This window comes from Hemitrygon akajei, chromosome 8, assembly GCF_048418815.1.
Source record: "Hemitrygon akajei chromosome 8, sHemAka1.3, whole genome shotgun sequence".
Taxonomy (NCBI): domain Eukaryota; kingdom Metazoa; phylum Chordata; class Chondrichthyes; order Myliobatiformes; family Dasyatidae; genus Hemitrygon; species Hemitrygon akajei.
Window position 1 is genome coordinate 72,781,976 of NC_133131.1, and position 72,089 is coordinate 72,854,064.

At 44.9% G+C, this 72,089-nt stretch overlaps 1 protein-coding gene across 1 annotated transcript; it reads left to right on the plus strand.

The window, feature by feature from the left end:
- Positions 1-8,795: 8,795 nt before the first annotated feature.
- Positions 8,796-57,827, plus strand: LOC140731985 (uncharacterized). Its single transcript, XM_073054038.1, has 6 exons — positions 8,796-8,956; positions 9,070-9,437; positions 35,241-36,810; positions 44,388-44,684; positions 50,403-50,900; positions 57,085-57,827. The coding sequence occupies exons 2-6, from the start codon at positions 9,379-9,381 to the stop codon at positions 57,502-57,504; spliced, it is 2,844 nt and encodes a 947-aa protein (XP_072910139.1). The 5' UTR covers positions 8,796-8,956; positions 9,070-9,378; the 3' UTR covers positions 57,505-57,827.
- Positions 57,828-72,089: the final 14,262 nt, after the last annotated feature.

Below are 72,089 nucleotides of genomic sequence, written 5' to 3' on the forward strand. Positions count from 1 at the left end.
GGCAGCAGAAAGGAAATTATAGACCTGAGTATTTGGGAAGATGTTAGAGTCAATTGTTAAGGTGATAGACAATAGACAATAGACAATAGGTACAGAAGTAGACCATTCGGCCCTTCGAGCCTGCACCGCCATTCTGAGATCATGGCTGATCATCTACTATCAATACCCGGTTCCTGCCTTGTCCCCATATCCCTTGATTCCCCTATCCATAAGATTCCTATCTAGCTCCTTCTTGAAAGCATCCAGAGAATTGGCCTCCACTACCTTCCGAGGCAGTGCATTCCACATCCCCACAACTCTCTGGGAGAAGAAGTTTTTCCTTAACTCTGTCCTAAATGACCTACCCCTTATTCTCAAACCATGCCCTCTGGTACTGGACTCTCCCAGCATCTGGAACATATTTCCTGCCTCTATCTTGTCCAATACCTTAATAATCTTATATGTTGCAATCAGATCCCCTTTCAATCTCCTCAATTCCAGCGTGTACAAGCCCAGTCTCTCTAACCTCTCTGCGTAAGACAGTCTGGACATCCCAGGAATTAACCTGGTGAATCTACGCTGCACTTCCTCTACAGCCAGGATGTCCTTCCTTAACCCTGGAGACCAAAACTGTACACAATACTCCAGGTGTGGTCTCACCAGGGCCCTATACAAATGAAAAAGGATTTCCTTGCTCTTGTACTCAATTCCCTTTGTAATAAAGGCCAACATTCCATTAGCCTTCTTCACTGCCTGCTGCACTTGCTCATTCACCTTCAGTGACTGATGAACAAGGACTCCTAGATCTCTTTGTATTTCTCCCTTACCTAACTCTACACCGCTCAGATAATAATCTGCCTTCCTGTTCTTACTCCCAAAATGGATAACCTCACACTTATTCATATTAAACGTCATCTGCCAAGTATCTGCCCACTCACCCAGCCTATCCAAGTCACCCTGAATTCTCCTAACATCCTCATCACATGTCACACTGCCACCCAGCTTAGTATCATCAGCAAACTTGCTGATGCTATTCTCAATGCCTTCATCTAAATCGTTGATGTAAATCGTAAACCGCTGTGGTCCCAATACTGAGCCCTGTGGCACCCCACTAGTCACCACCTGCCATTCCAAGAAACACCCATTCACCGCTATCCTTTGCTTTCTATCTGCCAACCAGTTTTCTATCCATGTCAATATCTTACCCCCAATGCCATGATCTCTGATTTTACCCACCAATCTCCTATGTGGGACCTTATCAAATGCCTTCTGAAAATCGAGGTACGCTACATCCACTGGATCTCCCTTGTCTAACTTCTTGGTTACATCTTCGAAAAACTCCAATAGATTAGTCAAGCATTATTTGCCCTTGGTAAATCCATGCTGGCTCGGCCCAATCCTATCACTGCTATCTAGATATGCCACTATTTCATCTTTAATAATGGACTCTAGCATCTTCCCCATACTGATGTTAGGCTGACAGGACGATAGTTCTCTGTTTTCTCCCTCCCTCCTTTCTTAAAAAGTGGGATAACATTAGCCATTCTCCAATCCTCAGGAACTGATCCTGAATCTAAGGAACATTGGAAAATGATTACCAATGCATCCGCAATTTCCAGAGCCACCTCCTTTAGTACCCTATGATGCAGACCATCTGGACCTGGGGATTTATTAGCCTTCAGTCCCATCAGTCTACTCATCACCGTTTCCTTCCGAATGTCAATCTGTTTCATTTCCTCTGTTACCCTATGTCCTTGGCCCATCCATACATCTGGGAGATTGCTTGTGTCTTCCCTAGTGAAGACAGATCTAAAGTACTTATTAAATTCTTCTGCCATTTCTCTGTTTCCCATAACAATTTCATCCAATTCATTCTTCAGGGGCCCAACATTGTTCTTAACTATCTTCTTTCTCTTCACATACCCAAAAAAGCTTTTGCTATCCTCCTTTATATTCCTGGCTAGCTTGCATTCGTACCTCATTTTTTCTCCCCGTATTGCCTTTTTAGTTGAGTTCTGTTGTTCCTTAAAAATTTCCCAATCATCTGTCTTCCCACTCACCTTAGCTCTGTCATACTTCTTTTTTTTTAATGCTATGCAATCTCTGACTTCCTTTGTCAACCACTGTGGCCCCTTTCCCCCCTTTGAATCCTTCCTTCTCCGGGGGATGAACTGATTGTTCACCTTGTGCATTATTTCCAAGAATACCTGCCATTGCTGTTCCACTGTCTTTTCTGCTAGGATATCCGCCCATTTAACTTTGGCCAGCTCCTCCCTCATGGCTCCATAGTCTCCTTTGTTCAACTGCAACACTGACACCTCCGATCTACCCTTATCCTTCTCAAATTGCAGATAAAAACTTATCATATTATGGTCACTACCTCCTAATGGCTCCTTTACTTCAAGATTGCTTATCAAATCCTGTTCATTACACAACACTAAATCCAGAATAGCCTTGTCCCTGGTCGGCTCTCGTACAAGCTGTTCCAAGAAAGCATCCCGTAGGCACTCTACAAACTCCCTATCCTGGGGTCCAGCACCAACCTGATTCTCCCAGTTCACCTGCATGTTGAAATCCCCCATAACTACTGCGACATTACCTTTGCCACATGCCAATGTTAACTCCCTATTCAACTTGCACCCAGTATCTATGCTACTGTTTGGGGGCCTGTAGACAACACCCATTAGGGTCTTTTTGCCCTTACTGTTTCTCAGTTCTATCCACACAGACTCTACTTCTCCTGATCCTATGTCCCCCCTTGCAAAGGACTGAATCTCATTCCTCACCAACAGGGCCACCCCACCCCCTCTGCCCACATTTCTGTCCCTACGATAGCACATATACCCTTATACATTCATTTCCCAGGTCTGATCTCCCTGCAGCCGTGTCCCAACATCCTAGAAAAGATATGCTAAGATTGGAGACGGTCCGGAGGAGGTTCACAGGGATGATTCCAGGAATGAAAGGGTTATCATACGAGGAACATTTGATGGCTCTGGGTCTGTATTCGCTGGAATTCAGAAGGATAAAGGGGGCTCTCATTGAAAAGCCTAGACGGAGTGGATATAGAAAGGATGTTTACAACAACTGTGGGACAGTTTAGAACAAGACGGCAGAGACTCGGGATAGAGAGACATCCTTTCAAAACAGAGAGGCGGAGAACTTTCTTTAGCTAAAGGGTGGTGAATTTGTGGAATTTGTTGCCACATGCATCTGTGGAGGCCAGGTCGTTGGGTTATTTAAAGCAGAGATTGATAGGTTCTTGATTGGACATGGCATCAGGGGTATTGGGGAGGATGCCGGGCACTGGGGTTGAGGAGAAGATTAAAAAAAGCATCAGCCAGGTTTGAATAGCGGAGCTGACTCCATGGGCCTAATTCTGCTCCTATGTCTGTTCTCCATAGATGCTGCCTGGCATGCTGAGCTCCGCCAGCATTTTGTGTGCGTTGCTCGAATATATAAAGCGGAGTTTCATAGGTTTTTGATTTGTAAGGCTGCCAAAGTTTACGGGGAAAAGGCAGCAGAATTGGGTTGACAGAGAAATTAAATCAACAATTATCGAATGATGGAGGAGACTCGACGGGCCGAATGGCATAATTCTGCTCCTATATCTTGTGGTCTTCAGGTTTGGAGTCAACGACTCACTCCACTGTCCTGAAACGTTCGGTTCTCCAGCGAACGCCGCCTGGTCTTATCGTCGTGAACCACTCCACCCAGCGGCAATCTGCGTTCGTCATGCCTATCCAGCTGTTTGTATCAATGAAAATCAGTTCAACCAGGTGCCTCGTCTGAGTCAGTAGTCGCCAGGTGGTCGACCAGTTTGAGCCAGTGCTCAGTGGATGCTACAGAAATGGGCCAGGGTTTACCCGCAAACTTTACATCCCACCACGAAATAATGCGAGTGTAGGAGAGAAGTTCGCTTAGTTGCTGTGAACACGCCATGGCACGAATCAGTCTGGTCGTTCGCCCTTCTATATTTATCTTGTAAAATGACGATCACTTTAAGATGACCTTATTCCCTAGAATGTTGGTGATTCCGCCGAGACTTGTTAGAGGGATACACAACAATGGGGGGTGCAGAGAGGGAAAATACAAGCGGACTTTTCCTATTGCCAATTGGGTGACACTAGAACCAGATGCCGTGGATGAAGATTGAAAGGCGAAACGTTTAAGGAGAACTTCTTCACTCAGAAGCTTCCAGAGGGAGTGGTGGAGGCGGGTTCGATTGCAACACTTAAGAGAGGTTTGGATAAGTGCATGGCTGAGAGGGACGTGGAGGGCCACGGGGAGAGTGCGGGTCCATGGGACCAGGCAGGAATAGAGTTCAGCGCGGACTAGCTAGGCCGAAGAGCGTGTTCCTTTGATGCAGGACTCTATGACTCTGATGAGCTCCCCGGGATACGATCATAAGACTACTTCTATGGTCCGGGTGTTAATCGATGGGCTAGGCAGATTAATGGTACACCCGGATTAGATGAGCCGAAGTACCAGTTTCCGTGCTGAGGTGACTCTTCGACTCTGTGTTCTCAATGCTTACATCTTTGTTTTAGTTAGTTAGAGCGGCCGTAAGCGTGTGGTGCCGCGGTCACTCTCGTCGACTGTGACTCCCTTAATGCAGAGCGCCTGTGCGTGAGTTTGTTCAACGTGAGGTGAAGCACGGGCAGCTACCACACAGTTCCTGACAGATCGGGGTCAGGGTCCAGTGGCATGGAATGTAAGAAGTCTGGGGACCCTTCACTGTTGCAGCCTTCATTCGCCTTCACTGCCTTTGTGATGTGGTGTCACCGTCCGCCAGCTACGCCGCTGAGGCCTCGGTTGGATCGCTCTTTGTCCGGAACCTCCCTCTTGATCTTACCGCCATCGGCGACCCTCCCAAGAGCTAAACTCCAGACGGCATCGCTCTTGGGATCCGCAGAACTCGCAAGCCTCTGCACCCCGACAAGGCGACGATCCTCGGAGAAGCCTTCAGGATGAGAAGCCGGAGACAGTAACAAAACATTCAAGTTATCTCACAGCAGGTCAGGCGGCATCTCTGGAAACGACTAAACAGTCGACGTTTCCGGCCGAGACCCTTCATCACGAACGGAAAAGATATTAGAGCAAGACGGTGGGGGAGGGGAGGGGGAGCTGAGTTTCTTCAGCATTTTGTGTGTGTTGTTTGGATTCCCAGCATCTGCAGATTTTCTCATCTTTGGGTTATCTCAATCCTTTATTTCTTGCCAACAGCTCGCCCCGAATCTTGCTCACTTCCACAATGAAACCGAATAAAAACTGAAAGAACTGGAAAACACTCGAACATTTTCTGTTTATTTCCGATTTCTAGCACCTGCAATTTTCGTTTACCACGAAGCCTTGCAATAATGAGCTTCAATCGATGTTATTTTTAGCTCACAACATAATGTAGCAGCTTCAAAAGGAAGGAATCTTCAGTTCTCATTCTAAAACTGGGTTTCCGCTTTCTACACACAACGTGCGTGTTTATTGAAGAGATGCCTTTAACCCCGCCCCATCCACTTTCCCCCTTACATGGCTTCATCTATCATCTTCCAAAGTGTACTGCCTCTCTTCCCCGCCCCCCCCCCCCACTTTTGTATTCTGGTTTGCGCCCCCGTCTTTTCCGGTCCCGTTGAAGAGCCTCGGCCCATAGCTTTGACTGTTTACTCTGCTCCCGGGACGGCACTGATCTGCTGAACTCCTCCAGTTTTTGTGTGTTACCTTAAATGTATGATCCGCCTTTTTGCCATGGACCTGACTGGAATTATATTCCAAGCGGCTGTATACAACAGATTTGGTTGGTGACAATCTTTCTGCCTCGAGCAGAAAAAAATATAGACTGACGGGGTTGTACTGGCGATGACTGAACCCAGGTGCGGAGGAACGACAGACTACCATGTAAAGACGGAAACAAAAGGTGATACATGGGAGTTTCAACACAACATGGGTGGCACAACCGACTCTACGAGACAGATCATTCTCAACGTGAGGGCCCTGCATTCAGCGCTAATTGCAAGTCTGCTTTAAATAATCACCTATGCCGAAATAAAAATGCCACTCACAATTAATTTGACAAGATTAAACAAAAAGGGCGAAGGCTTAACGCCTCTCGTACAATTAGTACATACGGGTGCTCGAGAAATCAAGAAGCACAATGCTTTACAGCACGTCACAAAGGCCTGCAGGCCCCACGACAGTATCATCCTCTCAAGGGCCGGCACTTAACGGTGCAGGGAGTCCGGGGAACTGGAAACAAGACAGACCGGGTGTTCTCCAAACAGGGCTGCAGAAATTCGAAAACAAGCCTAATGCTCTCGAAACAGGGCTGGAAGCCTCGGGAGCATTCAATGCAGTGGGGATACCTAAATAACCTCGTCGGACCAGACAGCCTTGAAAAAAAAATATCGGGTGCTCGAGAAAGCAAGACGTCCACCGCTCTATAGCTCACCGCAGAGACCCGCAGGGCGTATGACGTTGTGCAGTGAAGAAACATGATTTGTTCTCAGTGACTACATCATTCTGTAACTTCTGTACCTAATAAAGTGGCCAGTGAGACCAGCAGTTTCTGAGATACTCAAACCACCCCATCTGGCACCAACAATCATTCCACTGCTAAAGTCACTCAGATCACATTTCTTTCCCTATTCTGATATTTGGTCTGTACAACAAGTGAACCTTTTGACCATGTCTGTATTATTGGATGTATTTAGATGCCTCCGCATGATTGGCTGATTAGATATTTGCATTAATGAGTAAGTGTACAGGTGCACTTAATAACGTGGCCGCTGGTTGTATTGGTTGACACAAGAGATGCTGGAATCTAGAGCAAGCAAAACACCCCAAAATGCTGGAAGAACTCAGCAGTTCAGGCAGTATATGTGGAAGGAAGTGGATGGTCGATGCTTCGGGGTGAGAACTTTCATCTGGACTGATTTATTTGTTATTAATTACTCGACCCACCTCATTCATAACCATTGTGTTGGTCGCTTGAGGGTGCACAGGAACAAACCAAAATGGCTCCTAGGCCCATTTTGATCAGAAAGCAGTCTCAGCTACTTATGAAAAGGTCATAACACACACACACACTCAAAGAAATTCAAATTCAGGATTGTTTAATGTCACTTCCAGCACTCAAGTGTAAAGGAGAACAAAACAAATGTTACTCCGGATCCGATGCAGCATTAAAAACACAATAAAATTACACAAAAACACAAAGATAAAACGCAATAAATATAAATACATAAGATAATTTATATACATAGATTGATAATAAAGAGACGCCAGGCAGTAGATAAGGTGACTGAGGGGAAGTAATAAAAAGTGTTGGTGGATTTAGTAGTTGGTGGTGTTGATCAGCCTTACTGCTATTGTGGTTCTTTGTATTTCTGTGAATGCCCACAGGAAGTTGAGCCTCGAAAATTTCGCGTTATGTACTTCGAAAATTTTGAAAAAAAGCACAACGCAGTGGGTAAGGTACAGATGCATACTAAATTAATGTATCGGTGTAAAGCAGCCATCTTCAATGGGCTCCTACCATCAAACACATCTTTACACCCCCCCCCCAACCCCCTACCGGCTTTCCACAGGGATCTCGCCCTCCGTGATTCCCTTGTCCTTTAATCCCCACTAATTGCCCTCCTGGCATTTATCCCAGCAAGCGAGCGAAATGCTTCACGTACACATTCACCTCTGCTCCAGGCCCCAAACAGTTCTTCCAGGCCAGGCAACACTTCACCAGCACATCTGCTGGGGTCGCCAGTGCTCCCGGGGCGGCCTGTACATTTTGTAGAAAATCATACCGGCCCCCGTGAGGGAATTGGATAGACATTTAGTCTTCTGACCTTTCAAATGAAGTCCATAGATACAGCAAGGCCATTTGTGTCGTGCCGACAGATGGTGGGAGTTCAGCTAAACACCCGGAAATATATAAACCTACGGAGCTAAAGTAAGCCGAGCTCTCAGTGTAAAAACCTTGCATTTCATATATAGTACAGGATGTGGGCTTTTCAGCTATAGACGTGATAAAGACGACCGCAACACCCACACATGAGGAGAGCTCCGAGAATTAAGGCGCCATGAAGCTTTTTAAATAACTAGAACCTAGAAAAGTACAGAAATCGGTAATGGCAATTAGCGTGTTTGGTAAATGTTCGCAATTGCTCATTTTCCGTCAATCCGGTTAATCTTCCGGTTAACGTTAGCAGATCTATAGGCCATCAGAAAATGTCACACCGTGGCTGTGAAATACGATTTTGAAATACAGTACACTGTGTACTGAAAACAAATAACTGAGCCTAATATCTTACAGATTATTACAGACGAACGCAGTATTTCTTCCATCCCAAATATGACAAAGTGTGTTTTCAAATAAATTAAAATCAGATTTTGTTTATCTACGGGTTAGGAAACTGATTACGACTACTTTCATGGGCGGTCCTTATGTTAAATCTAACTTTTGTTACGTCACTGAAAGCCGTTACGCATTCTTTAAAACAGTTTTAAAGTAAAACGTACGGAAAATCAATAAGTAAAACTTGGATATGTAACTAAAATACGAAGTGCATTGAAATCAGCGATGCTTGCAACCTATTTAAAATTAAAAGCTTCGATAAACGTTCGGTTACCGTGGCGGGTGGCCGTTAAGCAGGGTGGGCGCTTGTGTTTGATTGACAGGCGATGACAGCTAGAGGGGAAAAAAAGGAGACCGCGGCAGTTGACGCTCTCGCCGAGCGGTGGCGCGAGGGAATGGGGCCACTGCCGATTGGTGGTGGCCGGCGGGTGAGGGTTCAGCCACGGGCCAATCGCAGCCGGCGGATGGCGCGAGCGTCGGTGCGTGCTGCCCGTGTGGCTGTTGCGTGAAGCCGCTGGCCGTTGGGGTGGACACTGGGAAACTACAAGGCGGCGCGACTTCCGTCAGAGGGGCGCTTTATTCCACCTACCAGACCTTTATTGACTTAAACGTCACCTCCTGCTGCTTTTAGAGGTTAAATCAATTAAGTTTGCTTTCTTTTAAAGAGCACAAGGCGGCTAAGAGTTTAAGGGCGTCCATTTTGTTGGCTCGCCGGCCTGTTAACCCGCTGTCTTTCTCCTCTCTAGGGCGAAGAGCCGCAAGTCTGTTAGGGAGTTGAGCTCTTGGTGTTGTCAAAGGGAGGGAGCTGTCTCAACCTGCCACCATTTTGTGCCGGCTACCGAGGATTGTGGGAGCGAGGCGTAAATCCGGCCGCCGCCGCCGGGTGGCGCTTGCGGGCCGATTTCTGGCGACGGGAAGAATTGGGCAACGAGTCAAAAACTCCGGCTTCATTCGGCTGGGTTGTGTAGGGGGACACAGAAAGAATCACAAACGCCTCTGCCCCTCCGGAGAAACAAGATTATCTATCGGAGGGCTCGGGAGAGGCACCTTTCAACATGAACAACGTCCAACCCATTTTATTACAGAGTACAGACACTTCGGGCAATAGTCAGTGGTAAGTACGTTAGAATAATTCCAGTCTATTTAAAAACTGCCAAACTGGTCTGTTTCGAGGCTCTTTTTCTTCCTCTGATAGTTTCAATTGCGACTTGAAAAGCAACCTTAGTCTAAAATAACGTATTTCCAAATGGCAAATCGTCGACTCTGATATACTACCGGAAAACCTTTGTTCCAAAGGTGTACACTGGAAGCCAAATCCTTCCTAGAGTGATGTCGAAATCGTGAATCAGGAGTGTGCTGGGCGTAGATAATCGTGTATCTTTCCCAGCCTATTTAAAAAGTTGCGAGTCACATAAATGAGGAGTTAAAATTTGTGGTTTCTTTTGAATTTGATGAAAATTTAAAATTGTTGGGGTTTGGGGGCGACAATGAAGGGCTCTCGTGTAAAAATGTCTTATCTTTTCTGATACAATTATCCCTGGAGTGATTAGGAAAGGTTACTGGGAGTGAAGTATGCTCGTAGAGCTCTTTAAATCGGCGCTGTGAGCTTTTGCGCCTAATCAAGTTAAAGATGTGTAAGGATTACTAGGCAACGTGACGTGAGGGTCTTGTATTGTGAGCAATACAGTTGAGGGGTCTGTGCAGCGGTCAGTGCCAATGCGTGACCCTCCGAACCAGTTGTCAACAGCGTCATTTGACGGCGAGGCACAATCCTGTAACGGCACCGATGGCGCAGTGCCTGTACTTTCCCGAGTCGCCCTCCTGTCGCCTGTTCTCCACTCCTCCCCGCCACGGGCTGCGAGGAGGTCGGCGAACGGAGCAGCTCGGTGTGGGCCGAGCGAGGATCAGTTCGATTCCGTGACCCGTGCTGCCTGCTGAACGTGGCACGGAGCTGCAACTCAAGCGTGAATGTGATACGGATTTCTGACGGTCTTGTCCTGAAACCCTGCCAGTCCGAGTCTTTGGCCGGCGATGGCGCTGTAGCGGGTTATTCGATAGTAACACGGTGACTTCATCACGTTGCCATGCAATCATTGGCTCCTTCTATGTACCCTGCGTTCCGCTCAGCAGGCTCGTCCAATTGCATAATACCGAGCAAGCGTAGATAGGAGGGCCGATTGGTGACCTGGTTGGCACGGTCTTCCCTCTCAGCGAGTGAAGTCGGAGGTATAAGCCTTCCACAGATATGCTGACACAACGTAACCATCAAAGTTCCCCGTACTAACTTGTGCTGTCGGAAACTGCAGATAGAAAATGAGACCCACAACACGAGCTATTACCCCTCTTGAAACGAAGAGGGATAACTTCACTCACCCCATCTCTAAACTATTCCCATAAGCTACGCACTCACTTTCAAGTACTTTTCATCTCATGTTCTCGATATTTATTGCTTGTTTATTTGTTATACTGTATTTGCAGTTTGACTTTTGCGCATCGTGTGACCATCTTGCTGGGTGCGGACTTTCCATTGATCCTGTTGTTTCTTGTATTTCTCGTGAATACCCCGCAAGAAAATGAATGTCATGGGTTGGATATGCTGACATATATGTACTTTGACAATAAATTTACTTTGACTTTTGAAATTGGTCGCGTGTTCCGAGGTACAATAAAAAAAGCTTGTCTTGCATACATTCAATACATGTCATTCTGTCCGTGGTACGAGGGTAGAAGACAGCAGTGCAGAAGAAGGTGTAAGCACGGAGGATGTAAGGTGAAAGGCCGTCCCGCGGTTGATTGTGAGGTCAAGAATCCATTTTACGTAGCAGGGGACTTTCCAGCTGCGGTGTAACAGCGGGGTGGAAGGTGCCTCTGAACGCGATGCTGCGCGATTTCGGCCCTCTGTAACTTCTGCCCCTTGGGAGGGGTGGGGGAGGAGGTCTGAGATGATAACTGTTTTACTGAGGCAGAGAGAAGTTTCCATTGATCAAATCACACTACATTTGGTAACGGTGCATGATTGGCATCCAGGTATCCACTCACTGGACGCAATACCTTTTGCTGGTCGCTGTGATCGATCCTTCACTCCAATTACATCCTCAGTGAGATTGGATTAAAGAACCATCGGGCGGGGCATCAGAATTTTCTGCTAACTTGAAACAACACCTGGGGCTAGTTGTAGTTCTGTCTAACTTGTTTGTCTGTGTTTAGTGCGGTTGGTCATTGAATCTATTGTGTTTGTACTGCTGTAAAGGAAATTAATCTCGATTGCATATTGTAACATATATGTACTATGATATTAAATTTGCTTTGAACTTTGTAAATATAACAATTAACAATTTCTTTGAAGTATTGCTGTAGAAAAATGAACGAGAAGTGCATCTGGTGATTTATAATGTGTTTGAAAAATAACTCCTTAAGACTGTTTATGCGGTCTGACAGAGGGGCCTTGGGGATGAGCGGACTGCGTGGTGTTGCATGCAGCAGAGAGGGGAGATTTAAATTTTGAGTAACTCGAGGGAAAATGGGTTGATACGTTGTGCTAATGGCAGGTGACGGGTGGTGGGATTCACCTGGTCCTCTGGCCATCGATTTACTCCGTACAGGTGCCTGGGAGCCGGCGGGCGCAGAGTGGGAGCGAGCGGATGAGGCTGTGGGGAAAGTACAGTCAGGGAAGGGCTGAATGGCCTGATTCTGCTCCTGTAAGACCTTAAGGCGAAGCAGAAACTATTTGGTGCATGTGTCTAAAGGTCTACAGTCAGTGTGTTGGGCTTATTTCTACCCCTGACGCTGATAGTCAGAGCACTACAGCCACAGAAACGGGCTGTTTGGCCTATCTACTCCGTGCCGAACTGTTAATCTGCCTAGTCGCATCGACCCGCAGCCGGATCATAGACCTCCATGCTCTCCATCCAAGAGTTTCTTAAATGCTGAAACTGGACCTGCAACGGCTTTTGCAAGATGATCATATCAGGACTGCGGTAGGTTGTTTGGAGAGCTGATCTCTCTCGTTACTGTTCATAGTCCTCTCCACCTCGAATGTTGATCACAAGCCTACTTCAACTAAAGGTAGGCACATCATTAAACCAATTACCCAAAGTGTCAACAACTTAGGAAATCAGCATACATCACCTTCAACTTTAAGCGGGAGATGGAGATTTTTGTTTTTGGTTTGTCTGAGGAAGCTTACTTCCGATTTAGGCTGAGTTAACAAGTGCTGCTTATCCCACGGCCCTGACTTCTACAGCGTTTGGAGAGCGGATGAGACGGGGCCCGGGTTGGTTCATAAGCTGGATGGACATTAGTGTTAAACTGAGCTGTGCCTGACGTTGAGACCCTTTTTTGTGGGCCTTGGGAAGGTTAAACACCCACTTGTCACCCAAAGATAGCCATATGGGGCAATGGCTCCGTCACTTTTATAGACCAGCGGACATTCTGAAATTTAAAGGCGGTGTCTGGGTCTCGTACCAAGTGGCAACACGGAATACTCACCAAGAAATATACACTTAAATACGTCATTCTAATTGCCATTCTCAGTATCTCATGTAATCTCCAACCTAGATATAATTTATAAATAAGAGAACTATGTTCCAAAATAAAACACGCAATGTACGGCCTGGCCAGGCACTTCGTGAAGGCAGAAGGTGGAGGAAGAGTCTCGTGGGAGTATCAGGCCTAAGCAATGATAACTTTTCCTTCAACCCTTCATCTTTTGATGAGGGACTTTACCCTGAGGAGTTGCAATTCTTTCCTACACACAGGAGACTCTACAGATGCTGGAAATCCAGGCTGTCTCTCACACTCATTGGAGGAACTCAGCAGGGCAGGAGCCTCTATGGAAATGCTAAACAGTCATTTCCCGCCGAGAATTCTTCTTGTAACCTTTGGCATGCATTTATCAATCCAACGCCGCTCTATCTTATCACCCGAAACGTCAAACGCCCACCTGCCTCACGGATGCAGGACCTGATGAGTTCCCACCACACCTTGTCTTGCTCCGGATTTCAGCATCTGCAGCCTTTGTCTTTATAATTGCAGTCAATACCTGGGCACCCAAATTTGCCACCGACAGACACAGAATCAGGTCTAATATCACTAGCATATGTCATGAGATTTGGCAGCTGTAGTGTGCCGATGCATAATAAAAACTATAAATTACTTGTGTATATCAAAAAGAGGAATAAATAATTTTAAAAGCAAAATGTGGTCCTCCAGGGTAGTAAAGTCTAGATTGCTGCCCATGCCACATGCCAGTAAGTGTGAGAATAGGACGATTTGGCTGAGGAACAGGTGCAGGGAAATCAAGTTCAGATCTGTGGATCATTGGGATCTCTTCTGGGCAAGGTACGGACTGCACAAAATGGAGGAGTTACACCTGAACCCAAGGGGGTTCAATATCCTTGCAGGCAGCTTTGCTAGAGTTGTTTGGGACAGTTTAAGCTAATTTGGCCAGGGGATGGGAACCAGAGTGAAAGTGCTGAGGATGAGATAGTTGGTTTGCAAGCAGAGACAATGTGTAGTGAGACTCCCAGCAAGGAGAAGCTGATGATAGGGCGGAGTTGTAGTTAGTGGGGTGAGTTGCAATGTAAAAGCAGACAAAATTGGAAAGGATGAACTTGAACTTGAAGGTGTTATATTTGAATGTGCGCAGTACATGGAAAAAGGTAGATGAACTTGCAACACTGTCACAGATGGGATGTGTGATGCTGTGGGCATCACGGAATCATAGCTGAAAGAAGATTATAGCTGGGAGCTTAAAGTCCAAGGAGATATGTTGAAAGGACAGGCAGGTAGGCAGAGAATGTGGAGTGGCTCTGTTGGTTTAAAAAAAATGAAACCAAATAATTAGAAAGAGGTGATATGAGCTCGGAATGTGTTGAGTCATTGTGGGTAGAGCTAAGGAAACTGCAAGGTTAAAATGACCATGATGGGAATTACAGTATATACAGACACCCCCCCCCCAAAAAAAAAAACAGTAGTAAAGATGTGGTCTACAAATTACAACAGAAGTTGGAAAACGCATGTCAAAAAGGAAATGTCACAATAGTCATGGTGGATTTCAACATGCAGGTAGATAGGAAAAATCAGATTGATGCTGGATCCTAAGAGGGGGACTTCCAGAGCAGTTTGTCGTTGAGCCCCATAGGGGATCAGCTATTCTGGATTGGGTATTGTGCAATGAACCAGAATTGATTAGAGACCTTAAGGTAATAGAACCCTTTGGGGCAAGTGATCATAATATGATCAAATTCACCCAGAAATTTGGAACGAAGAAGCTAAAGTCAGATGTATCGGTATTACAGTGAAATAAAGGGAATTACAGAGGCATGAGAGAGGAGTTGGCCAGAATGATTGGAAAGGAACACTGACAGGGATGACAGCAGAGCAGCGATGGCTGGAATTTCTGGAAGGAGTTTGGAAAACACAGGATATATACATCCAAAAGAGGAAGTATATACATTCTAAAGGCAAGATGACACAACCATGGCTAACGAGAAGTCAAAGTCAACATAAAAGCCAAAGAGAGGGCATATAACAGAGCAAAAATTAGTGGGAAGCTTTTAAAAATCAACAGAAAGCAACTAAAAGTCATTAAGAAGAAAAAGATGGAATATGAAAGTAAGCTAGTCAATAATATTAAAGAGGACACCAAAGGTCTCTTCAGATCCATCAAGTAAAAGAAGAGAATGGATATCGGACCACTGGAAAAGGATGCTGCAGAGGTAGTAACATGGGACATGGTGGTTGAACTGATCAAGTATTTTGCAACAGTCTTCACTGTGGAACATACAAGCAGTATGGTACAAAGTTCCAGAGTGTCAGGGGTCAGAGGTGTGTGAAATTCCCATGACTACAGAAAGGTTCTTGGGGAAACTGGAAGGTCTTAAGGTAGATAAGTCACCTGGACCAGATGATGTACACTCCAGGGTTCTGAAAGAGGTGGCTGAAGAAATTGTGGAGGTATTAGTAATGATCGTTCAAGAATCACTAGATTCTGGAATGGTTCTGGAAGACTGGAAAATTGCAAATGTCAGAAGAAAGGAAACTATAGGCCAGTTAGTCTGACCTCAGTGGTTGGGAAGATGTTGGAGTCAATTGTTAAGGATGTGGTTTTGTGGTACTTTGAGGTACATTATAAAATGGGCCAAAATCAGTATGGTTTCCTTGGGAAAATCCTGCCTGACAAATCTATTGGAATTATTTGAAGTAAGAACAAGTAGGATAGATAAAAGTGAATCAGTTGATGTTGTGTACTGCAAAGTTTGCAGGAGATACGAAGATAGGTGAGGGGCAGGTAGTTTTGATGAAGTAGAGAGGCTACAGAAGGACTTGCACTTTGGTAGAAGAAATGATAGGGTAGACTATTTTCCAAATTGAGAGAAAATTCAGAAATTTGAGATGCAAAGGGACTTGGGAGTCCTTGTGTAGGATTCCCTAAAAGTTCAATGGCAAGTTGAATCTGTGGTGAGGAAGGTAAATGCGATGTTAGCATTCATTTCAAGAGGACTAGAATATAAAAGCAAGGATGTAATGTTGAAACTTTATAAAGCACTGGTGAAGACTCACGTGAAGCATTGGAGGCAGTTCTGACCCTTTATCTTAAAAAGGATGTGCTGACACTGGATAACATTTAAAGGAGGTTCATGAAAATGATTCCAGGATTAAATGACTTGTCATATGAAGAGCGTTTGATGGCTCTGGGCCAGTATTCACTAGAATTCAGAAGAATGAAGGGTGACCTAATTGAAACCTATTGAATGTTGAAAGGCTTTGCTAGAGTGGATGTGGAAGGGATGTTTCCTATGGTGGGGGAGTCTGAGTCCAGATGACACAGCCTCAGAATAGAGGGGCATCCTTTTAGAATAGAGATGAGGAGGAATTTCTTTAGCCGGAGTGTGATGAATCTGTGGAATTCATTGCCACAAGCGGCTGTGGTGGCCACGTCTTTATGTATATTTAAAACAGAATTTGATAAATTCTTGCTTGGTCAGGGCATGAAAGGGTATGGGGAGAAGGCAGGAGATTGGGGCTGAGAGGAAAAATGGATCAGCCATGATGAAATGGTGGAGCAGACTCATTAGGCCAAATGTCCTAATTCTGCTCCTTTATCTCACGGTCTTGTGCGAAATTCTGGGCAGTACATTCAAATTGCTGGAGGAACTTAGTAGGTTGGGCAGCCTCTGAGGAAAGGAATAAACAGTCAACGTTTCAGGCTAAGACCCTTCATGAAGACCTTTGTTCCTCTCCATAGATGCTGACTGACCTGCTGGATTTTGTGCATGTTGCTCTGGATTTCCTGCATCTGCAGAAATTCTTGTGTTTATGATTCATTAACCTCAATACTGAACTGATTCCAAAGTTAAGGACTCACTTTCAAGTATTCTACAACACATGTTCTCAGCATTTATTTATTTATTGGCACAGTTTGTCCAATGTACGGTAGTTGCATGTCAGTCTTTGTGTGCAATTTTCATTGCTTCTGTTGTATTTCTTTGTTCTACTGTGAAGACCTGCAAGGAAATGATTCTCAGGGTAGTATATGTGACATATACGTACTTTGATAATAAATTTACTTTGAACTTTGAATATCAGAAAACGCTAAGTCTGGTTTCACCTGTTGGGTTAACTTTGTTTCTCACTTCCCAGTCTGCTGAGTATTTCTTGCCATTTTCTATATTTCAGCTTTCAGACATCTGCAGTATTCCTGTTTGATTTTTTCTTTTTGAAGTTAATTAATTGGAGCATGCCCAGTTTTAAAAAGGACTATGCAAGCCTTTGTAAATTACTGCAATCTTTTTTTTTTGTGATATTGAGGCTGCCTACTGAAGGGGCTCAGCCTGAAGTGTCATTGTTTATTCCCTTCTATAGTTACTGCCTGACCTGCTGAGCTCCTCTGGCATTTTGCAAGTGTGTTATTCTGGATTTCCAGCACCTGCATAATCTCCTGTGTTAATAATGATTGGTAGATGGGGAATCAAATACCCTCGGAGCACAGCAGAAGTCCTTCTGTACATTATTAGTGTTACAGGCGTCCCCCGCTTTACGCCACTTCGCTTTTACAAAAGACCTACATTAGTAACCTGTTTCTGCATTACAAAGTGGATTTTCGCTTTTACGCAAATTTTTCCTATATAAATTAATAGTTCTTCACTTTATGCATTTCGGCTTAAGAAAGGTTTCATAGGAACGCTCTACCTTTGTAATGGGGGGGAGGGGGACACCTGTACTTAAATTATTCCTAATGTAAAGATGAACAATGGAGTGAAGCTAGGCAATAATATAATAGAGGATGCCAAAAGTTTTTTTTTCAAATATATAAAGAGTAAAAGAGAGGTGAGAGTGGATATCGGACTACTGAAAAATGATACTGGAGAGGTAGTAACGTGAGACAGAAATGGTGGAAGAATTTAATAAATATTTTACATTTGTCTGCACTGTGGAAGATGCTAGCCGTATGCCAAACTACAAGTGTGTCAGGGAACTGAAATGAGTACAGTTGCTGTTACTAAGGAGAAGATGCTTGGGAAGCAGAAATATCTGAAAGTATTGGAGATACCTCTGCTGGACCAGATAGACAACTCCCTAGGTTTCTGAAAGAGGTGGCTGAAGAGATTGTGGAGGTATTAGTAATGATCTTTCAAGAATTGTTGGATCTTGGAATGGTTCCAGAGGTTCTAGAGAATTACAAATATTGTTCCACTCTAAAAAAGGAAGGGAGGCAGAAGAAAGGAAATTGTAAATCAAATAGCCTGACTTCAGTAGTTGGGAAGATGTTGAAGTCTATTACTAAGGATGAGGGTTGGGGTACTTAGAGGCACATGACAAAATGGGCCAAAATCGGCATGGTTTCCTTAGGGAGAAATCTTGCCTGACAAATCTATTGGAATTCTTTGAAGAAATACCAGGCAAGATAGAAAAAGGATACTACTTGCTTGGATTTTCAGAAGACCTTTAACAGGGTGCCACACCTGAGGCTGCTTAACAAGGTAAGAGCCCATGGTATTACAGGAAATAAACTAGAATGGATAGAAGATTGGATGACTGACAGAAGACTAAGAGTTGGAAATGAGGGGAGCCTCTTCTGGTTGGCTACAGGTGACTATTGGTGTTCCACAGGGGTTGGTGATGGGACTGCATCTTTTCATGTTATATGTAAATAATTTGGATGATGGAAATGATGGCTTCGTGGACAATAGATGAAGCAAATGGTGCTGACGAAACTGTGCAGAAGGACTTAAACAGATTGGGAGAATGGGCAAAGAAATGGCAGATAGCAATATAGTGCAGGGAATTTTATGGTCATGCACTTTGATAGAAGGAATAAAGGCATAAACTATTTTCTAAACTGATAGAAACTTCAAAACTGTAAATTGCAGAGGAACTTGGGAGTTAACTTGTAGTTGAGTCAGTGCTGAAGGAAGCAAGTGCAATGTTGGCATTTATTTTGAGGAGACTAGAATATATGAGCAGGAATGTGATGCTAAGGCTTTATAAGGCATTGGTCAGACCACACTGTATAAGCCATTGGTCAGTGTTATGAGTAGTTTGGGCCCCTTATTTATTGGATTTTGAGAGGGTCCAAAGGAGGTTCACGAGAATGATAGCACTAATGTATAAGGAGAGTTTAATTGCTATGGGCCTGTACTGACTGCAGTTTAGAAGAATTGGGGAGGTGGGGGTCTCATTGAAGCCTAGTGAATATTGAAAGGTATGGATAGAGTGGATGTAGGGAGGTTGTGTCATGCAGTGGGTGAGTCCAGGACCAGAACTTGAGCCTCAGACTTGAGGGACATTCACTTAGAACAGAGAGTAAGAGGAATCTCTTCAGCTGGAAGATGGTGAATATGTGGAGCTTGTTACCACAGGCAGAGTATATTTGAAGCAGAGGTTGATAGGGTTCTTGATTTGTCATGGTATCAAAGATTACAGGGAGAAGACAGGAGAATGGAGTTGAGAGGGATAATAAATCAGCCATGATAGGATGGCAGAGCAGACTTGATGGGCTAAATGGCCTAATTCTCCCATGTCTTGTGGTCTAGAGATAAACTCAGTGGCCACTTTATTAGGTACCTGTTGTATCTAATAAAGTGGCCACTGAGGGTATGTTCACGGGCTTCTGCTGCAGTAGCGCATTCACTTCAAGGTTCAGTGAATGAGATGCTTTTGTATATGTCACTGTTGTAATGCGTGATTATTTGCGTTACCGTCACCTTCCTGTCAGATTAACTAGTTTGGCCATTCTCCTCTGATCGCTGTCATATCAAGGCGTTTTCACTGACAGAACTGCTGCTCACTTGATGTTTTTTGTTTTTATCATTCTTCATAATGATACTCACACCACCCCATCTGGCACCAACAAACATTCCACGGTCTAAGTCACTTAGATCGCATTTCTTCCCCACTCTGATGTTTGGTCTGAACCTCATGACCAAGTCTGCATGCTTTTATGTGTTGATTTGCTGCAATGTGATTGGCCGATTAGATATTTGCATTAATGAGCAGGTGTACCTAAGTGGACACTGAGGAGAACATAGAAAATCTACAGCACATTCCAGACCCTTCGGCCCACAATGTTGTGCCAACCAGGTAACCTACTCTAGAAGCTTCTTAGGATTTCCCTACTGCATAGCCCTCTATTTTTCTAAGCTCCATGCACCTATCTAAGAGTCTCTTAAGAGTGTGTAAGGTTTTTTGTTTTAAATTTTAGTTGTGTAATTTCCCATTTCATCTGCTTACAAATGATCTACTGTAATATGTCATGTGAACATCTTGAAATTCTGTCATTTGCGTCCTTCTCCAAATTAGTGATGTGTGTCAGAAGTTATCCTGACACCAACCTCTGGGGATTACCACCACTAGTTTCCCTCCAGTCTAATAAACTGTTCACTTCTACTTTCCATTTCTTTATCCTGTAACTACTTTTTTACCTTTTAATCCCATGTGATGTTTCACCAGTGTTTCAAGGTGCCTGCAAAAGGAGTCTGCAAGGGAGGTACTGTAGCATAGCCGATAGCGCAACACTACAGCTCCAATGGTCTGGATTGAATTCCTCCCACTGTCTGTAAAGAGCTTGTACATTCTTTCCATGACCATGGGGGTTTCCCCTAGTGCCCCCACATTCAAAAGTCAGGATTGGGTTATTAAATTGTGGGGATTCTATGTTGGTGCCAGAGGCACGGTGACACTTGCAGGCAGCAGACAGCACATCATTGGACTGTGGTCGCTGTGCAAATGATGCATTTCACTATGTTCTAATGTACTTGTGACAAGGATAATCGAAGATAATGTGCCTTAACTTGGAACTGTCTCAGGCTTTATTTAAATATCAAGGTATTTGGTTAATTTAGAAAAACAGTGTGATTTCCTTTTAACTAACCCTTGCTGACTTCAGTATACCAGTCTATTTTTTTCATAATCAGGTTAAATATCACTGGCATATGTCAAGAAATTTGTTGTTTTTGGCGGCAGTACTTTGCAATAAATAACAATAAAAATTTGATTACAGAAGTATAAGCAAAGAAGATTAAATTAAATAAGCAATGCAAAAGGAATGGGGAAAACACTGAGCTAGTATACATTGATTCAGAAATCTGATGGCAGAGGGGAAGAAACTGTTCCTGAAACATTGAGCGTGTGCTTTCAGGCTCCTGTACCTCCCCCCTGATGGTAGCAATGTCATGGGTGATGGGGGCCCTTAATGATGAATGCCACCGTTTTGAGGCATGGCCTTTTGAAGTTGTTCTCCATGCTGGGAAGGCTGGTGCCCATGATGGAGCTGGTTGAATTTACAACTCTGCAGCTTTTTCTGATCCTGTGTGGTGGCCCCTCCATACCAGACTGTGAAGCAACCAGCCAGAGTTCTCTCCAGGGTACATCTGTAAAAATTCGAGGTTCCACTGTCAAGGTTGTTTATTGCCATTCTTTGGTACATGAATGTAATCAAGAAAGAAATGATTGTTACTTCGGATCCAACACAACATTGAGAATAGAATAAGCAACCAAAACATGATAAAAACACAATAAATATTAGTGCACAAGTTTGTCTTTAATATAGATTAAATGTGTACATAAAGTGGCACTAATCAGTCTGACGGCTTGGAAGAAGTAATTGCTTTTGAGGCTGGTGGTCCTGGCCTGCAGGAGCCTGTGGTGAATTTTTATGTGGAGTTGAGAAATTTGTAACATCACCCACAGTAGATTCAGCATGACTGGGATCCAGGGCAACATTACAATGTGTTGACAGTGCCCCTGATGAAAACGTAACACTTTGTTTGATATTGTGAAAGCCTGTGGTGCATTTCAAAGTTAACTTATTATCACTGTATACAAAATTAGATTCATTTTCTTGTGGGCATTCATAGTAAATACGTGAACCGGAATAGAATCAATGGAGGGCCACACCCATCAAACAAGTTATGTGCAAAAGACAGAAACTGTGTAAATATAAAAATAACTAATAATAAATAAGGAATAAATATGGAGAACACGAAATGAAGAGTAGTTGTGGGGACATTTCAGTGATGGGGCGGGTGAAGTTATCCCGTTTGGTTCCAGTGGTTGAGGGGTATTAACAGTTCCCGAACCTGGCGGCGTGGGTCCGGAGGCTCTTGTACCAAAGTCCTGATGGCAGCGGCAAGAAGAGAGCATATGGCCTGGGTGGTGGAGTTCCCTGATAATGGAACGGAACAGCTTGTTAACGTATTTTTTTACGCCAACTGGAACACTCGTATTGACTGCAGACTCTCTTGCTTGGTTCCGATTGACGAATACTGTGTCAATATCACACTTTATACAGTCAGTGTTTTCTTAGTGCACGGCCTGGATTCCGGATGATTCATCTCAGTGTCCATTTGGTAGCAGCCTCTGGTTTAAAGTCGGGTGAGGCTGTCGGGAGAAGATGTTTTCCCAGACAAAATGGGAGCGCCTGCCTTTGCCCGCGGGTGGCGGGCGGGTCTGGGTGACGTCATGCGGAGGGCGGGGCTGTGGGCCTGTGACGTGGCTGGAAGCCGCCGTGGTTGGAGGACCGGGAAAGAGGGTGGGGGTGAAACGACAGAATGACGCAGACGGTTGTGGCGGCGGTTGAGTGGAGGGGTTGACGTAGCCCCTGACGCTCGGTTTCAAATCCCCTGGGCGGGAGGGCGGAACGGAGAGTCGAGGGTTCAAGTCGGGCATCAGCCCGCAGGATCGTCACAGCGGAGCGGGAGACGTTGGAGGCTTTGCAGGGCGACCGTGTGGGCGTGTACACTAGGCCCAACATTTCAATGGAATCAGAATCACCGCATATGTAGTGAATTTTGTTAACTTTACGGCAGCAGTACAATACAACACAAAAATATAGAGAAAAAACTGAATTACAGTATCTGTGTACGTCTGTTAAGTAGTTAAGTTAAATAAGTAGTGCAGGAACATAGAAAGTAGTGAGGTAGTGTTCAAGGGTTCAACGTCCATTTAGAAATTGGATGTCAGAGGGGATGAAGCTGTTCCTGAATTGCCTTCAGCCTGAGTGCGTGCCTTCAGGCTTCTATAATCATCTTCTCAACAGTAACAATGAGAAAAGGGCATGTCCTGGGTGGTGGAGGTCCTTAATGATCGACACGGCCTTCCTAAGGCACCGCTCCTTGAAGAGACTACAGAGGCTAGTACCCATGATGGAGCTGGCTTAATTTTACAAGTTTCTGCAACTAACTTTGATCTTGTGCAGTAGTCCCAACCCACCTGCCCCCCCCCATACCAGATGGTGATACAACCAGTCAGAATGCTCACTACTGTATATTTGTAGAAGCTTTCAGTTGACAAACCAAATCTTCTCAAGCACCTAATTAAATATAGCAGCAGTCTTGCCTTTTTTGTGGTTGCATCAATATGTTGTGTCCAGGTTAGGTCCTCAGAGATATTGACACCCAGGAACTTGAAATTCCTCACTCTCTCCACTTCTGATCCCTCTATGAGGATTGGTTTGTGTTCCCTTGTCTGAATCTTTCCGAAGTCCACATTCAGCTCTCTGGTATTGCTGACATTGAATGCAGAGTTGTTGCTACAGCACCACTCAACTAACTAGTATATCTCACTCCTGTCCATGCTTTCGTCACCATCTGAAATTCTTACAGCAATAGTTGCATCATCAGCAATTTCACAGAGCTGTGCCTAGCCACACAGTCATGGGTGTAGTGAGTGTAGAGCAGTGGACTAAGCACGTGGTGTGCCCATATTGATCGTCAGCGAAGTGGAGATGTTAATTCCAATCTGCACTAATTGCGGTCTTAAGGTTAGGAAGTCAAGGATCAAGTTGCAGAGGGAGGTACAGAGGCCCAGGTTCAATCAGATCTGTGGGAATGATGGTGTTAAGTGCTGAGCTATAGTCAATAAACAGCATCTTGACATAGATATTTGCATTGTCCAGGTGATCCAAGGCCACGTGGAGAGCCGCTGAGATTGTGTCTGCTGTAGATCTATTGTGGTGATAGGCAAATTGCAGTGAGTGCAAGTCCTTTCTGAGGCAGGAGTTAGTTCTAGCCATGACTAACTTCTTCAAGCATTTCATCACAGTAGACGTGAGTGCTACAGGACAATAGTAAGGCAACTCATGCAGCTCTTCTTGGGCACTGGTATAATTGTTGCCCTTTTGGAGCGGGGGGAGCTTCCGAATCTAGCAGTGAGAGACTGAAAGTGTCTTCGAACACTCCTGCCAGTTGGTTGGCACAGGTTTTCAGAGCCTTACCAGGTATTCCATCGGGCCCTGCTGCTTTGTGAGGGTTCAGCCTCTTGAAAGACAGCCTGACGTTGGCCTCTGAGACAGAGAATAGAGGGTCACCGGATGCTGTAGGAATCCTCATAGCTGTAGTTTTATTCTCCCTTCAAAGCCAGCATGAAAGGCTTTGAGTTTGTCCGGTAGTGAAGCATTGCGCCATTCATCATGTTGGGTTTTGCTTTGTAGGAAGTAATGGCCTGCAAACCCTGCCAGAGTTGACATGCATCCAATGTCACCACCAACCACTCTCGGAATTATTCCTTGGTCACTGCACAGGATCAGGAAAAGCAGCAGAAAATTGTAAACTCAGCCAGCTCCATCAATGACACTAGCCTCCCCAGTATCCAGGGCATCCTCAATAAGCGATGCCTCAAAGAGGCAGTGTCTATCGTTAAGGGACCCCATCACCTAGTACATGCCCTCTTCTCATTGTTATCATCAGGGAGGAGGCTACAGGGGCCTGAAGGTACATATTCAATGATTCAGGAACAGCTTCTTCCCTTCTAACATCAGATTTCTGAATGGACAATGAGCCCATGCACATTACCTCAATACTTTGTCTTTTTGTGCTAATTTAATTTTTAAAATATATGCTAATTATAATTTGCAGTTTTTTAAATTTTGCATTGCAATCTACTGCAGCCGCAAAACAAAAGATCTCATGATCTGCCAGTCATGTTAAATCTGATTCTGACAGTGACGCAGCTTTGTGTAGGCGGGGGGGTGGGGGGGATTGATGAGGTTGGTAATGGGGTTCAGCTGACGAGGGCATAAGATGTGCGACATGGTAAGAGATCTCAGGTCTTCGGGCCCACAGCAAAAGATTTTCCAGCCACCCCAACGACACTCCTGCTGTGACACTGACCCTCGATCCGCCCGTATCCAGAGCCCTAAGATCTTCGGCTTCCTGACACTAGACTGTCTCTCAGGCTGACCACTTGGTGTACTGAACAGTGGCCGGTCCTGAAACCCTGAGAACGGGTCCCATTCCCGCAAAGAACCGAAGTCTGCAAAGTCATGTAACAAACTACAGGATAGTTCCCAGTAACGCATCCTGTGTAGGATGTTTTGAATCTCCAATTGTTTGCTATCTTTTATGATTTGCACAATTTGTTCTCTTTTACACATGTTGGTCTTTGTTATATACAGTATGTTTTTTTAAAATGGATTTTGTGATGTTTCTTTACTTTTCTGTGGGTGGCTGTATATGGTAGAAATACTTTGATAGCCACTTTGTAGGTTAGCAGCTAGTGCAACGCTATTACAGCTTGGAGTGCTGTAGTTTGGAGTTTAATTCCATCTCTGCTGAGTTTTTACGTTCTACCCTTGAGTACGTGGGTTTCCTCCAGGTGCTCCACAGTTGAAAGACATACTAGGTAGTAGGATAACTGGTCATTGTAAATTGTCCTTTGGGCCAGTGTTATGAGGTGGGGTGTTGGTCCGGAAGGGCCTGTTTCACGCTGTATCTATAACTGATTAATTAACTTTAAACTTTCAGGTAGAAAAGTTGAGGCTTTCCCTTTAGCGTATGGATAGTCAGAGGCTTTTTCCCAGAACTGAAATGGCTAACACAAGAGTGCACAGTTTTCAGGTGCTTGGAAGTAGGTACAGAGGAGGTGTCAGTGTTTTTTACTCAGAGAGTGGTGAGTGCGTGGAATGGGCTGCCGGCAACGGTGGTGGAGGCGGATACAATAGGGTCTTTTAAGAGACTTTTGGATAGGTACAGGGAGCTTAGAAAAATAGAGGGCTATGGGTAACCTTAGGTAATTTCTAAGTAAGTACATGTTTGGCACAGCATTGTGGGCCGAAGGGCCTATATTGTTCTGCCGGTTTTCTATGTTTCTATGTTTAAAAACCAACTCGATAATTTTCTTTCTCATTTTCTCTTTTTCCCAGGTTCATGGACTTTAGTTAAGCCATGGTTGGGTGCTAATGCCTTTGAGTACTTGTAAAGACTGAATGTCTGTGGAATGATTTGATTTGTCCATTTACCTTGGGGCTGAATGCAATGTTATTGAAAATAGTTCATAAGTAGAGAGCCAACAAATGATGCACACTCTGGGGTTGGTCAGAATGCACTTCAAGTATTGTGAACAGTTTTGGGCCCCTTAACTAAGAAAAGCGTAGGAGAGGGTTCATAAAAATGAATCCAGGTATGAAAGGGTTAACGTATGAGGAGTATTTAATGGCTTTAATCCTGTTCTTGCTGGAGTTTAGAGGAATGGTGGGGGTGGGGGAGTGGAAATCTCATTGCAACCTATCGAATATTGAAAGGCCTCGATAGAGTCCATGTGGAGAGGGTGTTTCCTGTATTGGGACATCTAGGACCAGAGGACACAGTCTCAGAATAGAGGAAAGTCTCCATTTCAAACAGAGATGAGGAGGAATTTCTTTAGCCAGAGGATGGTGAATTTGTGAAATTTGTTGTCACAGATGGCTGTGGAAGCAAATTCACTGGTATATTTAAAGTGGAGGTTTGATAGGCTCTTGATTAGTCAGGGCATCAAAAGTTACATGAGAAGGCAAGAGAACGGGGTGGAGAGGAACAATAAGGACTCCGCTCTGAATATTATTTTTGGTTTTTATTAGTATGTGCACAGTTTGTTTTTTACACTTTGGTTGTTTTTCCGTCTTTGTGTGTGGTTTTTCATTGATTCTATTGTGTTTCTTTGGATCTACTGTGAATGCTGGTAAGCAAATGAATCTTGGGGTTGTACATGTTGACATGTGAGGGGTGATTGATAAGTTCGTGGCCTAAGGTGGAAGGAGTCAGTTTTAGAAAACCTAGCACATTTGTTTTACAACATAGTCCCCTCCTACATTTACACACTTAGTCCAGTGGTCATGGAGCATACGGATCTTGGACCTCCAGAAGTGGTCCACAGCATCGGTGATTGATAAGTTCATGGCCTAAGGTGGAAGGAGATGAGTTATACAACATGCACATGCAGTTCAACTCTTTGCGTGATTTTGCAAAAAGTTTGAAGTTAATAACTCATCTCCTTCTACCTTAGGCCACAAACTTATCAATCACCCCTGCTGTGGACCACTTCTGGAGCCCAAGATCCATATGCTCCACGACAGCTGGACTAAGTGTGTAAATGTAGGCGGGGACTATGTTGAAAAATAAATGTGCTAGGTTTTCTAAAAATGGCTCCTTCTACCTCAGGCCACAAACTTACCAATCACTCCTCGTATATACCTTGATAATAAATTTATGTTGAGAAGTTTGAAAACTGAGTGGAGCTGAGTGGGATAATACATTGTCCTTGATGGAATTGCAGAGCAGGTCTGATGGGTCGAATGTCGAACTCTACTCCTGTGTCTTCTTGTCTTATGGATTTTATTTGGGCACCAAAGTGATTCTAATAGAGACAAATGCAAGGTGGAAATCCAAAGCAACACACACACAGTGCTGGGGGTTCTCAGCAGGTCAGGGAGGGGGATAAATAGTTGACGTTTTGTGCTGAAACCCTTCTTCAGAGATAAAGCTACTATGTGCTTTTCATCAAATCTGCAGCCCTTTCTATTGTTGGAAAACACAAAATTCAAAATAAATTTATTATCAAAATGCATATTTAAGGCCGTAGTTGCTCTTGGTTGGGGGCAGTACGATACGGAGAGCAAGTTGCTGCCCTTGCAGCAGGCTCCCCCTCTCCACGCAGCCGATAAATTGAAAGGAACAGCAGAGATTGGTACAGTTTAACATCAGTGGTGTAATAGGAGTTGCCAGTCAGCATTGAGCTCAATGTAGGACTGCCTTTGGGACTCCAGCTCCGGATTTTTCCTTGGGAGTTTACTCCCGAAACCTTCCCAATGAGTGGATATAGCCGTAAGGCAGCAGAGGTTTGAGCTCAGCATTTGCCAACCATGGCTGATGAGCCCCAGGTCCCCAGAGGACCTTGCCTGTTCTCCTGTCAATAGAAACTATTTTGCTTGCTTAGCTAAACCACACGTAAAGGCCAGGCAATGGACTTGGTTGACAAAGACTCTTTGAGATGCATGCCATTAGGAGCATTTAGTAGGCATTGGGAGCTTAACACCACTACTCCAGCACCCCCACCCCACCCTTCAGTTATGACAACTTCAAGGTACCAAGGTACTTCTATGTTACCATGTTATACTCTGAGATTCATGTTCTTGTGGGTATGCACATTAGAACAAGAAATACAATAGTATCAATGAGGAACTACACACATAGACTGGCAAACAGCCAACATGCTAAAGAAGACGAGGTGCTTTTAAAAAAAAGCAAATAAATAAGGAGAGAAAATTCAAAAATCTCAGCAACAAAGAAACTTGGGAGGCCTCGTGCAGGATTCCCTAAAGGTTAATTTGTAGGTTGAGTGGGTGGTGAGCATTCATTTCAAAAGGATCAGAATATAAAAGCAAGGATGTAATGTTGAGGCTTTATAAAGCACTGGTGAGGCCTCACTTGTAGTATTGTGAGCAGTTTTGCGTCTTTTATCTAAGAAAGGATATGCTGACATTGGAGAGACTTCAGAAGTTGTTGACAAAAGTGATTCTGGGATCGAAAGGCTTGTGTAATGAGGAACATTTGATGGCTCTGGGTGTCTACCCACTGGAGTTCATAAGAATTTGATGCAACCAGTCAGGATACTCTCCCTTGTGCCTCCATAAAAGTTTGGCAATACTTTAAATGACAGGCCACCTCTATGCAAATTTCTAAGAAGTAAAGTCTTTGTCATGCCTTCTTGAGTGCTGGACCCAGGACGGATCCTCTGAAATGACAATACCAATGGTTTTGTTTAACTCAGTTCCATTGTCATCAGTTAAGCCATGTTTGGATGCAAGTGCCCAGAGGTGTGGAATTTCTTTAGTTAGAAGGTGGTGAATCTGTGGAATTCATTGCTACAGATGGCTGTAGATGCCAGATCATTGGGTATACTTAAAGTGGAGGTTGACAGGTTCTTGATTAGTGGGGGTGTCAAAGGTTATGTGGAGAAGGTGAGAAAATGGGGTGAGAGGGATAATAAATCAGCTATATTGGAATGGCAGAGCAGACCTGATGGGCCAAATGGCCTAATTCTGCTCCTATGTCTTATTAAAACTCAGTCATCCAACTAATAAAGGCCAGCACACTATGTGCCTTCTTAATAACCTTGTCAACATGCTCAGCAGCTATGAGGAATCTATTGATATAGATCCCAAGATCTTTCTCATGGCTCCTTCTAAGCTGTACTTGTGCACGTCCGCACAGTAACCAAAATGCTCTTGTGCGCATAGGTTTTGTTGCCAATAGCTGGTATTTTATATAATGTTAATATAATTTTGAAATCTATGCTAGCATAATAGTCAAATACCCTGTAACTGTGTTAATGAATATAATCCATACATTTTCTAAATAATATACCACAGCCTTTACTTTGAAACATTTTAAAGCTTCAATGTATTTACATCGTCAGTGTTTCAAGTTAGAATACATTTACAAATTGTAACAATAAACACAGAATGGAAGTCAGTAGCTCATTGCTCTGGACAACAAATATTTTCAAAAGTGTTGCTTCCTCAGAATTTTTTTTTGTTTATGATAGACTGTTTGAAGATGAAGATAAATATAATTTCAGAATACTTTTATCATGTAGGAATTTGGAGAAATGACAGATTAATTTTTATTGAATAAAATGTGTTTAATTGCATAATGGTGCTGATGCTTTGCAATAGTTCAACTAAGTTAAAAATATTATGTTAATGATTTTCATTTGTACTCGGTGTCTGAGGCTTCTTGCTTAAGTGCCCAACAATAATTTGCCAGTATTGATGGCTTCCGGTTGCCCTGGTATCTTTTCTCCGTGACTGCAGTGTCCTGGTGAAACCTTTCACCATGCTCGTCACTAATTTGCAGGGAAGAAGTCTAAATGGGAATGCAGAAAATGAATCTTTATTGACATGTTGCATTTCATGGTTTTATATGCTTGAAGCATGCTTTCAACCAGCTGCACGTAGTTTGGTGCTCTGTAGATGCCGAGAACAATTTCAGCAACTTCCTTGAATGCCTTCCATGTGATTTTCTCCGGTCCCACTAGAAACTCTTCAAATTGCCTGTCATTGATGACCTGTTTGATTTGTGGACCAACAAAATTGCTTTCCTTAATCTTGGCATCAGTTATTCTGGGAAGCTTCTGTCTCAAATATCAAAATCCTTCATAGAAATTTTTGTGGCTGGTGATAGCAAATTCCACCCTTACAGTCCTGAACCCAATAATTATTACTAAAACCTGTCCTGCCATGCAGCAGCCTAAGCATGCCCAAGCATGCCTGGACAAGATAGGAAACTTTCCAGCTTACAATGTAGGCAACATTTAAATTGACTTGAATTATGAATTGAAATAATAAACATGTTTATTAAAATATGGTGTGTGATGGGGAAATTTCATGGTGATTTTCATGATCAGTTGCCCAAAATTCATAAGATACACCTAAAGGTATTCAGGAATCAAAATCTTTGTTGTCCAGTGTTAATAAACCAATGCTGTCCAGTCAAAATATTTTACTTTTGCCATTTTGCCTCTCTTGTTGTAACAACTTGACATTATTTACTTGTGTTGTGAGTTGTGATTTGTGTTTGTGTGATAAGATAGTGGATTTGTAATAAGGACTGATGTAAAATTGGTACTGGATTTCATTAAATATTTCAATGAATCTATAAAATCTAAAGAATGAGAGTTTCCAATTTTCATTCTAAATATTCATGGTATGCATAATTATAAAAAAAGTGCCGTGCAATATTGAAGCTGTGTTTTTTTTAGAAAAAAATTAATATTTCTGCTCAGAGCAATGGTTGGTCTGCATACTATAAAAATAATTAGAGGGAACATAGATGACTCTGTTCCATCACACTGCTAAGAATCCAGTCATTAACCCTGTATTCTGCCTTGAAATTTGACCTTCCAAAGTGAATCCCTTCACACTCTTCCAGGTTGAACTCCATCTGTCATTTCTCATCCTGGCTCTGCATCCTGTCAATGTCCCATCGTAGCTGACAGCAGCCCTCTGCTCTATCCGCAGTTCGTATAGGTCAGCATGATTTGTGATCCGAGGTTTATTTCGAGGTGCTGCATGTTAGCAGACACTTCTGGCCCAACAAATCCAACCCCCCCCCCCCCCCCATTCCACCCATGTGACTACTAACCTGTATGTCTTTGAAATGTGGGAGGAAACCCACACAGTCACAGGGAAACGGGGCAGGAATTGAACTTGGGTCACAAGTGTTCTTGTTTAGTGGGGGTTCTTGATTAGCCCTCACGGGGCATTACACTGGTTGCTACACTACTGCGCCTCCCCCATATCACAGAATCAGGTTTAATATCACCAGGAAGTGTAACCAAACTTGTTGTTCTGTGACAGTAATACATTGCAATATAAATAATAAAAACCATAAATTGCAATAAGTGTGTAGGTGTGTGTATATGAGTTGAGTGTGTGTCTCCAGGCTCCTGTACCACCTCCCTGATGGTAGTAATGAGAAGAGGGCATGTCCTGGGTGATGGGGGTCCTTACTGATGAATGTCGCCATTTTGAGGCATCGCCTTTTGAAGGTGCCCTTGATGCTGGGGAGACTCGTGCCCATGATGGAGCTGGCTAAGTTTACAACCCCTGCAGCTTTTTCTGATCTTGTGCAGTGGCCCCTCCGCACTAGATGTTCATGCTATCAGTTGGAAAGCTTGCCACGATCCATCGGCAGAAAGTTTCAAGTGTCTTTGGTGACATACCAGCTTTCCTCAGACTCGTAATGAACTATAGCTGCTGTTGTGTCCTTGGAATTTCATCAATGTGTTGGGGCCATATTGAATTCTTATTGAATTTGCTTCAGGGCCTAAGTGGGTTGCATTTGAAGCTTTCCTGGATGGTGTCAACACACTAGTTATCGACAAAGGCCACTGATTTGTCTGATAAAGTAGAGAGCAGCATCATTTTTTTGAGCCCTTCTGCTCCATCTGCCAAAAGCGTAATTCTCCGGTGGCTAACTATGTTAATTCCTCTCTCCATTCCTGTTCTGACATGTTGGTCCATGGCCGCCTCTTCTGCCATGATGAGGCCTCTGTCAGTATGCAGGAGCAGCACCTCATATTTCGTCTAGGTAGCTTACAACCAGATGGCATCAACATCCTCTTCCCTCCTCTTCCATTCCTCACTCTGGCCTCTTCCCTCTTCTCCCCACCTGCCCATCACTTCTCCAGGAGCCCTCCTTTATTCCATCATCCATTCTCCTCTCCTATCAGAGTCCTCCTTCAGTCCTTTTATCTTTCCCATCCACTCCACTTCTTCCCCTTCCTTTCTAGTCCTGATGAAGGGCCTCGGCCCGAAACATTGAGCGCTTATTCCTCTCCATGGCTGCTGCTTGACCTGCTGAGTTCCTCCAGCATTTTGTGTGTGAATCTCGTGATTTTCAGTAATCGGGATTGTTTTGGGTTAGACTGGAGTAAGGTTGATGCTGAAGCAAGCTGAGTTATCTAAACAGGCATCAGTCTCGGTGATATGTATGCTGTTAACTTATTCTGGGCTGTTGCTTTTACTTACAAGGTCATTTGTTTCAGCAGCTCTCAGATTTTCAGAGCATGTGTTTTAGTCCTTAAAACTCAAAGTACATATACTCTGTGTCACCATATACGACTCTGAGATTTGTTTTCTTGCAGGATTTCAGAAGTTTTTGTAAGCTGCCATGAATATAAGAATGAAAAGGCGTCTTGCGGTTTATTTGTCAATTTATTTATTCAGTGATAGAGCGTGGAGTAGGCCCTTCCAGCCCTTTGAGCTACACCGCCTCAGCAACCTTCAACAAACCTAATTAACCCGAACCTAATCACAGGACAATTTACAGTGACCAGTGTGACCTACCTGGTATGTCTTTGGTCTGTGGGGGGAACTGGAGCACTTGGGGAAATCCCATACATACAATGGGAGAGGGGAGTGCGGACTTAATCCTTACAGAATAGTGCTAGAATTACACTCCAAAATGCCCCGGGCTGTAACACTGACATGCTAACTGCTACACTACTGTGGTTCACCAGCGCCAGCTTGCCCTAATTCTAATTCAAAATTCCTGTACTTCCCTTCTGGTTGTGAGTTCAAAGATGGAAATCAAATCTAATGATGTGGGTTCCTCAATTAGACATAACAGTAGAATAATCCCATTTGGCCCATTGAGACTGTTCTGCCATTCCATCATGAGGCTAGAACTAGGAGACATTGCCTCAAGATTCAGGGGAGAAGATTTAGGACGGAGATGAAGAGAAATTGTTTTTCCCAGAGAGTGGTGAATCTGTGGAATTCTCTGCCCAGGGAAGCAGTTGAGGCTTCTTCACTAAATATATTTAAGAAACAGTTAGACAGGTTTTTACATAGTAAGGGAATTAAGGGTTATGGGGAAAAGGCAGATAGATGGAGCTGAGTTTACGGACAGATCAACCATGATCTTATTGAATGGTGGGGCAGGCTCGATGGGCCAGATGGCCTACTCCTGCTCCTATATATTGTGTTCATCATGGCTGATTGATTTTTGCCTCTCAGCCCCATTCTCCTCCCTATAATCTTTGAGGCCCTGACTAATGAAGAACCCATCGACTGCCACCTCCGCTTTAAATATACCCATTGACTCAGCCTCCTTAACTGTCTTTGACTATGAATTCCACAGATCAGTCACCTTTTGGCTAAAGACATTCAGCCTTATCTCTGTTCTTAAGAAATATTGTTGTGTTCTGAGTTTGACCCTTATGGTCCTAGTCTCCCTAGGCTATAGGAAACATCCTGTCTCAGCCTTTCAATATTCAATAGGTTTCAATGAGATTACCCCCCTCCCCCCCACCATTCTTCTAAATTCCAGTGAATTCAGGCCAGGAGCCATTAAATGCTCCACGTATGTTAACACTTCCATTTCTGGTATAATTCTTGTGAACTCCTCCGGACCCTCTACAATGCCAGCACATCCTTTCTTACATGCGTTGCCCAAAACTGCTCACAATACTGCAAGTACAGTCTGACTGGTGCCTTATAAAGCCTCAGCTTTTCTATTCTCGTCCTCAAAATGGATGATAACATTGCATTTGCCTTCCTTACCACTGTCTCAACCTGCAAATTTACCTTCAGGAAATCCTTCATTAGGACTCCCAAGTCCTTTTGCATCTCCAATTTCTGAACTTGCTTACTATTTAGAAAATAGTCTGTGCCTTTATTCCTGCTACCAAAGTGCATGAACATACACTCCCGGACATTCTAGTCCACCTGCCATATCTTTGCCCATTCTTAATATCAGTCCTTCTGCAGACATGAAATATCTAAACTGTGAACCACCTTATCTAAGCAATGTTTTCTTCCTTTCAGACTGGGAGAGCTTAAATTTGGTTCTTCTTAATTCTTCCTTTTTTCCCCCCTCTGTTTTCGGTGTTTTATCTGTTTTAAACCATGTCTGGGAAATGATGCAATAATTTATTGATTATATTAATGTTCAAGTTTAATTTTCATTGAACCATACACATGTATACAGCTAAATGAAACAGCGTTCCTCCAGTACACAGTATATACAGGCACATGCACTGCTTATAGTTACAATAGTACATTCAATCACCAAATAATAAAGCTCCAAGTGCACGCATGTCACCACATACAATCCTGGGATTTATTTTCTTGCAGGCATGTACAGTAAATACAAGCAACACATTAGAATCAGTGAAAGGCAGCACGCAACAGAATGGACAAATTATCCATGTGCAGAAGACAACAAACATGTGAATACGAAAAGAAAGAAGAAGAGAAATAATAAATAAGCAACAATTATTGAGAATATGTGATGATGAATCCTTGAAAGTGAGTCCGTTGGTGTGGGAACAGTTCAGCGATGGGGCGAGTGGAGTTACACGCTCGGGTTTAAGAGCCTGATTGTAGAGCCTGGTGGTGTGGCTCCTGAGGCTGCAGTACCACTTTTCCCAATGGCAGCAACGAGAAGAATGGGTGGTGGGGTTTCCTGTGACAGCGTTCCATATAGGTTTGCTCAATGGCGAGGAGGGCTTCAACTTGAGAATCATCAACTTGTGCGGATTTTCTATTATCAATTGGGAATGCGTTGCGTAGCTTAGTTAAGATCATGATGTCTTATTTTATAACGCAAGTGGATATGTTCATATTGCCTAAAACTTTTTTTAATGTCTCTCCTAGCACTTCAGGATGCATCTATAAGATTGTGCAGAGCACGGCTCTGGATGGAAAGAACATCCTGAAGCTAATTCCAGTCTCCAACAGCACTATACGTTATATTCCAACAGTTCCTCTCCCAATTGCCACCGGCAGCGCCTCTACTAAACTGAACATGATCTCTGTCGCAACAACAAACTGCAACGTCCAGACGTGTCTTTCAATACTGCCGCCTACCAGTGGGGGTGGTTTACTGATAACGTCAGTTGACGCGCCTGTTGGCATCAGTAACGTCCCTCCAGTCAACTGTTCACCAGCAAAGATACCTACAGCAGCAAATGTTGCCCCTTTGCAATGTCCTCTGACAACAGTCACTTTCTCCGGGAAGCCAGTGCAGACCCTGCCAACTGCTACCCCATATCCAGACAAAGAGTTACGCAGTATAAAAACAGCTATGGTGAAAAGTCTGGCCATACAGAAATCCCAGCCTCCTCCTGCTTTGCCATTGGAGCAACCGCTCTATAAAGATGCTTTGTCAAGTCCATCAGTGAAAAATGCTCAGGCTTCTGTCACTTTGGCTCAAGATAAAATGAGTTGTAAAGTAACAACAGTTGGTATGCAGGCTGCAGCTCCAACCCAAGCATCGCTAACATTACCCAAGGACGTACAGAGTGATAAGCATTCTTGTCCTTTGGCGCAGAAATCTCAAGCACCTCCTTTATCACCGGACCACAAGACATACATGTTTTTAAAATCTCCAATACTGCCTTCTGGCCATCACCTTCTGATCCCCGCACATGCAGAAGTCAAGTCTATTCCAGCATCTCTACTGCCTCTTGCTATCCAGCAGAAGATTTTGCCTACTGCAGCCTCCAACCGTGTTGGTGGGCAACAATCCTCAAATTCATCTCCTATTGTCATTTATGTTTGCCCAGTCCGTACTGTGAAGACGGTACAGAAGCATCCTCCAAGCAATCGTCCCAAGAACATTGTTGAGGTCCCCACGGTTGTCATTAACAGGGCTGGTCCTGGGCCCAGCATAGCATTGCCCAGTGGTAGTGCAGCAACCTTTAATGCTGGGCAGCTGGCTTCTCTGAAATCGGCTATGCAGAACAATCAGCAGTTCCTACCACGCTGCCTTATTCCAGTTAAATCTTCCAATAATTTAGCCTCGAAGATCCTGAAGAACCTGGCTGATCACAAATATGTGGAAGAAAAGTTGTTAGACTTGATAACACCAGTGGGAGTTTCGCACAAAGACACCCAGGAAGACTTATTTTCTCCAGCGAAGGAGAATGCGCTGGTTATGTACAACAGCAAAGTCTACCTAGTTATTCAGAAGGGCAACGACTCTTCCAGTCCAGATCCTGAGACTCTTTCAGCTTCAGAAAGTCCTGGAGAAAAGGAGAGCACCTTGTCTCCTAACTTGCCACAGACCAATTCACAGGTTAAAATCAAGGAAGAGCCAGAGGACCCTGGCTTCAAATCGGTCCAGCTGGAAGAGAAGCAGCTGGAAGGCTCATCCATGAAAGTTTGCAGTGTCCAAAATCCCAGCAACGTGCACAAGACTCAGTGTGTGCCTGTCAAGTGCAAGGTGAGTCTTTCCATAATCTTTTTGCTAACAATTTAATCAACTGGTATTTGTTTCATCTAATAGTCTTAATTTCCAATGCAAGATAAAGTACAAAAGAGGTTTGGTTGTATAAAATGCTAAAGCAATTGATAGTAACAGCAACACATACAAAATGCTGGAGGAACTCAGCAGGTCTGGCTGCTTCTGTGGCCGTAGTAAACAGTTGATGTTTTGGGCTAAGGCTCTTCATTAGTACTGGAAAGGAAGTGGGAGTGGGAAGGAGGACAAGTTAGAAAGTGATAGGTGAAGTTGGGTGGGTGGGGATTGAGAGATGAAGAAAGATGCTGAGAGGTAATAGGTGGAAGAGGTAAAGGGATTGAGAAGGATCTAATAGGAGAGGAGAGTGGACCTTGGGAGAAAGGGACAAAGGAGGGGCATCAGAGAGAGTTGACAGGCAGGTGAAGAGCAGAGGTGTAAGAAACCAGAGTGAGGAATAGAAAGATAGAAGAAAGGAAGGGAAAAATTACTGGAAGGAAATATTGATGTTCATGCCATCAGGTTGGAGGGATCCTAGATGGAATACGAGGTGATGCTCCTCCACCCTGAGAATGGCCTCACATAGACAGAATATGAAGTATCATATTTTGGTTCTAACAAGTGTTTTATGCTGTTAAGAGCTTCCCTTCCAACTGTAACCTTTGCATATTCTAATTGTGCTCATAACTTTTTACATGATATACGGTACCTTGTTTCCCTACTTAATATAAATGCTGGGAGGAGTGGAATGACCTTCATTAAATCAGAATCAGATTTAATATCACTGTCGTATGTCGTGAAATTTGTTGTTTTGCAGCAGTAGTACAGTGAAATGCATAGAAACTAATAATGTGTCCACAGGAGTGGAACCCATTGTGGCCTTCTGCTGCTGGAGCCCGTCTGCTTCAAGGTTCAGCATGTTATTCATTCAGAAACACAAGTGCTAAGTAATGCTATCCAGTGAGTAAATCCAGCTCTCACCTCTCACCCCTAACGTTATCTTCATAGAACATTACACACAAAAAGCTGGTCAGGCAGTATTTATGGAGGGGAATAAACTGCCAACATTTCAGACTGAGACCCTTCATCGGGGTTGGAAAGAAAGGGAGAAGTTGCCAGAATAAGAAGCTGGAGTGTTGGGGGGGTGGGAAGCATAAGGTGGCAGATGATAGGTGAAACCAGGTGAGGGGAGGGTAATGAAATACGAAACTGGGAGGGGATAGGTAGGAATGGTAAAGGGCTGAAGAAGAAGGAATCTGATAGGAAAGGAGAGAAGATTGTTGGAGAAATGGGAGGAGGAGGGGCATCAGAGGTGGGTGATGGGTGGATAGGGAAAAGAGGGGAGATGATAGGGAATGGTATTGGAGAGGAATAAACTGTCGATGACTTGCGTTGCAAATTGTCAACTGTTTAGCCCTCTTCATAGATGCTGCTTGGCCAGTTGAGTTCCTCCAGCATTTTGTGTGTGTTGCTCTACATTTCCAGCAGCTGCAGAATTTCTTGTGTTGGTTACCTTACTGTCACTGTCAACATCACTGGTTTCTATTGAGCAGAAACTGAGCTGGAGTAGATATATATTAGAATCAGTCAGAGGCTAGGAATTCACCTCACAATTCCACAATGCCTGCTCACCATTTACATGGCTGAAGTCAGGAACATAATAGAACACTCTCCTCTTGCCTGGATGAGTGCAACTTCAAGAGGTTGAACTCCACACAGGGTAGGCACCCACTCACTCACTACACCACTGACCGGTGGCCACAGCAGTACTATAAATGCAGCAATCAACAAGAGCTTGTCAACTTTCAAAACCCACCACCTCTACAAGGGTAGGAAAGCACCTGACCACTAAGTTCTGAGAGTTGCCCTCCAGGCCACACATCATCTTGACTTATTCAGATTCAAATTCTTTTTAATCACATATGTCGAAACATTCTTAGGGCTACTCAGGTCTTCATCAGGGAGTCCAAATATTTTCATGAAGTGCTGCCTGTGACCTGGTTCTGGGCTCTACTGTCAGGAGAAGCATCCTCATTTCATCCAGATTCTCAAGCCCTGTGAGAATACTGAGGGATTTGATGAGATCTCCTCTTTCTTAACTCTGGAGAACAGAGTTCTCGTCCACGCAGTATCCTCAAAATGCGAAGTATCCATTACTGTCACCAGTCTAGCAAGTCTTTGTTGCACTCCTTTCAGCCTGAATGGAGACAGGCCTCCTGTAGCCCATATCATTAAACCCGCTTTCTTCAGCCAGCTCCAATGAGGTCCCACCACCAACCACACCTTGTACTCCATACCACTTTTCATCTTAATTCCCTCCATGACTACTTGGTCCACTCATCCCTCCCCATTCCGTTCCATCTTCCTGCTCTCCACGAATACCTGGTTCACTCATCCCTCCCCAATCTGTTCCATCTTCCTTCTCTCCATGAATACGTGCTCCAGTCATCCCTCCCCATTCCGTTCCATCTTCCTGCTCTCCATGACTGTCTGGTCCTCTCATCACTCCGTTGTCCTCCCCATCCTATCCACCTTCATCCCCTCCATGGCTACCTGCTGCACTCTTTCCTCTTTCTTTACAGCGGCTCCTCCCATTCTATAATGCATTTTGTCCACTGTCCTTTCTGCCCTGCCATCCTTTCTGTTCCACTTGCCGCTCACTTGTCCCCTACAAGTTCCTATTATCACCTACATATACTCATTGGTCACTTTATCAGTTTATTTAGATGAACCCATCTGCACCTTCTCTAAAGCTTCCACATCCTTCCTATAATTAGGTGACCAGGACTGAACACATTTCTTCAAGAATGGTCTAATCAGGGTTTTGGAGATGCTGCGACATTACCTTTTGGTCTTGAACTAAAGCCCCTGACTAATAAAGGCCAACACACCATATGCTCTCTTAATCAACCTGCCAACTTGCACAGCAATTTTGAGGGAACTGTGAATGTGGACCCTACCAAGAATCCTGCTTCTTCTCTCTTCTTTCAACTAGCATCACAGAAAAATGAAATACATGGGCATGCTATGTTGGTGCTGGATGTGTGGTGACATTTGTAGGCTGCACCCAGCACTATCCTTGCTGATTTGATTTGACACAAATGACGCATTTCACAGTTTTGATGTACTTATGATAAATAAACATGTCTTTAATCTGATGGATAATCTGGGAGTGCTTTTCTGAAACAGTGTCATAAGGCTGGACCCTTTTCTGTGCACCATCTGTCAGCTAAGCTTGTTTGTACCACTTGAGATGTTGGGATTTAAGAAAAAGTGTAACGCACAAAAAATGCTGGAGGAACTCAGTAGGTTAGGCAGCATCTATGGAAATGAACAAACAGTCACCATTTTGGACCGAGACCCTTTAACAGGACTGGAAAGGAATGGAGTTGAAGCCAGAATAAGTAGGGGATGGAGGTAGCGAGCTAAATGAGCAGGTAATAGGTGTGATCAGGTGAGGAGGAGGAAGGGTGGGTGAGGGGGATAACGAAGTGAGAAGCTGGAAGGTGATGGGTGAAAAGGACAAAGGGCTGGAGAAGGAAAGATCTGGTAGGAGGGGAGATTGGGAGAAAAGAGGAGGAGGGGCATCAGGGTGATAATCAGGTGAGGAGAAGGGAAAAGGTAAGAGAGAAAGCATGAGTTAACTGTGTGGTTTGCATGTTTCTTTTAAAGTGCCTCACATTTTGTTTCAACCTTTGCACATCCTAATGGAATATGCCACCAGGGGTAGTGGGGGAGGCGGATACATTGTTTTTTCTCATTACGTGCCATGCCTATGACTTGGGCATTTGTGGCTTTTCCCTTGTCCTTGCTTTGCCATTCAAGACAGGTGACCCCAGGCATGGTCAAAACCCTTCAGAGTTTGTCTGCCTGGCCTCAGCGGTCGCACCAGCTGCTCATACGACCATCCACCACCTGCTCCCATGGCTTCACATGACCCTGTTCAGTGGGGGGGAGCGGGTGCTAAGCAGGCACTACACCTTGCCCAAAGGTGGCCTGCAGGCTAGTGGAGGGAATGAGCACCATATACCTCCTTTGCTAGAGGCATATCTCCATATTGCCACTCATGCAGATGGATCAGAGACTTCTCAAAGAATCTCAGATAGGCACATGGATGATAGAAAGATGAAGGGCTTTGTGCGAGGTAAGGATTAGACTGATCTAGGAGTAGGTTAGAAGGTTGGCACAGAATCGGGGGCCAAAGGGCCCATACTGTGCTATAGCATTCTGTGTTCAAAATTTAAGCTTATATAGTGATTGGCTTGCATAGAACTTTGAACAGCACAGTGCAGAGATAGGCCCTTTCTCCACAACGTCTGTCCAAAAATAATATCAAATTAAACTAAAACTCTTCTACCTGCATATGATCCATTCCTTGCATATTCATGTTTGTAAGAAGTAGCCTCTTACACACCTCTTTGGGGTAATGAAACCAAACTTGCCTCGCAAATTTCCTTTATGTCAGAGGTAGGTTTTTTTTATACAGAGTGGTGAGTGTGTGGGATGCCCTGCCAGAGGTGGTGGTAGGGGCATTTAAGAAATTCTTAGCTAGGCACGTGAATGATAGAAAAATGGACGGCAGTTAGGAGCAAAGGGATAGATTGATCCTGGAGAAGGTTGTGGGCTGAAGGGCCTGTGGGGTTCATTTGAACTGTGTGCCTGGTCACGACTTGTGCTTAGCATTTCTTCTTGGTATCAAGGATTCCTTGTGCAGAAATCTAGAGGTGAGAACCTTCCCTCCTCCCCCCATCTGTACTTGAGGCATAAATATCAAGCAAGACGTAAACACAAAATACTCTGCAGGTGCTGGGGTCAAAGCAACACGCACAACACGCTGGAGGAACTCAGCAGGTCGGGCAGCATCCGTGGAAACGAGCAGACAACGTTTCGGGCCGAGACCCTTCATCAGGACTGAAGAGGAAGGGGGCAGGGCCCTATAAAGAAGGTGGGGAGAGGGTGGAAGGTGCAAGGTGTAAAACCAGTAAGGGGAAAAATCAAGGGGTGGGGAGGGGATAGGCAGGAAAGATGAAGAAGGAATGTAAGGGGATAGCACTATGGGTAGTAGAAGGAGGTAGAATCATGAGAGAGGTGATAGGCAGCTGGAGGAGGAGGCAGAGTGAAAGTGGGATGGGGGAAGGGAGAGGGAGGGAATTACCAGAAGTTGGAGAATTCAATGTTCATACCAAGGGGCCGGAGACTACCCAAATGGTATATGAAGTGTTGCTTCTCCAACCTGAGTTTGGACTCATCATGACAGTAGAGGAGGCCATGTATGGACATGTCCGAATGGGAATGTGAAGCAGAGTTGAAGTGGGTGGTCCTTCTGCTGTCATCAATGATGCCCTCACCCACATCTCCTCCATTTCCTGCACTTCAGCCCTCACCCCACCGTCCCGTCACCACAACAGGGACCAAGTTCCCCTTGTCCTCACCTACCACCCCACTGGCCTCCGGATCCAGCATATTATCTTCCGCAACTTCCGCCACCTTCAACAGGACCCCACCCCTAAACACATCTTTCGCTCTCTACCCCTCTCCGCTTTCCGCAGGGATCGTTCCTTCCGCGACTTCCACATGTCCCTCCCCACAGATTTCCTACCTGGCACTTATCCCTGCAAGCATAAGTGCTATACCTGTCCCTACATCTCCTCTCTTACCACCATTCAGAGCCCCAAACAGTCCTTCCAGGTGACGCAACACTTCACTTGTGAGTCTGTTGGGGTCAGCTATTGCATCCGGTGCTCCCGGTGTGGCCTCCTCTACATCGGCGAGACCCGACGCAGATTGGGAGACCGCTTCGTTGAGCACCTACGCTCCGTCCGCCACAACATACAGGATCTCCTGGTTGCCACCCACTTCGACTCTGCTTCACATTCCCATTCGGATATGTCCATATCCTCTACTGCCATGATGAGGCCAAACTCAGGTTGGAGGAGCAACATTTCATATACCATCTGGGTAGTCTCCAGCCCCTTGGCATGAACGTTGAATTCTCCAGCTTCCAGTAATTCCCTCCCTCTCCCTTACCCCATCCCAGTCTCACTCTGCCTCCTCCTCCAGCTGCCTATCACCTCCCTCAAGGTTCCACCTCCTTCTACTACCCATAGTGCTTTCCCTTACATTCCTTCTTCACCTTTCCTGCCTATCCCCTCCCTGCTTCCCCTCCCCTACTCCTTGATTTTTCCCCTTACTGGTTTTTCACCCGGCATCTACCAGCCTTCTCCTTCCCACCCTCCCCCCACCTTCTTTATAGGGCCCCTGCCCCCTCCCTCTTCAGTCCTGATGAAGGGTCTCGGCCTGAAACGTTGACTGATTCATTTCCACAGATGCTGCCTAACCTTCTGAGTTCTCCAGCATGTTGTACAATATCAAACAAGAGTTGGAAGCTATTTTTATCACCCAGCAACTCGCCAAACTAGATGATCAGGTAATTGAAGTTTTCACTGCTAGGACGTGTTCATTTTTACATAACACTCCAAGTAACAATTTTTGAGACCAAGTCATGACTGGAAGATATACACTCAGTGGCCCCTTTATTAGGTACACCTCCACATCTGATTGCTAATGCAAATATCTAATCAGCCAATCATCTGGCAGCAACTCAATGCAAAAAAGCATGCGGATATGATCAAGAGGCTCAGTTGTTGTTCAGACCAACATCAGAACGGGGAAGGAATCTGAGCTAAGTGACTTTGACCATGGAATGATTGTTGGTGCCAAATGTGATGGTCTGAGAATCTTATAAACAGCTGATCTCCTGGGATTTTCACCCAGTACAGTCTCTAGGAGTTTACAGAGAATGGTGCAAAAATCAAAAAAACACAGTGAGTGGCAGTTCCGTGGGCAAAAAATTCTTTGTAAATGAGAGAAATCAGAGGAGAATGGCAAGACTGAATCAATCTGACAGGGGAGGTGACAGTAACTCAAGTACCCATGCAGTACAACAGTGGTGTGCAGAGGGCTATATCTGAATGTACATCATGTCGAACCTTGACCTACAACACACTGGAGGAACTCAGCAGGTCGGGCAGCATCCGTGGAAACGAGCAGTCGACGTTTCAGGCCGAGACCCTTCATCAGGACTGAAGACAGAGGGGGCACAGGCCCTATAAAGAAGGTGGCGGATGCTGCCCGACCTGCTGAGTTCCTCCAGCATGTTGTACGTGTTGCTTTGACCCCAGCATCTGCAGAGTACTTGGTGTAAGTCGAACCTTGAAGTGGATGGGCCACAGCAGAAGAAGACCATGGACATACACTTAGTGGCCTCTTTATAGGCACAGGAGGTATATAATAATGTGGCCACCAAGTGTATAATGATCAAAACTGTTATTTGTTGTCATTTCTTGACATTTGTAATCAATATTTTTTGTGTAATTTATACAGGGACAACGATAGTCAAAATCACAGAACCACGTCATATTAGCAAGTGAAAATGTGATATTTTTAATTATGTGTTGCTTGTATCACACTGTGCCTTTCTGCTTGTGAGCAGTTTAATGCATTTAAAACAAAATTTCTGTATTTTCCGAATAGCTAAACATCTCGTCCTCTTCTCCCAACAGTGCACGGAGCCAGCTAGTACGACGGTTGAAGAGGAAATGGATAAGCAGTTACAGAAGAACGCAGGAATTTGCTTGGATCTCCGAGTCTGCCTCACCAGAATCTCCCCTGAGGAGATTGAACGATGGGTGAGGACTGATTCCCCTGCAATATCTGAATCCCTGCAGTCATCCAGAGAGCAGAGCAAGAAAGTCGATGATGCCACCAGCGATGAATCTCAAGTGAATTTGATGCTTCCGATTAAGAAGGAGGAGCCTATAGAGCCAACATACTGTGCACGTCATTCAAGGGAGATTGAGGTACATAGCTAATCTGGCAACAGTTAATTATTTAAAGGCTGTCAAATAATTGTAACACTGGCAATGTACACTGGCGTCTGAGTTCAGAATCAGGTTTATTCTCACTTGTTTCAGTGGCAGCAGTACAGTGCAAGACATAAAAAATTACTGTACGCTATAATAGGTAGATAAATACATCACCATTTTAAGGTTAGCTCAAAATTGTGAGCATCATGGAAGCGGAGCTGTTAGTGTGATGCTATGAAAGCACAGGGGGTCGGAGTTCGGAGCTCTGTTCCAGTGCCTTCTGTAAGTAGTGTGTACGTCCACCCTGTGAGTGCATGGGTTTCCTCTGGGTGCTCTGGTTTCCTTCCACTGTCCAGAGTCTTGCTGGTTAGGTTAATTGGTCATTGTAAATTGTCCTGTGATTAGGCTAGAGTTAAATAGGTGGGTTACTAGGCAGTGCAGCTTGTTGGGCTGGGAAGGCCACTCCTGCTCTGTCTCTCTAATGAAAATAAATATAGCAAAGAGGGAACTGGCAGACGTTATTATTACTAACGTACTGTACGTTGTGAAATTTGCTGTTTTGTGGCAGCTGAACACTGCAATACTAAAAAATTGTAAGTTACAATAGATAACAATGAATTGTGATAGATGAAGTTTCCTGGATTGGAGCATTCATTAGAAAGGAAGGTTGGTTCTTTCCTCTGAAGGCTGAGATAATAAAAGTTCATAAAATTACAAGAGACTTAAGTAGATATAGACACTCGCACACAGACACACGTAATTCTACAGGTGCTGGAAATCCAGAGCAACAAGCACAAAATGCTGGAGGAGCTCTTTGGAAAGAAATAAACAGTCGATGTTTTGGGTTGAGTCCCTTCACCAGGTCTGGAAAGGAAAGGGGGAAGATGCCAGAATAAATGGGGGGGGGCCGTTGGGGGCGGGGGAGAGGAAGAAGGACAAACTAGAAGGTGACAGGTGAAGTCAGGTGGATGGGAAAGGTAAAGGGCTGGAGAAGAAGGAATTTTGGCATGGCAGAAAAGGAAGGGGAGGGGCACCAGGGGAAGGTGATAGGCAGGTGAGATGATAGAAGAGGTAAGACGCCAGAAGGGGGAATAGAAAAGGAGGGGAGGGGGAGGGAATTTTTATTTGAGGGAAGGAGAAATCGATATTCATGCCATGATGTTGGAGGCTACCCAGATGGATTGTGAGGTGTTACTCCTCCACCCTGAGAGTGGCCTGATCTGGTCAGAAGAGGGGGCAATGGATCACCATGTTGGAACAGGAATGGGGAGAAGAATTAAGATAGTTGGCCACTGGATACTCCACTTTTGGTGGATGGAGCACTCCCCAGATTTACATCAGGCAGGTCTCACTAATGTACAGGACGCCACGTCAGGAACACAGGATAAAATAGATGACCCAAACAGATTCACAGATTGTTGTCTCACCTGAAAGGACTATTTGGGTCCCTGAATGGAGATGAGGGAGGAGATGAATGGGCAGGTGTAACATTTCTATTGCTTGCAGTTATAAGTGCCAGGATAGAGATTAGTGAGGAGGGATGAATGGACAAGGGAATGGTGGAGAGAGCAATCCCCATGGAAAGCAGAGTGTGGGAGAGGTAAAGACGTGTGGTGGTAGGATTGCAGAGTCTTGAGATAGTCACAGTTACTTTCCTCGGGGAAGACAGACAGACATACTTTATTGATCCCGAGGGAAACTGGGTTTCGTTACAGTCACACCAACCAAAAATAGTGTAGAAATATAGCAATATAAAGCCATAAATAATTAAATAATAAGTAAATTATGCCAAGTGGAAATAAGTCCGGAACCAGCCTATTGGCTCAGGGTGTCTGACACTCCGAGGGAGGAGTTGTAAAGTTTGATGGCCACAGGCAGGAATGACTTCCTATGACGCTCAGTGTTACATCTCGGTGGAATGAGTCTCTGGCTGAATGTACTCCTGTGCCTAACCAGTACATTATGGAGTGGATGGGAGACATTGTCCAAGATGGCATGCAACTTGGACAGCATCCTCTTTTCAGACACCACCATTAGAGAGTCCAGTTCCACCCCCACAACATCACTGGCCCTTACGAATGAGTTTGTTGATTCTGTTGGTGTTTGCTACCCTCAGCCTGCTGCCCCAGCACACAACAGCAAACATGATAGCACTGGCCACCACAGCCTCGTAGAACATCCTCAACATTGTCCGGCTGATGTTAAAAGACCTCAGTCTCCTCAGGAAATAGAGACAGCTCTGACCCTTCTTGTAGACAACCTCAGTGTTCTTTGACCAGAAATGACAAATACTAGAGGACATAACTTTAAGGTGAAAGGGGAAAGATCAAAGTAGATTTGTAGAGCAAATTTTTTATTTACACAGAATTGTTAGTGCATGGAACATGCTATGGGAGGTGATTAAAAACAGATATGATAGTGATGTTGAAGTTGTGTTTATACAGACGGATTAACAGGCTGGAAATAGAGATACATGGATTATGTCCAGGCAGATGGGATTAGATAGATTGGCATGGTGGCTCACAGAAACATTGTGCTTCTGGGCTGTACTGTTCTATACTCTACATTGCAATGAAATATTTATATATGAATAATAAGAGCAAAGTAGTGAGGTAGTGTTTATGGATTGATGGACCATTCAGAAATCTGACGGTGGGCCTGAAATTGGGGGGGGGGGTGTGTGTGTCCCTCAGGATCCTGTACCTTTTCCCTGCTGGTAGCAATGAGAGGAGGACATACCGTGCATGTTGGGGGGGGTTTCATGTTTTTTGGTGTCAAAATCTCTGAAGACTCATTCCTCACCCAACTTATTGATGCCATTATGAAGAAGGCATGGCAGCAGCTACATTTCATTGGGAGTTTGAGGAAATTTGATTTGTCAACAAAGACTCTAGCGAAGTACTGTGGAAAGCATTCTGACTGGTTGTGTCGTAGTCTGGTGTGGATGCACCAGTGCACAAGATCGGAGAAAGCTGTAGAGGGTTGTAGACTGATCCAGCTCTGTCAGGAACACTAGTCTCCCCAGCATTGAGAATGCTTTTAAAAGGTGATGCCTCAGGAAGGCAGCATCCATCATTAAGTTCATTATTGTAGATACCAACTATCATGCCTAAGAAGCGAGGGATTGGATAATATACATTTCCACCTTCCTGCCTGTCCAGACTTTCCCTTGCAAATTATTAAACTTAGTCTTAGATTTCTTTAAGAATGAGCTGGTATTTAGTCAGTTGTGAAACAATCCTTTGTAAGATATCTGTGTTTCACATGGACGAAACATACAGTGAGTATTAGGTCATTGTATATGTTTGACAGTAACAACATCAGAGCAGGGTTAAATATTATTCACCCCCCCCCCCCAATCGCCCGTCTGGAATTTATAATATATATGACTGAATATCTATCTGAAACATAAAGTCCAACTTCAAGTATTTCTCCATCATCATTAAAAGTGTTTGATGGCTCTGGGACTGTACTTGGCCAGAGTTCAGAAGAATGAGGGGGCTTCTCATTGAAACTTATTGAATATTGAAAGGCCTTGATTGAGTGAACATGGAAATATATTGGGGCAGTCTGGGACCTGAGAGCACAGCCTCAGAATTAAAGGATGCCCCTTTAGAAGAGAGGTTTGTTTCTCTTTATTTATTTAGAGATACAGTACAGAGTAGGCCCCTCTGGCCCTTCGAGCCTTGTCACGCCAGCAACCCCTGATTCAACCCCAGCCCAGTCACAATGACAAATTAACCTCATAACTGGTACTTCTTTGGATAGTGGGAGGAGATCAGAGCACCCAGAGAAAACCCAATCATTCCATAGGGAGGACGTACAGACTGCTCAAAGATGATGCTGGAATTGAGAAAGAGTTACCGGGAGAAGGCAGGAGAATGGGGTTAAGAGGGAAAATTAATCAACCATGATGGAATGGGGAGCAGACTTGGTGGGTTGAATGGGCTAATCCTGCTGCTATGTCTCATGGTCTTCTGGGAAATGAATATTGGATTCGGTTATAGTGTCCTCCCTGTTTTCAAACTGTACAATTTAGCGTCTTCTAAAGCTAACACTAAAATGTAATGCTCCTCGGCAGCATCACCCAGGCAACACTGTACACTTGAACGTAAAGATTATTGTCAATAAGCAAAGTTCAAAGTACATGTATGTCACCATATGCTACCCTGAGATTCATTTTCTTGTGGGCATTCACAATAGATACAAAGAAATACAATAGAATCAATGAAAATCTGCACACAAAGATTGACAAACAATCAATGTGCAAAATACAAAAAAAGTTATAACAATTAAATTATATTTAGAGTCAAGAGTCCTTGAAAGTGAGTCCTTGGGTTGTGGAATGAGTTCAGTGCTGAGTTGAATGAGGTTATCCACATCTGTTCAGGAGGCTGATAGTTGTTCCTGAACCTGGTGCTGCAGATCCGGAGGCTCTTCGACCTCCTTCCCGATGGTAGCAGCGAGAAGAGGACGTGGCCTGGATGGTGGGGACTCTTGATGGTGGATGCTGCTTTCTTGTGGCAACTGTCCATGTAGATGTGCTCAATTGTGGAGTGGGCTTTACTGTGATGGACATACCATAAAGACAGAAAAGCAAACGAGTATTTATTTTAGACGTTGATTAAGCAATGAATATTGACTCAGGCCTACGGTAAGCAGACCTCTGTCCAAATAGTGTTCTGATGAAGGGTCTTGGCCCAAAACATCGACTTTTTATTCCCCGCCACAGATGCTGCCTGACCTGCTGAGTTCCTCTACCATTTCGTTTATGTTGCTCTGGATTTCCAGCATCTGGAGAATTTCTTGTTTCAAAATAGTGTCCTGTTTGGAACAAACAGGGCATCTTTTTAATGTCACATGGAAGACTCCATCCCAAGCAATGCTGTCACTAAAAGGTCAGCCTAGATAATATACCCAAATATCTGCATTTGAACCCACGGCTTTTCACTTGAGGTTTCTATACTTACACTCAGCTAATGTTAATGCAAAAGGTATCATTATCCCTTCCTACACATGTTAAAAGTAAATTCAAAAATACAGTGGCTACTTCATTAGATACATATGTAAATCTATACATTAATGCAAATAATTAGCCAATCATGTGGCAGCAACTCAGTGCATAAAAGCACGCAGACATGGCCAAGTGGTTCAGGTCAAATGTCGGAATGGGTAGGAAATGCGATCTAAGTGTTGTTGACCATGGAGTGATTGTTGGTGCCAGATGGGGTGGCTTGAGCTGCTCAGAAATTGCTGATACCTGGGATCTTCACAACAGTCTGTAGAGTTTACAGAGAATTGAATGAAAAACAGAAAACATCTAGTGAGTGGCAGCTCTATGTGTGAGAAGCCCATGTTAATGAGGTCAGAGGAGAATGGCCACACTGGTTCAAGCTGACCAGAAGGTGACAGTAATTCAAATAACCACACATTGCAACAGTAGTGTGCAGAAGAGCATCTCTGAATGCACAACCTGTTGAACCTTTCAGCGGAAGACTATGAGCATGCACTCAGTGGCCATTTTATTAGGTACAGGAGGTAACTGATGAAGTGACTACTGAGTGTAGTGCCTTGCAAAATCTAGCGGATTTAAAATGTGTTCCAATAGTTTTAATTACAACTTATGTGGCCGTTGCTCAAGAAGTCATGGAATTTATGGAAATCTTTAATGAGTGTATGCTAATCTTCTGAAGTTTTATTTTTCTATTTTAGATTAAACGTGAGCCTCAGTCACCAGTAAAAAGAAAAATGGAAAATGTTGATAATTCAACGGAAGTTAAGAAACAGTGTGTGAAAAGTTTGAGCTCAAATTGGGAATCTGAGCATGCCTACAGCTCTCTTCCTAAGAACTGTACTGAAATGCCTACTCCCATTAAAGATGAACCCTCCCAAACTGACTCTCACTGTGAACAAGAGGCACTTACCAGCACGACTGAGCCCCACTCAGTACCAGAGAAGCCCTCAGAAGTGGAATCCTCTCCCACTGCAACTGTTAATGCCCGTGGCCTCCATGTGGCTGCCTCCGTTGTTCCTGCACCCAGCATCTCACCTCCTTCAGGACACTCCTGTGCCGCTGAGATCAGCAGAGCATACCCTTACACTCCTCTTCCGTTGAGTGTTGACGAAACCATACGCGATGAGAAAATCAAGCGACTGAAAGAGATACTGAAAGAGAAGGAGGCTGCGCTGGAAGCAATACGGAAGAAAATGGTTTCAGCTCCTTTATAAAGTTCTTTCTCAAATTTATTAGTTTGTGTTTTACGGTGCTAGTCCTTGAAGATATAAATATTTGTTCAATATGATCTGTCTCTTCAGTGCTTAAAATGGCAAATACAGTGGATTCCGGTTAATTGGGACACATTGGGACCAGTACATTTTGGCCCAATTAAGTGGCAGCTCCAATTAGTCGAAGTTTCATGGAAATAGTTAAAAAGATATAAAAAAAAGACAAACCGAGTAACAAATTATGTATTTAAATGAAATACAGAACAAATTAGAACACTACCAATATTACTACAGTACCATAAAACTGTAATAGTTCCTAGTACTTATCGACAGAGGAATTCATCTGTGTCTTGTGTACTTTTAATGTAAATGAACAAAACCAGCAGAGACACCTAGTGCAGATAATGGACTGCCTTCATACTATGCTGTCGACGATTGCATCCTTCAAATCTTCATTTTCATTGTAACATTCAAGATGATTGTTGATACCTTCAAGTTCTTCATAGTCCTAACTTGAAGTAGTGAAATCAATCCATTTGCATTCCTAGCCATTTCTGGCATCTCCAGGCCTGAATGCTCGAAATCACGGTGAGCAAAACAATTCTGAATTATGTTACTGCTTATTTCTCGCCAACTATCAGTGACAAGAATCACTGTTTTTTGAACATGCAGTTGATGCTATTTAAAAACTGATCACTCTAAGCACAGTGTAGTGTCCAACAGTCACACAAATGCATGTGACCGACGCTAGTTAGAAACTGTTCAGCAATAGTCTCTTGCCCCTGTTAAGCGGCATAGTGTCCCAAATAAGCAAAGGGAATCCCAGCTATTGATTGTTTTTCCCTCTGTAAAAATGGTCCCAAATCAACTGCTGCCCTGATTAAGAAATGGCCCAATTAACTGGAATCCTCTGTACTTACAATTTCTTAGAAATTAAAGAACTAGTTCAGCAGTCACATTTAATTTTAATATTTGCAATTTAAAATTGTAGAAAAACTATAATCTTCTTGATAGCTGCACTTTGTTGTACAATATTTTGTCCTTCAGTTATATTGGGTGTGCTCTGTTTAACTGCGTGCTACATGTTCTTTGAACCTAAAAATGCATTTTATTCTTGTGTGTATTTCTGGGTTCACATTGTACTCTTTGTGTTGCGAATGAACCCAAGTCCTGTCCAGTGGTTTCTTTGTTTTACGGTCTATTCCATTCACCACTATGACGTCTTCTTGCAGACACCATGGACTTTCAGTTTGGTACGTTTAGCATGAACTAACATCCATTCAGAGTTTATTCAAAGGAAAGGCTTTAAAACTTTGACACCTTCCTTTCTTTTACTCTTCTAGTGGCACATTCTATGACTGTCTTTCAGTCGTTTTTAGCAAGGCCAGGCATGTTAGTCTTTCTAACTCCATGTGCAGCCAGTGCTTACACTTGTAGTGAAATCTCTCAGTATCCCACTGTTTTACATATTTGTCTTTTTCTGTTCAGTTTTTTTAAATGTTTCTATCAATTGTCCATTTAGTCAGGTTCTAAATAATACTTCTCGGGCAAGCAGAGTTTTTATGGATCACGCTAACTGATTCCGCTTTTATTTATTACTGACTGTTTAGAACACTTTTGACCACCAATTAGTGGTCCTCTCTCCAATCAGCAGTTTTGTTTGGGATTTGGCAGGTCTTTGTTGGGTCAGCTCATACTATTGTATCCAGAAGAGTAGCATTAAGCTTTTATTTATTCAGTTCACAATCCTTTAAATCTCAGAACCTTCCTAAACATTCCTGAGACAGTCCTGTTACCTTAGCAGCCCAAGATTGATGCACCTGATATGGAAGATATTTACTTGTTCACATTGCTTAGATTGCCCACCTGTCTTGGTGAGTTCTCTGGTAGAACATTGGAAAAGAATGCTTCATGTCAAATTACTCCAGAAGCCAAACAGATAGTCCTTCTTTGTGGTGTCAATTTAGCATAGAACCTGAGGTGTGGATGTACAAATTTTTTAGTCTTTATTCTGGTGGCTAGGGTGTGCCAAGGCATTGTAGTACTGTTTGGTGGCCTTCCCTGGCTTCATGTTCCTTCTCCCCATCCACTGTCGTATTGTGTCAATGGCACTTTATTGGGTACACCTGTACATCTTATCAATGCAAGAATCTACCCAGCCAATCATGTGGCAGCAACTTGATGCATGCAAACTTGCAGATATGGTCAAGGGGTTCAGTTGTTGTTCAGTCCAAATGTGATCTAAGTAACTTTGACCCACAAATTTAAACTTTGAATCCACAGATTCACCAACCACTGGTTAAAGAAATTCCTCCTCATCTCCATTCTAAACGTTCTATTCTGAAGCTGTGTCCTTTGGTGCTAGACTCCTCCACTATAGGAAACATCCTCTTCACATCCACTCTGTCTAGGCCTTTGAATATTCAATAGGTTACAATACTATCACTCCCTCTTGTTTCTAAATTCCAGCGAGTACAGGCCAGAGCTATCCTCATACGTTAACACTTTCATTCCCGGAATAATTCTCGTGAACCTCCTCCGAATACTCTCCAATGTCAATACATCCTTCCTTAGATAAGGGGCCCAGAACTGTTCACAATATTCCAATTGAGAGCTCACCAGTGCCTTATAAAGCTAAAGTTACGGGGAAAGATTAGAACGATGATTGATAAACCAAAGTCAGTACTGGTCTGCCAGCCTGTGATGTATAATTGAAGGAAGATGTGAAGGAAGACTCCTTAAACTTGAGGAACACAGGTAGCATGTTGCAGGAACTTAGCAGGTCAGGCAGCATAGCATCTATGGAAAGGAATATTTCCCGGTGGCTAACCGTTTTAATTCCGATGCTCGTTCCTGTTCCAACGTGTCGGTTCATGGTCGTCTCTACAGCCACTATGAGGCAACTCTCGGAGTGGAGGAGCGACTCCTCATATTCCGTCTGGGTAGCATGAACATCCGATTTCTCCTTCCGGTATTTCCGGATCTCTTACCTCTCCTCACCTGCTTATCACATTCCCCTGGTGCACCGTCATCTTTCCTTTCTCCTATAGTCCACTCTCCTGTCCTATCAGATTCCTTCTCCAGCCTTCGCCTTTCCCACCCACCTGGCTTCACTTATCAGGTATCGACCTCCGCTTTAAGTGTATTCAAAGCCGTCCGTGGCAATGAATTGCACAGGATCACCACCCTGTGGAATGAGCTGCCCGCGGAAGTGATGAATGCGAGTTCGATTTGGATCGGTACGTGGATGGGAGGGGTACGGGCCCAGAGCAGGTCGTTGGGACGAAGCAGATTATTACTTGCGGCACGGATGGACGATGGACAAATGGTGTCTCGCTTTATGACGCCGTGTCCAATTATTACGAGCTAGAGGGAACTTCGCTGGCTTGTAGGTCAACGGGATAGATCATGAACTTGGAAGGCAAAAGCGGAAAATATTTTGCCTCTGAATGAACATCATACTACTTTTTAGCGTGCATGTGTAATCGGAACTGCTGCAGATTGCAATTGGGCGCACCGTTCCCCGTGTGAGCCCAGCTAGTTCAGGCGGTAGGGCATGAGACTCTTAATCTCATAGTTGTGGTTCGAGCGCACATCGGACGCTTCACTCAAGCTTTAGGCCAAGTGATTGAGTATATTTAAAATAGAGGTTGATAGGTTCTTGATTAGTCAGAGCATCGAGTTACGGAGAGAGGGCAACTGAACGGGATCGAGAAGGATAGCAAGAGCCTTGATGGAACGACGGAGCATACTCGATGGACCAAATGGCGTAATTCGGCTATTATGTCTTCTGGTGTACAGGCTTCCTAACACTACTTTGTTCGTCAGCTGCCCGCATATGCAGAAGGACTGGCTTTCACGCTCTAGTAGCATGGTTACCTTAGAAAGAGAATTGCATGCCTCCTGTAACGATAAAGTGCAAGCCAGTTACCCCAAACACTGGCTAGAGTCCTAACGCTGCAAAATCGGGCTTTCGCCTCCCACCCGATCGCTACTGCACAGATGAAATGGCGAGATGAAACTGTTTACACCTAAACAGAGTTCTGACGATGCAGGAAACCCAGAGAAGCGCATAAAATGCTGGAGGAACTCAGCATGTCAAGTAGCATCTAAGGACAGAAATAAACTGACTTTCCGAGCTATTTTAATCTATCTACTTTAGGGCAACGATGGCTTGTTAGGTTTCGTTGCTCTCTATACGCGTAGTTCCTTTTTCTGTACCCTTGTGAACCTTTTTGCAAAGAGGAAGTCCTGAGTAAAATGGCCCTGCCGCCTGAGATGCTGTGAAATAGTTAATTAGAACATCGAATGTAATATTGTACGTGGTGAAATTTGTAATTTCGTGGAAGCAGTGCAGTGCCCGTCTCACGCGCCTCTGAAATAACCCCTACACCGATCCTTTTTATGTCGCGAATAGCCAACTTCCTTAATTTTCTTTGTAACTAATCTTGAGCCTCCGTGCGGAGTTCAATAGACGTGGTCTTGTCATAGTCTGGCTTCACCAGCATTTTATATTGGGTAAAATGTTCAGCAGTCTGCTTGCGTAATGATCGCTGCTCTGGCGTCTGGAGAGTGTCTAGAGGACAATGATTCCGGGAATGACAGGGTTAACGTTTGATGGCTCTGGGTCTGTGTTAGAGTATAAAAGGATTGGGGGCGGGGGATTTCGTTAAAACTTATTGAATGTCGAAAGGACTTGGCAGAGTGGATGTGGAGAGGATGCTTTCTATAATGGGGAGACTAGGACCAGAGGGCACAGCCAAAAAATAGAAGGATGAGCAGGAATTTAGAACAGATGAGGAGAAATTTCTTTCGCCAGTGGATTGCCACCGACGACTGTGGAGGCCAAGACACAATCTAAAGAGGAGCTTGATAGGTTCTTGATTAGTAAAGCTGTCAAAGGTTACGGGAAGAACGCAGGAGAATGGGGTTGAGAGCGATAAAAATCAGCCGTGATGGAATGGTGGAGCAAACTCGATGAGCTGAAAGGCCTAATTGTGCTTCAATATCGTATGGTCATTGCGGCTGTTAACGCGAATTCCGCTATAACCCATTTTAGTTTTTCTCTGGTGTAGGAAAGAGCATGTAGGCTATTAAATGCTCTTCGCACTGCCTCGTGCCTCGAAATAAGTTGATAATATCACTCTCGTATTGCATCTTTCCTCATTGCAAAGAGCCATACGTTGTATGGGATACTTTTTCAGCTGTTTCTTTCCCCTCTCGCACAGTTAATGTTAAATCCGAACCGTTGAATTTTCAGGAAGACCTCAGCGAGCGCTGGATCAGTCCGCATCTTCTTGTCGTTGGCGTTCCTGGTAACCGTGCGGGTGGCCCTTTACGTTTCTTCGCTCGCACTTAACATCTCGCTACGTCCGCCCATACAACTCAGCGAATTCTTCGCCGGAGGGTGCACTAGCCGTCCTGGGCGTCGGAGTAACTCTTGGGTGCAGAATGGATAGAGACTTTGCATCATTAGGTCTTTGTGAATGAAGGAGAAGGGTGTGTTGCAAATATTGGACACCTACCTAGTAAGGAGAAAAAGAGTTTGCGAATTTGCGCAATTTCCTTTTGTGGGGCTGTCGATCTTCCTGGCAGCCGATACTTTATCTGGCGATAGTTAGAGGGCTTGATGTCCATTGTTGTTCACGTTTATTGTAATTCAGCCGAAATTAGATTACCAAGGATTCTATACTTGTGAACTGAAGTGGTTATTTAACGTTTACAACCAAACGAAACAACGTTCCTTCGGACCAAGGTGCACAACAGTACCTATGATTCACACAAAGCGATAAAGTAATATCGCCACCAATAACTTTACAAATAATAAGGTGCATTTACGAAAGTAAACAGCATAACGCAATTGGCGCTTCGTACGTGGTGAGACCTGGGTAGGAGCAGGGAGTTGGGTAGTCTTTCGGCCTGGAGGAAGAAGCGATTTCCTATCTTAACAATTCTTGTCCTGACGCTAAGGTACCTCCTGTCTGATAGTTGGGAGTCAAAAATTCACTTGGGAACGGACCACACAGAGTAAAATGCATTGACTGGGTTATTTTAGAGAAGATGAACGCGCAGTATAACCAAGATGTTTCTATAAGGTTAGGACTCATTTTTTTCGATATTACAGATGCAGTATTGGAAATTATGCTAATATCTGATTCGTTCATTGTAGATCGAGGCTAAATCGTCCGCGAAGAATAAAAGAAAATGCGAGAAAAACCAGCGCTTAATTGAGAAGCTGCGTGACGAGAAAGCGGATCTAGACAGAAGATCGGAGCTCACGAACAGTTGCCTCCCAGGGAGAAATACTGAGGGAACGACCTACGGTAGTCCTCCCAGCAGTGAACAAATTTTGGCCGGCTCACCGAGCACTAGCTCGGGGTCACCTTCCAATGAGACAACACGATGTGCAGCGGCGGATGAAGTGCCCGGCATCTCGACTGTGACCAAGAGTCACTCCCCAACCATCCCGCCACCTTCCAGGGTAAATAAGACCAGCAGAGACGAGAAAATCAGGCGGCTAAAAGAAATTCTGAAGGAAAAGGAAGCCGCACTGGAGACCATTAGAAAGAAGAAGCTGTCGGCCAGTTAAAATCGGGGGTCGTTATTTCGAAGCTTAAAAACGTATTGTTCAAACTACATGAATTTGAAATGTTTGTCTTTCAAAGATTATTTATACTATACAGTTGAGCATTTTAAAATATTTCGAAATCGGGGTCAGATTGTAGAGGAGCTAAGAATTTATAGTTAAACTAACAATTCTATTACATCGTATGCAGTGTAAAAGGGGAGTTTAATTCATGTTTTCTTAGTTGTGTTTATATGCATTGTATTTGAAGGTTGTATATTTTCACGGAAAATCTGACATTAGGATTTGCGTACATTTTTAAACATTAAATCCAATTAATTAGTTTATTTTCGATGTTCTGCGATCATTCCGTTCCATCACTGTGAAAAAGGAGCAACTGTTGTACACCTTAGGTTCAGAAGCTAACCCACACGTGTTTATCGTTATTCACCTCTCCACATGTTGACCGCCAAATGAAACAATGTTCCCCCGGACACAGTGCATACGACTGGCACGCAACATGCATAAAGTAATATTACTACAAAAAAATTAATGGACAAGGTGCAATTGCAACTCAAGTTAAGAAGTAATAATATAATACTATTGGTGCATCCTACCCAATGAGATCTGGGTGATGGCAGGGAGTTCAGTTGCTTTACAGCCTGGGGGAAGAAGCTCTTTCCCATCCTAACAGTTCTTGTCCTAATGCTACAGTACCTCCTGCCTGATGGTAGTGGGTAAAAAAGATTGCTGGACGGATGGGAGTGGCCATTGCTAATGCCTAGGGCCCTGCGTACGCAGCGGTCTTGATTAATATCCTGGATGGGTGGAAGAGAGACCGGATGATCCTCTCGGCGTCTACACAATCATTTGTGGGGACCTGCAGTAATATGCCGTGTAATTCCCGTACTAGACAGTGATGCAGCTGGTCAGGACACTCAATGGTGCTCCTGTAGAAGTTGGACAGAATGGGTGGGCAGCCTCAATCTCTGCAGGAGCTGGAGACGCTGGTGTGTTTTCATGACCAAAGTGGTGGTGTTCAGGAAGAACACACCCCCACATCCCGCCAAGACTAATGTTATCCTGTCTCTCCCATGCCAGGTAAGATGGAATTTCTTTGGAAAACATTGCAAGCTGTTGTCACCAGCTTCTGAAGTAATAAAATCTAGAAGGAAATCGGTGGTCACGAAAGGCCGTAATTCCTTGCTGTCGCGAATCGACTGCATCTGGATACTGGATATAGTGACTCGTTCCCCGATTCAATGAATCGTTTTTGGAAAAAGTCCACATCGAGACAGCATATTTTGGGTAGAGGATGGAATGAAGATTTTGCATTTGTCTCCTGTAAGCACGGTTTGCTCACGATCGACACGGTGACCACTTTATTAGGTACAGCTGTTCACCTGCTCTTTAATACAATTATCTGTACAGCCAATCATGTGGCAGCAACTCATACATAAGATCAAAGCGATGGTCAAGAGGTCTAGTTGGTGTTCAGGTCAAACGTCAGAATGGGGAAGAAGTATGATTTGTAACTTTGAATCTCAGAAACTGTTGATCTCCTGCGATTTTCACACACAGGCAGGAAACTGACAGGAAGATGACAGAAACTCAAACAACCACATGCTACAACAGTGGCGTGCAGAAGAGCATCTCTGAAGGCACAAAATGTCGAACTTTGAAGTAGTTGACCTCTCTAGGCACAGGAGAGAGACAGTGCAATGGATACTGAATGATGTGCCCCCAGCGGTCCTCTTCACGGCCTACTTTCCAACATGTCTCGTGTCATCTGGTGAGTGAACAGGCAGCTGGGAGGAAACAGGACTTGCTCTTCTGCCTGTCAAGTCGAGCGTGGGCTACGTACGCAAATCAGTCAGAAAAGCTGCACCCTTCAGCCGATCACCTGCTGCCACCACCTACCACAGAGTTGGGCGCTGGGATAGCGTAGCGGTTAGCGCGAAGCTATTACAGCTGGTGAGGCTCTGGCATTACAAGTTCCATTCCGGTGCCATCTGAAGGGATTCTGTACGTGAGCCGGGTGGGTTTCCTCTGGGCACTCCGGTTTTCTCCTACAGCCCAAAGACGTATCGGTTAGCAGGTTAATTGGTCATTGTGGTTGGGCAACTGTTAAAAGAGGTGGCTTGTTGGGCTGCAAGCGCCTGTTCGGCACTGTATCTCTCAATATATTAAAATTAAAATCACGGCTTGGTGCATCTACTTTCTTTGAAGTTTACGCAGATTTGGCATGACACCTAAAACTGAGAAACATCTATAGATTCTACAGACCGTGGAGAACATTCTGACTGGTTGTATCACGGCCTGGTATGGAAGCACCGATGCCCGAGAATAGAAACCCGACAGAAAGTAGTGAGTGCGGCTCAATCCGTCACAGGCAAAGCCTGCTCCACCATTGAACCCATCGACAAGGAGCGCTACTGCAGGAAAGCAGCGCCTATCAGCAAGTATCCACACCATCCATGCCATGCTCCCTTCTCAATACTACCATCGGGAAGGAGGTTCAAGAGCATGCGGTCCCACAGCAACAGGTTCGGGAATAGTTATGACTCTTCAACCATCAGGCTCCTGAACAGGCATGGATAACTTCACTCGCCTCAACACTGGGCTGATCTAACAACCCATGGACTCACTTTAAAGGAGTCAAACCACGAGGAAATCTGCAGATGCTGGAAATTCAAGCAACACATACGAAATGCTGGTGGAACGCAGCAGGCCAGGCAGCATCTATAGGGAGAAGCGCTGTCGACGTTTCGGACCGAGACCCTTCGTCAGGACTAACTGATAGTAAGAGATTTGAAAGTAGGAGGGGGAGGGGGAAATCCGAAATGTTAGGAGAAGACAGGAGGGGGTGGAGTGAAGCTGAGAGCCGGAAAGGTGATTAGCAAAAGGGATACAGAGCTGGAGAAGGGACAGGATCATGGAACGGGAGGCCTAGGGAGAAAGAAAGGGGGAGGGGAGCACCAGAGGCAGATGGAGAACAGGCAAAGAGTGATGGGCAGAGAGAGTGAAAAAAAAGGAGGGGGTGAAATAAATAAATCAGGGATGGGGTAAGAAGTGGAGGAGGATATTAACGGAAGTTAGAGAAATCAATGTTCATGCCATCAGGTTGGAGGCTACCCAGACGGAATATAAGGTGTTGTTCTTCCAACCTGAATGTGGCTTTATCTTGACAATAGAGGAGGCCATGGATAGACATGTCAGAATGGGAAAGGATTGTGGAATTAAAATGTGCGGCCACCGGGAGATCCTGCTTTCTCTGGCGGACAGAGCGTATGTGTTCTGCGAAACGGTTTCCCGGTTTGCGTCCGGTGCTCCCGGTGCGGCCTTTTATATATTGGTCCCCATCCCTTCCCACTGATCTCCCTCCTGGCACTTATCCTTGTAAACGGAACAAGTGCTACACCTGCCCTTACACTTCCTCCCTCACCACCATTCAGGGCCCCAGACAGTACTTCCAGGTGAGGCGACACTTCACCTGTGAGTCGGCTGGTGTGGTATACAGCGTCCGGTGCTCCTGGTGCGGCTTTCTATATATTGGTGAGACCCAATGCAGACAGGGAGACCGTTTCGCTGAACACCTACGCGTTGTCCGCCAGAGAAAGCAGGATCTCCCAGTGGCCACACATTTTAATTCCACGTCCCATTCCCATTCTGATATGTCTATCCATGGCCTCCTCTACTGTCAAGATGAAGCCACACTCAGGTTGGAGGAACAATACCTTATATTCCGTCTGGGTAGCCTCTAACCTGATAGCACGAACATTGATTTCTCTAACTTCCATTAATGCCCCTCCTCCCCTTCTTACCCCATCCCTGATTTACTTATTCCCCCCTTCCTTTTTTCCCCTCTCTCTGCCCATCACTCTTTGCCTGTTCTCCATCTGCCTCTGGTGCTCCCCTCCCCCTTTCTTTCTCCCTAGGCCTCCCATCCCATAATCCTTTCCCTTCTCCAGCTCTGTATCCCTTTTGCCAATCACCTTTCCGGCTCTCAGCTTCACCCCACCCCCTCCTGTCTTCTCCTATCATTTCGCATTTCCCCCTCCCCCTCCTACTTTCAAATCTCTTACTATCTTTTCTTTCAGTTAGTCCTGACGAAGAGCCTCGGCCCGAAACGTCGACAGCGCTTCTTCCTATAGATGCTGCCTTTAAAGGACTCATGTTCTTAGTATTAATCACTTGCAATTGTCCTTTCTATCACTCTAGTTAATTGTCTGCCTATCTATCTGTATATATATCTACCTCTCTGTTTCTCTATATATCTACCTACCCGTCTGTCTGTCTGTCTGCCCGTCTGTCTGTCAATCTATCTATTTATGTATTTGCAGAATTTTTCTTTTTGCACTTTCGTTGTCTGTCTTTGTTCGTGTTCAGTTTTTCGTTGATTCCTTTGCATTTCTTTGTTCTGCTGTGAATGCCCGCAAGAAAATGAATTTCCAGGTGGAATGTTGTCTATACGTACTTTGATAAGAAATTTACTTTGAACTTTGGCCTCTGGCGCACCAACTGCTCTGCCCGTGACCGCAGGCAACTGCAGAGAAGTGTGGACACAGCTCAATACATCACGGAAACCAACCTCCCCTCCACGGACTCCGTCTGCACTTGCCACTGCCTCACTAGGGCAGCCAGCATAACCAAAGACCCCACCCACCCCGGGCGTCCTCTCTTCTTCCTACTCCCATCGGGCAGAAGATACAGAAGCCTGAGAGAACGCACCAGCAATCTCAAGGACAGCTTCTGCCCCGCTGTGGTAAGACAATTAATTCCCTAACAGAATACCATGGAGTCTCCTTCATGATCCTCCTCGTTGTGACCTTACAGCTTGAGTCTACCTGCACTGCTCACACCATACTGTAACACGTGAAATGGGAACTATACTCTGCTATTGCCTAACCTTATGCTACTTCTATGCGCTTTTATAATTTGATCAGCATGGACGTAATGAAAAACAATTTTGTCCATTGTACACACGAGAAAGTCTGCAGATGCTGGAAATTCAAAGCAACACACTTTTTCCATTGTACCTCAGTATATACTCAGTGGTCACTTTATTATGTACCCGTACTCCTACTGGTTAATGCAAATATCTAATCAGCCAATCGTGTGGCAGCAACGCAATGCATAAAAGGCATGCAGACATGGTCAGGAGGTTCAGTCGTTCAGACCAAATATCAGAATGGGGGGAACAGGTGATCCAAGTGACTTTGACCGTGGAATGATTCTTGGTGCCAGAGAGGGTGGTTTGGATAATTCAGAGACAGCTGATCTGCTGAGATTTTTACAGTCTCTAGAGTTTACCGAGAATAGGGCAAAAACAAAACAAAACATCCCAAGAGAAGCAGTTATGTGAGAGTAAGGAAGGAAGTTAGAGGAGAATGGCCAGACTGGTTCAAACTGACAAGTAGGCGACGGTATCTCCAATAACCACGCGTTACATCAGTGGTACTTCTGAATGCAGAACATGTCGAACTTTAAAGTGGATGGGCTGCAGCAGCAGAAGACCACGCACATACACTCGATGGCCGCTTTATCAGGTACCTCCTGGGGCAAGAGACTGATTGCTCAAAATGAAGAGAAACAGGTAGCTACTTCTGGAGTTCGGAAGAGCAACTGGAGTTTATTTATGTTCTGGGATCTCGATCGTAAGTAGGGTTCAGGCATTCGTAGCCCGGGAAAGGCTGGTACTTGGCTTACAATACAAGGAGTGCATTCCTCCCGTTCCTAACATTATATAAACATGGCCGTACGTAACAGAGCAGAGAAACCATTAATATTTATCTGCGACGAGTTGTTGGCGGCCACACTCACAAAGTACTGGACCATGAGCAGACCAGGCACCATCTATGGAAACGAATAAAGAGTCGAAGTTTTGGGCCGAGACCCTTTATCAAGTACAGGGTGGCATGTGATAGGTGAGACCAGGTGACGGAGGAGATGGGTGGGTGGAGGAGGGGGGCGTGGGGTGAAGTAAGAAGCTGGGGGGGGGAGGGAGAGAGACGTGGAAAAGGTAAAGGGCTGAAGAAGAAGGAATGTGAGGGAGAGGATTGTGGACCATTGGCGAAAGGGAAGGAGGAGGGGCAGCAAGGGGAGTTGACGGGCAGGTGAGGAGAAGAGAAGGGCTGGGAGCAAAATCAGAGTGGACAATGGGAAAATGATAGCAGGCAGGTGTTGTGGGAGGAAGACATTACCGAAAGTTAGAGAAATGCCTTCAGGTTGGAGACTACCCAGAAGGAGATGAGCCATTGATCGCTGAGGGTAGTCTCGTCGTGACGGCCGAGGAACCAAAAACTGGGATATCGCAACGAAATGGGTAGCCAACGGGAGACCGTGCCTTTTGGAGCAGACGAAGTGGAGGTGCTCGACAATCTGCGTCGTGTCTCATGGATGGAGAGGAGAGCGCAGCGGGAGCACCGAATACAAGAGATGACCCCCAGAGACTCACAGGTGGAGTGCTGCCTCACCTGGAAGGACTGCTCGGGGCCCTGCATGGTGGTGAGTACGGTAACATTCGGAACGCGTTACTGAGGAGAGTGGAAAACTCCGGGGACCAGGAAGCATCTGTGGAGCGACGAACAGTTAATATTATAACATGTTACATCACTAAGATTGATAGAGTACGGGGTAAAGTTATAGCGAAAAGTGGAGTGTAGGAAAATGAAGGGGATTTGACTGAGATATACAAAATTATGAACGGTATACTATTGATGGGGTAAATACCAGCAGGGATTTTTTTCTCCGCCGAAGTTTGGTGCGACTAGAAATAGAGGTCATGGGTTAAGGATGAGAAGTGAGCTATATAAGGGGAAGGTGAGTGGGATCTTATTCGCTGTGAGGCTGGTGAGAGTGTAGAATGAACTGCCAGCAGAAGTAGAGCGTGTGAGTCTGCAACATTCAGGAGAAGTTCGGGTAAGTACATGTCTGCAGTCCAGACGGGTTGTGGAAGAATAATTGTTTGGCAGGGGCGAGATGTTTCTGTGTTGCGATCTTCTGACTATGAGTCTATGGCATAGATGATGGCAGAGCTGGCTATTGAAACGTCGGCTACAATCGATATCTGTACACGGCTGGAAGCCTGAGTCGAGTTTCTTCGTCATGCGCACCCGGAAAGCGTTAGACCCTTTGTGACTCTGTAAGTTTCTGACTTTTCATGAGAACTACCCAGTTCTAACATAACCCGGATGGGCTGGGCGTCTGAAATTGGTGAATTTAGTGGCAACTTCCGAGACCTAACAAAACGCTTTTTGATTAATTATTATGGAGTGTTAGCACAGAGGTAGAGCAAGAAATTAAGAGAATGTTTCCGAGAAATAAAGGGTTAACGTACGCTGGCGTTTGATAGCTCTAGGCCAGAACTCGCTAAGGTTTGGAAGAAAGCGGGTAATCGCATTGAAACCTTACGCATTTTGAAAGGCCAGGGTAAAGTAGATGTAGAGAGGATGTTTCCAATAGTGGGGGAGACGAGGACCAGATAGCACAGGTTTTGAATGGAAGGACGTCCCTTTAGAACAGAATTTCTTTAGCCAGAGGGTGGTGAATCTATAGAAGGTCAAGACATTGGGTATATTTAAAGCAAAGGTTGAGTGGTTATTGATTAGTCATGGAGTCAAAGGTTACAGGGCGAAGGCAGCAACATAGGATTGAGAGGGATAATAAATCAGCCATGATGGAATGACGGAGCAGACTTGATGGGCCGAATGACCTGATTCTGCTCCTTTGCCTAATAGTCTTTAGTTCCCAAGGCAAAGAATAGAAACCGTGAATAGAACTATTGATACTCTAAACTTTAACTGTGTTTGCATTGAACACCGCAAGGGACCCTCCACTGTCCTACGGCATGGAACTTTCCGAAGATTTTCAGTGAATGAAGAATATTTCCCCAGCTCTGTTCTGAATGTTCCAGCCCTTACTTGGAGACGTGGCCACTTATTCGGAACAGCCCATTGAGAAGAAGCATCATCCCAGTCAGCCCCTAAAGAGTTTTGCACATTTCAGTGTGACTACTTTTTCGGTGTTCGGATGGTCGTGTAGGACCTGCACGGTGAACGGTAGTGGGCTGAGGAGTGCGGGAGAACAGAGGTACATGGGAATACAGATCTATAATTACTTGGAAGTGGCGTCACGGGTAGCTAGGTTCGTAAAGAGAGCCTTTGGCACATTGGCCTTGGTACGGGAGTTGGGATGTTATGTTGAAGTTGTATAAGATGTTGGTGGGGCTTGATTTGGAGCATTGTACGCGGTTCTGGTCACCTACCTACAGGAAAGATATCAGCAAGAATGGAAAAAGTGAAGAGAAAATTTACAAGGATGCAGCCGGGTCTTAAGGGAGAATGGTGAAGCTGAGTGAAAATGTTCCCTTTGATTCAAGAGTTTGATGGTTGAGGAGTAATAACTGTTCCTGAACGCTGTGGTTGAATCCTAAAGCCCGTATACCTTCTCCCTGATAGCAGCAGCAAGAAGACAGCATGACCTGTGTGGTAGTGGGGGATGATGATGAATGCTGCTTTCCTGCAACAACGCTTCATGTAGGTGTTCTCAATAGTGGGAAAGGTTTCAATCTTGATGACCTGGGTCGTGTCCAGAAATTTTTGTAGAATTTTCCGTTCAAGGGCATTGGTGTTTCCACACCAGGCTGCGATTCAGCCAGTCAGTTGATTCTTTACACTACCACAGGCAGATGAGCAGGCCAAGTCATTGGGTAGATTTACAGCATATCTAAGCACATATTTAAGGTATATTGGGTATATTTTACCTTAATAAATTGGGGTGTCAAAGGTTACGGGGTGAGGACAGGAAAATGGGGTGGAGCGTGGCGGTGCAAACTGGATATAGTCCGTGAGCCAGTAGGGTTGGTCGGTACCATCTGAGGGAAATAATGCTCATAGGGATTTTTGGCAAGATATACATCTCTAGAGTTAGAAAATATGTGATAGCATTGCACCAGTGGTAGCTTTTTGCTGGTCAGAAGTTTTAGGGCACTTGTCTTCCCTCTGCCTGCAAAAACGCTTACAGTGTCACATCCTGTACATGCGTGCAACCCGATGAGAGACCTACAAACCTCTATGCCAACAGTGGCAGCAACCTTTCTGATGTCTACAAGCTTTGTACGGGTTCTAGTGCCACACTTCCGGAACAATGGATCCTCAATCTTGTCACAAAATGCTAGAGGCATGATAAAGTCATCTGTGTCATCTGAGCAGATCACTACAGATTGGTATCCCTCTCTTGTGGCATGGGCAGCATGGAGAAGTAGGCGGCCATCTGTTTCTTCTTGTTGACACTGAAGAGCTGACACCTCCTCACTGTCTTGAGATGTGATTCTGTACAATTAGTCATTCACAGTTGCGTACAGAATCTTCTCCTATAGCTTTGCTCTGTACTCCGCCATCCTCCATTCATGGACTATGAAGCTAATGAGACTATATTTGTTACTGACTTTGGTCAGGAAGCTTCTCCATTGCCTCACCATCTGTGTGCCTGTGATACCTTGCAACTCATGACCAGTCTCTTCACCCCGTAGAGACCTTTCACTATGCTTGATAGCATTCTCCTTGTATGTGTCGAACACAACATCTGTTCTGCTACTCTGACTGCCTTCGCTCAGAGCCATACCCAGAATCGTTGTGGCAACATCTCTGAAAGTAACTTGATCACCTTTCACTCTTTGGACCAAGTTCATTCCATCAACCACTGTAGCAGAGTTTCCTGGGAGTTGCTGTTCTACTGCTACGTTTTTCAAGTCAAGTCAACTCAAGTCAAGTCACTTTTATTGTCATTTCGACCATAACTGCTGGTACAGTACACAGTAAAAATGAGACAACGTTTTTCAGGACCTGCAAGGTTGTGGCTAAAGTAGCTTTATTTGTCTTTCTCAGCAATCCTTCTGGTGTAGACAGGGCCCAGGGCAATGGTCCAAGGGGATGAGAAAGGATATCCTCCAAACATAGACTGCGCCCTTGTGCCATCACTATGATGCAACCAAACAAAGACCTGTCTGCTTTCAAGATGATCACCCTCCCATTTGATTTCACTTCTCTCTTCTTACACATATCACTGAATGTTTTCAGCTGGTTGGTTTTCATTGGGTCATGGAATTTCTTTGCTGGTGGGTCTTCCTCTAGTCTCTCATCCTTGAAGGTTGCATAGCATTGCTCACCAATCTCACATGCCTTCATCAGGTCAGAGGCAATGTCCTTGGGGGCTGCCTTTGCCGTAGAGATGCTAATGAGGTCCTGCTTCTCTGCAAATGGGTTGACCCATTCATGTATAAGGCTAATGACTGCTGAAGCTGCTTCCTCATCTTTCTGGATTCTTGGCCACTGTAGCTCCACATGACAAAGCTCTGATTTGTTGCCTTGCACCAGCTCCCTTAACTATCCCAGGAATACACTGCGGTGCTCAGCTGTTATGTAGTAATGCTTGATAACTCCAGCATTCAGGCTGAACCGTGATGTGCCTCCAGGAGTCTGTGTGTCTTTGTTCACTGTAGCTTCAATAGCCTGGTCCACAGGGATCAGCCCAAAGGGGTTGTTACTTGACAGCTGCACTGAGAATTGGCCTGTCTTGAAGGCCTCATATACAGAAGGATTCCTCTCTGGGAGGTTCATCATCTAAGCAAAGTAAGGGGACAGGTACCTGGTATAATTCATCTTATTATAGACAAAGCACCATGGGATCATGGTTCTTATAGCATGAAGGTGCAACTCCCAGTCCCCTCACAAGAGCCGCGCAGAAGCCCAAGTACTCTGTTCTCTACCATGTCAATGTATGATATCTGGAATGCGGATAGCTCTCCATTGTTGTGACGGAAGTGTTCCAGAAAGTCTGTCCACAGGGTTGTCAGCTCAGATAAGAGTGGACTTTGCTGCAGATTGTTCAACTTCTGTTGGTTCAAGTCACTGGCCATGTCGTTCACATGGTCTAACAATGATGTGATCATCCCACTCCTCTCTGGAACGTTGTCCTCAACCCACGGTGTGAACTCTGCCCATACGAGTCTCATCAGTGCTTCATAGATGTACTTGTGGACCCTGACAGCACGATTGTACTGTTTACCATCAAGGACTCCATTGATGGACCCCTCTGCGACAATTCCAGCCTCTATGCATACGTCCTTTAGACCAGCATCCCGAAATCGCTTTCCTAGGATGGCTAAGGCATGGTATGGAATGTCCCCATCCTGAGAAGAATGTTGGAGAAGCGCTCTTTGTGCTTCCAGGCAATTTCAGAGGCTTTTGCACAGAGTGCTTGATCCATGACTACCACAGTTGTTTCTAGATGAAGTTCCTTCCTGATTAGCTCTGATTTGTTCAGAATTTCAAATACTGTGGTCAACTCTCTGGCTGGTGAACTGATGGTTGGCAGATACACAACAATATCTTGTGAGATTGGTTCTTGGTCCCTGGTGCTGATATTAAAACCAGTCCATTTTGGGATTGTCTGAAAGCTACCACCGCTGTAGTGCTATCACATATTTTCTAGCTCTAGGGGTGTATACCTTGCCAAAATCACTATAAGAGTTACTCCCCCCAGATGGTACCGGTGGCCCACATTTGGGGTCCTGGCTCACGGACTAATAGGCCGGTCAGCGTTATGTGCCGTGTCCTATGACTTGTACGATCATGATCTTTCCATGATCATGATTGTTCTCGGCAATTTTTTCAACAGAAGTGGTTTGCCATTGCCTTGCCCTGGACAGTGTATTTACAAGAGGGGTGACCCCAGCCATTACCAATACTCGTCAGAGATTGGCTGCCTGGCGTCAGTGGTCACATAACCAGGACTTGTGATCTGCACCATCTGCTCATACGACCATCCTCCACCTGCCCCCATGGCTTCACGTGACCCTGATTGGGGGCTAAGCAGGTGCTGCACCTTGCCCAAGGGTGACCCGCAGGCTAGCGGAGGAAAGTAGGCCTTTGGCGGAGACGTATCTCCACCCTGCCGCCCAGGAGCCTAATGGTCTTTTGGTAGCGTACCAGGATTCCCAGCTGTACATATGACATAATGTTTAAGGTTTTCACGTAGTGCACAATTATTTAAAGCCGGCATTCCCTACAGAATAACATGTAAACCTTCCCTGTCCTGACAGTACAAGAATTATAGGACGCGGAGTAGTTCCTTCTGGCCCTTAGTGCCGCTTTGCCTAACAACTCCCGACAAACTCCGCTTCAGTCCTAACCTCATCATGGAACAACTTACAATGCACAATTATCCTACTAACCTGTGCGTCTTTAGACTGGGGGGGGGGGGGGGGGGGGGGAAACCGGAGCACCCGGGGTGCGGGGGTGGGGGGGGGGGGGTGGGTGCGGAATTCACGGATTCCACGGGGAGGACACACAGACACCTTACAGAGGACGCCGGGATTGCATTCCGAATTCCTACGCCCCGAGCCGTAATAGGCCTAATACCGTGGCGTCCATTACAATTCGGCTACAGCTACACTTTTCCATAATGGCACAATTATTCCCTTCTCATCTCCCAATCTCCTGCCTTCTACCTGTAGTCGTAACCTTTGACGCCCTTACTAATAAAGAACCTATCAAACTCTGATTATACTGAATGAGTTGGCTTAAAGTTAAAGATAGTAGCACCTGACGTGGGGCTCGAACGCAAACCCTGAAATTAAGAGCCTCATGCTCTACCGACTGAGTTAGCCGGGCTGTGATACGCTCCTTGGCCCGGCAGTCTTGAAAGTATTGGTACACGGCATGTGTTGGCGCAGAGCACAAACGGCTCCGAATTCCCAGAACCAATGTGATGTCCTCCTTCTTGAAAGAAATGAGCTTCCCTTCCTCCACCATCAACGCTGCCCTCAACCGCATCTCTTCCATTTCACGCATGTCTGCCCTCACCCCATCCTCCCTCTACCCCACCTGGGAAAGGGGTCCTCTGGTCCTTCCCTCACCCCGCCACCTCCGCGTCCAGCACATGATTTTCCGTAACTTCTGCCATCTCAACGGGATCCCACCACATCTCCCCCACCCCCCAACTTTCTGCTTTCCGCAGGGATCGCTCCCTACGCGACTCCCTTGTCCATTTCTCCTCCACCGATCTCCCTCCTGGCACTTATCCTTGCAAGTCGAACAAGTGCTACACCTGGCCCTACACCCTGTCCCTCACTACCATTCAGGGCCCCAAACAGTCCTTCCAGGTGAGGTGACACTTCACTTGTGAGCCTGTTGCAGTCATATACTGTATTGGGTGCTCCCGGTGTGGCCTCCAGTATATCGGTGAGACCCGACGATGGGGAGACGGCTTCGCCGAGCACCTAAGCTCTGTCCGCCAGACAACAGCGCGATCTTCCAGTGGCCACCCATTTTAATTCCACTTCCCATTCCCATTCCGAAATGTCAGGCCATTGCCTCCTCTACTGTCGCAATGAGATCACACTCAGGGTGGAGGAACACCACCTTATATTCCATCTGGATAAGACTCCAACATGAACACCGATTCTCAAATTTCTGGCAATGCGCCCACCCACTCCCCCTACCCCCCACTGCCTCTCCTTTACCATTACCCATTCCCGTTTTCCTCTCTATCTCCTTTCCTGCCCATCACCTCCCTCTGGTGCTCCTCCGCCTTTTCTTTCTTCCATGGTCCACTATCCTCTCCTATCAGGTACTTCCTTCTCCAGCCCTGTAGCTCTTTCACCAATCAACGTCCCAGCTCTTTCCTTCACACACCCCCCCTCCCGGTTTCACCTATCCCCTTGTGTTTCTTCCTTCCCCCCTCCCCACCTTCTTACTCTGACTCGCATCTTTTCCTCTCCAGTCCTGAAGAAGGGTCTCGGCCCGAAACGTCAGCTGTTTACTCTTTTCCTAGATGCTGCCTGGCCTGCCGAGTTTCTCCAGCAGTTTGTGTGTGTTGCTTGGCTTTCCAGCATCTGCAGATTTTCTCTTGTTGGTGAAGTCTCTGAATCCTCCCCCCCCCCCCCCGTCCCTTTAAGAAAGCTTCCTATGAAGTTCATTGCACAGTGAGTGGGAGGAGAGGCGGAACCCAACCACTGAAAATAGAGGAGAATGTTCAGCTGCAAGATTGGAGCACAATTGCTGCATTCTGTGAATTCTGTTTAGGGCGCTAACATAAAAGCAGTGACCTCGTTGTTTCCGACAAGAAAGGAGGGCTGAAAATTTCTGAGTTTTATTTTCCACAGGCTAACAAATCGGGAATTTGAGTGTAGGGAGTAGTGGATTGGACGCAAACCAGTCCAGCTGTGGGGGAGGGGGGAGTGGCGGGGGTGGGGGGGGGGGAGGAGTCTGTGACACTGCCAGTGTCAATGCCTTGCACTTTTTCTTCAAAGAAATGTGCTGCAAAAATGATTTGATGTATTTAAAGCGAGTAAATTTGCGGCTGAGCGCGTTACAGATGTTTTTAATTACTGTTCCCCTGCATGAGGATTGCTTTATGGACTGGAATGAATTGCCAGCAATCATGAGCATGCAGGAAAGTGCCAGAAAAGGGTGAGTCACATCACAAGGAAGCCACACCCACTGTTGATGGATTGTTTGTCCCACTTCCATCAGGGAGGAGGCTATGTAGCGTTCACGCCAGACTCAGCAGTCCCCAAGCAGTAAGGCTGATGAACACGTCCACCA

Coding starts and splice junctions, on each gene's coding strand:
- LOC140731985 (XM_073054038.1), top strand. CDS start 9,379: ATGAACAACGTCCAACCCATTTTATTACAGAGTACAGACACTTCGGGC. Junction 44,685..50,402: donor GTCATTCAAGGGAGATTGAG/GTACATAGCTAA, acceptor TTTCTATTTTAG/ATTAAACGTGAGCCTCAGTC. Junction 50,901..57,084: donor AAGCAATACGGAAGAAAATG/GTTTCAGCTCCT, acceptor CGTTCATTGTAG/ATCGAGGCTAAATCGTCCGC.